Source organism: Chanos chanos, chromosome 2 (genome assembly GCF_902362185.1).
Source record: "Chanos chanos chromosome 2, fChaCha1.1, whole genome shotgun sequence".
Lineage (NCBI taxonomy): Eukaryota > Metazoa > Chordata > Actinopteri > Gonorynchiformes > Chanidae > Chanos > Chanos chanos.
The window spans coordinates 21685503-21756690 of record NC_044496.1 but is presented as its reverse complement, the minus strand read 5'-3'; the positions used below and the strand labels follow the sequence as shown (position 1 = coordinate 21756690).

General features: G+C 43.3%; 4 protein-coding genes across 6 annotated transcripts in view; 1 reads left to right on the top strand and 3 right to left on the bottom strand.

Moving 5' to 3' along the window:
• Positions 1-9855, bottom strand: part of galns (galactosamine (N-acetyl)-6-sulfatase) — a 16822-nt gene extending 6967 nt beyond the window's left edge. The window contains exons 1-11 of the mRNA XM_030793914.1: positions 9589-9855; positions 9181-9304; positions 7950-8024; positions 7750-7852; positions 7510-7653; positions 6806-6872; positions 6553-6680; positions 5415-5554; positions 5173-5276; positions 1882-2018; positions 1310-1412 (exon numbers count right to left, since the gene is read on the bottom strand). Coding sequence (XP_030649774.1) covers positions 1310-1412; positions 1882-2018; positions 5173-5276; positions 5415-5554; positions 6553-6680; positions 6806-6872; positions 7510-7653; positions 7750-7852; positions 7950-8024; positions 9181-9304; positions 9589-9702 — 1239 coding nt within the window. The 5' untranslated portion in view covers positions 9703-9855. The remainder of the gene's footprint in view (positions 1-1309; positions 1413-1881; positions 2019-5172; positions 5277-5414; positions 5555-6552; positions 6681-6805; positions 6873-7509; positions 7654-7749; positions 7853-7949; positions 8025-9180; positions 9305-9588) is intronic.
• A 151-nt stretch (positions 9856-10006) lies between these two features.
• On the top strand, positions 10007-11606 carry trappc2l (trafficking protein particle complex subunit 2L). Its single transcript, XM_030793983.1, has 5 exons — positions 10007-10052; positions 10729-10901; positions 11129-11216; positions 11324-11403; positions 11499-11606. Exons 1-5 carry the CDS (start codon positions 10020-10022, stop codon positions 11542-11544), a joined length of 420 nt encoding a protein of 139 aa, XP_030649843.1. The 5' UTR covers positions 10007-10019; the 3' UTR covers positions 11545-11606.
• A 543-nt stretch (positions 11607-12149) lies between these two features.
• On the bottom strand, positions 12150-16331 carry pabpn1l (PABPN1 like, cytoplasmic). Its single transcript, XM_030793972.1, has 7 exons — positions 16257-16331; positions 15581-15689; positions 15046-15113; positions 14800-14906; positions 12983-13070; positions 12691-12833; positions 12150-12189 (listed from the first exon to the last, which is right to left on the bottom strand). Exons 1-7 carry the CDS (start codon positions 16329-16331, stop codon positions 12150-12152), a joined length of 630 nt encoding a protein of 209 aa, XP_030649832.1.
• Positions 16332-23212: 6881 nt separating this feature from the next.
• Positions 23213-35487, bottom strand: cbfa2t3 (CBFA2/RUNX1 partner transcriptional co-repressor 3). 3 transcript variants are annotated; one of them, XM_030793885.1, is made up of 12 exons: positions 35363-35487; positions 34283-34318; positions 33768-33802; positions 33249-33490; positions 32946-33035; positions 31221-31402; positions 29010-29290; positions 28703-28788; positions 27453-27678; positions 26939-27007; positions 24260-24450; positions 23213-23572 (listed from the first exon to the last, which is right to left on the bottom strand). In XM_030793885.1, exons 1-12 carry the CDS (start codon positions 35485-35487, stop codon positions 23213-23215), a joined length of 1923 nt encoding a protein of 640 aa, XP_030649745.1. The 3 variants fall into 3 exon arrangements, with proteins under 3 accessions (XP_030649745.1, XP_030649738.1, XP_030649752.1); XM_030793878.1 differs by lacking the exons at positions 33768-33802; positions 34283-34318 and having other exon boundaries at positions 27435-27678; positions 35367-35487; XM_030793892.1 differs by lacking the exons at positions 33768-33802; positions 34283-34318 and having other exon boundaries at positions 35367-35487.
• Positions 35488-71188: the final 35701 nt, after the last annotated feature.

Sequence of the window (71188 nt, the reverse complement as noted above, 5' to 3'; positions counted from 1 at the left end):
AGTGTCTCTCATCTGCTTCCTATCTGACTGACACATTACAGTGACTGAAAACCAACTTACCAACAGAAGGTAAATTTGAAACATTCACAGGTTCTTTTCATTGACAAGGTTTAAAATGTAGTGACCAAAGGGAGGTATCTGCAATCCAATTAAAATTTTTAACAGCTTCTGATTAAGAAGCAATGCTAAATATATAAAATAAAATATTTTAAACTATTTTCATCAAAAATACTGCCAGAGAGGAGCATTGGATGCAAAGCACTTATTCTGTGCAATTTCTCATTTCACACTTGGGTGACTCTTACTGGTTTGAAGAGGGATCCACCAAAGTGGCCAGTGTTTTTAGCTCTTCATTACGACCACGTTTTACAGAGGACTCCTTTACTTGTTTTTAAGAAAAGCGTAGACTGGGTCCAGATGCACGGCTGTCAGAATAACTACTGTCTGATGACGGTTTTCTCCATTCTCAAGTCATCCATAAAAATCATCCAAATCAATTTCGGTGCACTCGGCTTTTAAATAACAGGAACATCAAGCGAGATGGAAAGTTCAGAGGTCGAAGCGTACATCTGAATTCATGTCAACCTTTCGATGTCGTTGCCGTAGCCCCCTAAAACACATTAACCATCACAACTAGCCTTTCTGCTTCAAGCTCTCTCTCCTCCTAAGCCATCCAAAGCATGGGCACGCAGCTCCACCAATCAATAGGCAGCTCACAGGCAATCAGCCGCCATTATTTGTGAAGTTCCACTCGAGTTCACATGAGCTGATATAGAAGGCTGCTATTGATTCAGCGGCCCCTCCAGGAGAGAGCAATTTAAGCGACCGATGGGGCATAAAACAAACCCCAGCATTTGGAGAAGAAAGCACAGAGGCCGAATGTGTGTGTGTAGTGACCAGAGCATGAATGTATGCATTTGTGTGTGTGTGTGTGCGTGTGTGTGTGTGTGTGTGTAAAGTATGTTTTCAGTAAGGGAGGGAAAACCTAGAAACTGGACACTTCTATTTCCAAGATGGAAAAAAAAAAAGTTTCCCTGAGGGTTTGATAAGAATTCTCTGCACAGCATGAAGGATGATAGCAGATAGATGATGTATGTTTGGTAAAGTGGGCCCTACATCATTAATATTCATTACTGCCTGATGTTCGAGCCTACATGATAAGACATTGTTTTCAAGATAACATTAACAAATTAGTGTGCATTTGAGAATGTGATTAGTTCACTGTTTCAAGAGGGTGAGAGGGGAAGAGTAAGATGGTAGAGGGATGGAAAGAGACAGACAGACATGAGTCATGCAGAACCCTACTGACCTTGTTAAACTCCTCCCACGAGTTGCTCCACGTCCAGTAGTGCGCCTTGTACAGCCCAACCCTCACTGCCATCATCTCGTTGCCGCGGTAATAGAAGATGGGCCTGTTGAGTGTGAAATGGGATTGGTGACTGCTGGATTCCTCTGATAAGTCACCATGGGCTGTGACGCTTGCTGGCAAAGCTGTGTGTTCTACCTCATCCCATTATGTGCTCAGTGGAACACCTTATCCAATGGGGTGGTCTGTCTCTCTCTCTCTCTCTCTCTCTCTCTCTCTCTCTTCCTCTCTCTTTCTTTGTCTCCTCAGCCAGAGGCTGTCCGCAGGGGGGTACAGCTCTCCCCATGAGCCCAAAGCCCCAAAAACACAGTCTGCCAGCAGGCTTGTATATCTCAACCTACAGACTGCTACTCTGCTATTTCTAGGGCTTCTATGGGCACCTCAGCACATGAATACTGAGAGACAAGCTGTGTTACAGTATGAGGTTTAAGTGTAACAATGCCTGTTGATAGACAAGCAAAGGGATGGTATGAATGTCATTAGTGACTGCTGAATGGAGTTTTCGGAAGACCTACCTGTCAATGAGTGAATTGTTGAGGAGAGTGGGGGTTAGGTCAATGCCATCAATAATGCGGTCATCAGGGGGGAGGAGTCCAGCCAAAGACAAACTTGTGGTGAAGAGGTCCATTACACTTCCCAGCTGTTGACTCACCTGTGGAACAGTGAGAGAAAAGAGGGATGGGTGAAAAAAACAGAATCCCCTTCTCTGTTCTTAACTCAAAACACAACAGACCCTGGGGACGAGAGTAAAAATGAAAGCTTTATTATCATGCATATCAGTTCAGTGAATAAAATGGATAGTTCAAAGTATTGGCCAGTAATCCAGACAGCTCATTGATTAAAACCACAAGCTGTACTACGGGACAACAGAAACAGGGAGGAGAGAGAGACAGACAGAGAGAGAGAGAACACACAAAAGTTAGGTACCCAAAGGCACAGCTTGAACAGCAGTGATCAGAGTAAGAGACACAGATGAGACAAGACTGCTAACAGCAGTGGCTCTCCATCATGTAAGCTGTGAAAAACCACTGCGTGCCCACACACACAAACACACACACACACACACACACATGCACGCACACGCACACACACCACACAGTCACACGCGCACACACATGCAAAGGCATCCTTCTCCATGCATGAAACCAAACACGACAGCAGAAAGGTCCAACAGTGAACAGGCAAGGTTATGAGAGCAGTTTTCAGGGGGAGGGTGTTCTTCCACAGTCCTGATGATGCATTTCTCCAGTCCTCTCTCTCTCTCTCTAATCTACGCTCGCAGGTTTATTATAAACCCCACAAACGTCTCTGTAAATTAGGAAAAAAATAAGGAGGGTGGGATGCGAGGGAGGGAGCGAGGGAGAGAAAGAGAGAGGAGAGGAGAGGAGAGGAGAGATGGGACAGAGGCTAGAGCTGCTGTTTTATCTCTCCTCCCCAGTCCCAACGCAAAAGCTTTATTTTATTTATAAACTTTGAACTATTTTCCGATAAAATGCCATTTTTTCGCTGTCATCCTTGATCTTCCATCCCATTCTCTCCTGAGCAGCCCTTTGAGGGAGACGGCACGCTCACAATCAGATAGTACTATCAGCCAAGAGCAGCTGGCTATGCTGCATACACTCACACTCCTATTGGCCGCACACACACACACACACACACACGCACACACACCACCCGCACCAGCCTCCATGAATCCTTCTCTCTCTTCTACCGCTGCTGCTGCAGCCAGAGAGAGAGCCTGGCACATTCTATTATCTGTACTCTCAGGCTACACACACACACACGCATGCACACACACACACACACACACACACACACACCAAAAAAAAAAAAAAAGCAGGAGCAAAAGGAAAATCAAAGACAACAATTAATAAAGTTCACTACAAGCAGTCCTTATCCATCACCACACAAAACTACATACAACTGAAAAAATTCAAAATATTTGAAAATGCATATTGCTTTATCTCTCGTTCGTTTTTTATCCCTGTCCCCTTTTTATGGACTCTCTTCATTTCTTTCTCCCTTTTTGTCTGACTCTCTGTGTCTTGGCTAAATCCTGGTGGTAACAGGGTGGTAACAAGGCAGACTTGCTATTCCTTTCTAATGCTCTCAGGCCTTGTGTCCCATGGCTGATAAACACAACAAAAGAGATTGTGACAGCAGCTCTGGAGGTGACTGCTCACTATGCCTCCTTCTCTATATCCCTCCATATCCTCCACCGCTCTCCTTCCACGTGTGCATTCTCTGTGCCACCACAGGAATGCTAAGCATGTGGCCATCTTCCACAAATCATCTCTCTGTCTCCCTCTCTCCTTCTCTCTACCCATTTCCAACACATCACTAGCAGGCAGCATGGATGTGCTCTAAGAACCATTAAAGACTCTCTTGTAACTCTAGAGCAGACACTTCAGTGTCTAATCAAATGCACTACCCCAACGGAATGTTCATCATCAGTTATTTCAATTCAGTCAAAGTGCATTCACACAAGCAAGAAATCAATTCAGATTTATAAGACTGACTGGTTAACAGTGTGGCTTAGGTTTGTGTGTTAATGACTGTTCTTTATGTCTTTTTCCATAAAGAGACCAGTGGAAAAAATGAATTGATAAATTTGAGCAGAAAAGAGGATTTGCATCATGAAGCTATTTGCTATGCAGTCTATATGAATGGAGACCAGGTCTGTTCTGTAGTTCACAGGTAGACTTTAACAGTCTCGAACACCTGCTTTTCTCTCTCTCTGTTCTCCACTGCTCTGCTCTCTCATCAGCAGCTCTTTCACCGGCCAGACAGCAGGTGATGGAACGCTACAATCTGGCACCAGCACGACCAAATCCTCCTGGCACTGCCAGCCTATTCGTCTACAGATCTACCTAACTCTGCACCCCCAAACCCCCCCCCTCCCCCCCCCCTTCCCTCCTGACTCCTCTCCCTCTGGTTTTTTGTTTTTTTTTTCTAGCCCTGTCCTTTATCCCCCACGCCTGGCATATTCAGATACAGCAGCCCTCATTACAGCTCAATCCAACCTCAGCAAACACACAAACAGATTAGCCGCTTAAGACGTTCCCAATCCTCCTCTCCCTTGCCACTCTGCTGCACTATCAGAGCCCTGCACACCCCTCAGATATGAGCCGGGGGCAGGGTTTAGCACAGCCCACAGACGGCTTCCCGCACTCACTCCTCCAAAAATCCCCCAGCGCCACAGCCCCGTGTCACAGCTGCCCCTAATACAATTAAAAGTCATTTGCAGAATTCTCAGCTTTAGCAGATCAGGAGGGGGGTGGGGTGGGGTGGGGACTGTTGGTGTTGGGGGAGGGGGGGGGGGGACGCTTCTTCGCAGCAGAGCGCAGGAGAGAATGGTTTAAAGAGAACAGACAGGGTGCCTCAAAAGTTGTTCCGGAAAAAAGCCACAAATGCAATGCGACTTCACGTGCGCACATACACACTTATGCACAAACGTCAAATGCCTGTGATTCTGAGCTGTGTTTTTGTTGTTGCTTTTAAGAGGTAAATAAATGTGTAAATGGAGCCTTGCAGTGGTATGCCTTAAGTGAAGACAGTATTACAACACCTGATGAAGTCATTAGAACTGAGGCACAGGAAAAATAATAGAGAGACTGTGGAGAGGATTACGCAAATTACCTTTTGTAATCACAAGCTCTGAACCCACTAGCCACATCTATCCTCTGTCTGCCAAAATGCTCTGTCACCACAGGCAGTTTTACCAAGTAGCGCACTTAAAGAATATTCATCAAAATGTTGTCATTAATCTTTCCAGGACTGAATACAATCTAACTGGTTTTCCTCACCGTGCCTGCTGGGATACGTCCAGGCCACCAGGCAATGGCTGGTTCCCTCATCCCGCCCTCGAAGGTGGTCTCCTTCCCACAGAGGAACGGGCCGTTACTGCCACCTCAGGGGGCAAAAAAAAAAAAAAAAAAAAGACAGTAAGGCACAAAGCCAATTACTCAAATAAAGCCATTTAGAGCTGCTGCAGAGCCGTGGGGAGCTGAGTTTTATGTTAAATGGAGAAGTAGATTCAGGTTCTCACTCTGATGTGGTCCAGACATGACAGCGGCACCGTTGTCGGAGGTGAAGAACACAAACGTGTCCTTATCAATGCCCAGTTTGACCAGATGCCCGAGGATCTTCCCCACACTGTAGTCAAGTTCCATGACTGCATCACCATAGCTACACAGAACATCAGATCGAGACAGTCATTGTCATCATACCAATAAACCCTAAACCCAAGCACACAGATCTCCAGCATCACCCCAAAAACCCCTTCACCAAAAATCAATTTCAGCTAAACGAAATCTGACACCGACACAAGGTGCACACTTCATATACTAGAAACCCCCATTGGTTAAAGAAGTAGGGATGTGAGGCATTTGCCTTAAAACCTTCATGTGAGAGACAGAATATATAAAAGGGAGGTGCTGGGACTCATATGGAGACCCGTCATCCGCAGCACCTGGCTAATACCTCTCAGCCCTGATCCATTTCTCTGTCAACACAATCCTCATTTGGCATTCTGTAGAAATGGCTATTTAGTGAGGCCCCACTATTCAACACACTGAGAGGAATACTAAGCAACTGAAGACAAGACTACCAATGCTGTCTTTTTCCGTGCCTCAAATTGAAGACTGCAAAGAAGTGTGGAAAAAAAAACACGTTTAATCCAATAAAACCACTAATTTCAGTACTGGAGAACGCCATTATCTTTATTAAAATTTCACTTATTTTAGGATATGGCGAATGAATCTCTGCATGCTGATGGGTGAGCTGCTTCTTCATGATGACTATCTATTCCTCTCACGTCTCCATGGCGGGAAGGGGAAATAAATCACCTTTCAAAATCTAAGCATGCAAAACGTGCTCACCTTCTGTTCTATGGCATCGACACATCCTCCTCTCACTAGTCAAACGTGCTAAACCTGCACCCTCTGTAAGTAGGGGCCTCTGAGTTTAACACCTTACCAACCACTTAGTCGTCTTTTGTCATTAAAGATACCTCATCCAAAAGTGAGAGGGACAAGGTGTCAGACTAAAACTAGAGAAGCTTTCTAAATCATCTAACTGACTGATAACGTAACAGATTCTGGCATAAAGCTTGTGTTCTTCAGTTTCTGTGAACCAGAAATATTCTGACATCACTTAATAAGGATAGAAAAACGCTGTGATCTTACAGGCCCCTCTGGCTCTTCCCCCGAAAGAGCTTGGAAGCGTAGACTGGAGCATGTGTGGCATCTACAGCCCAGTAGAGGAAGAAGGGTTGATGATTCATGGCCTGGTTTTGTATGAACCTCAGACTTTCCTGGAAATGCAGACATACGGGAAGATTAAAGCAACCATTAAAGCCCCCCTTGTTCACATCTTAGTAGAAAACCCTACATACTGAAACCCTTCGGAAAACCCAAACTGTTTATCTCTCAAACTCACCTCCAAATAGATCTGAGTAAGGTTTGACTCCCCAGTTTTCCTATTGATCACAAACTCCTCATAATACCTGTAAAAACAAAGATTACTCACAGCGCATGATAAATTTGTCATCAAAGAAGGGAACTAAAGTGCTGATTTTATCATTTCCTTGGTTTTTGTTCCAAATGGTAACCTTCAAAATATAACTTCTCAAATAGATTAAAAGTAGGATGTAAAGAGTTGAATTTGGGGAGTCTCAGAAGAGTGGAGGATGTGTTGCAATATTGTGATGAAGCGTGATATCAGAGAGGAAGCTCTCTCATGCTCCGGCTGTTCCAGGTGTCCTAACACACCACAGATGCAACCTGCTGTCTCCTGGGTGTGTGTGCAAGCGTCTGTCCAAGCTCAGGTATGCCACGCTGATTAAACCCATAACTAAGCGCAAAAAAGGACCATTTGCCGGAGTCAATGACCCTGAATGTGCATATGGTTGTTTGGGGGGGGGGGGGGGGGGACAAATGGGTAAAAAATGGAATACACAAGCACAGCTGGTGTAGACAGGAGCAAAAAAACCCATTTAAATTAATTTAATCAAAAAAAAAAAAACACACACACAAACACACTCTCTGCTCATCGAGAGGGCAGTCAACTGAACCCAAAACTGAGAGAGAGAATTTTATGTGTGTGCCAGGAGGTGTTTGAGACCCTGTGTGTTATTTGTTTACCTTCCAATCATCTCAGAATTGTTGTAGACTGGGATGTTGGGTCTGTCACTGCTGTTGTAGGGTCCGAAGTGGCAGTTTGGTGCACCAAACCATTCATCAAAACCATGCTTCAGCGGCAGGTAGCCAGGCCTGTGTCCAAGATGCCTGAGAGTGGAGACAGACATTAAAAAGAGTTTGTTTCTTGACTACTACCAGATCATTTGCTGCTGAGAGAGAGAGTCAACCTGATAAGAAACTGACCATTTGCCAATGATCTTGCTAACATAACCCTTTGTCTTCAGTAGCTTAGGCAGCAGAATCTCATCTTCTGATATTCCTCCTACTATCTCCTGAGGGGTGTAGGCTGTGTAGAACCAAAAAATGTTACAAGACAACACTTGAGGAGTAAAACATAAAAGTCTGTGCCAGAAGAGGAGACATATAATGATAGTAAATTGTACCATTTCTGGCATGGCCATTGGTGGTGTAGAAACCATTCCGAACTGGAAGTCTACCAGTCAGCAATGCAGCTCTGGCTGTGAAGTGCAGAGACAAATCAGTCATATTAAAAAGCCATATTTAAAAAAAAAAAAAAAAAAAAAAGCAGATATGCTGGTAATGGGAAAAGTACGGTACACAAAGTAGTGGAAGTAATGGAGTAAAGCCTAAGATGTGCATGTACTTTATGGATTGAATGATGGTCTCAATTTCAAGCCAGAATCATCACACCAAAAAAATATTGTAAACACAATAGTGGTGACACTCAACCAGAATTAAGTTGCAATTAAGGATTCATTTCAAATTTCTGAAAAAAAAATTGGAGGCTAGGGACGTCACCCTGGATACTGTGATTAGGGACCCTCTCACATCTTGCGCATGATTAAAATTCTAATTAATGTTCTGAGGTAGGCTTCTGTAATACCCTTCTCTATGGTGTAAATAAAAAGTGCCAGGTACTATGTGCAAGACTTCCTCAAGGCACCCTCAACACACACATGTTTGAGATTAACAACTGATTAAGTCCTATTTACTTAAATATTAATTAAAAATGAAAAAGGGGGTTAATAGTAGAGCTCTTCTGCATACAAAGTGCATTCAAATTCCCATATTAAGCATAATTTGCATTTTTCAATATTGTGTGAATTATCCCCATTAGCATAATGATTTGTCCTTTCACTATCATCCAGGCACATGCTGCCTACTGTTCTGATTTATGTATCAAATTGGCAGAGAAGGATTTTGAAACATTCAAACACCTTCCAGTTGCCTCAAATCCCAAATCCCTTTCTCAGTCACAATGAGGCTGAATTACTGGAAGCTACTTTTTATGACTGCCACAAACTCTATTAACCTGTACCTCTGCTACAATGTCACAAAAACAAAAGTAAAATAAGATAATACTACAAATGTATTATCTAGTGCTGTGAATTGACAGCATACAATGCAATATTTGTATGGATATCAAGCTATACAAATATGAAAGGATATTATATATTGGCTTAATCAGAAGCCACCTAATGCAAACCAACCCCATTCTTAGAGATCTGGACATTAAGGCTGTGTTAATTATTTAAGCTTAGTTTAACATGATTTGACAAGAAAAAAAACACTGAATACACTGTAAGTGGAATATTGCAACAGATAACTTGTAAAGACATAAAAGAGCAATACAAACACATGACAAGCACATACATGGAGAGCAAAGAGGGTTGGCAGTGTAGAAGCTGGGGAACAGCATTCCCTGGGAAGCCATCATATCCAAGTTTGTGGTTTCTTTGTTGGGTTGGCCAAAGACCCCCAAATCCCCCCATCCCATCTGTAAAAACAAGCAAAGAGGAACGAAGCGTTCTCGTAAAACTTTATTTTGGTTTTGATTTACAGCGTCACCGTCATACTGTCACGTTGTACTAGTGCAAAACTGGTATAACAGAATAATTGCAACTGGAATCAACGAGAAAGATATTTGTGATAATCAAACTGTCACATGATTAGCTCATTGTCATGCGGAGCTGCAAAAGGCTCCTATGCTCGAGATTATTTCATTTCCGAGTCGCCCCGGTGTTAAAATGCAAACTGTCCCAAAATTCTCGAATGTCTTACATCATCCATCAGCATGATGACAATGTTGGGGGTCGAAACACTTTGCGTCTTCTTTGTCCAGCCGCCGCATATTAAACCAAAGCAAGCAATGATTCGAATCAACTGAGAACCCATTTCAAGCAAAACTGCAAAAGCCACACATCATATGCCTACTTTTAAGGAAGTGCACGTGTGGTCATATGAGTCTGAAATATCAGCCTCTCATCACAGGTACACTCCCAGCGAAATTCTTCAACATGACAATAGAAGAGACAGTAATTTGCCAAAGACAAAAAACACAAGACAGAACCAGTACGGCAAGTTAAACCTCACGAGAACACGTATTAATAGTGAGAGCAACCTATGCCTGACTGAAACCGATAAACAAAGTCAAGGAGTTTGTCTTGGTCACTTCCCTATCACGTGACAAGCATTTGTCAATACCTTTCAAGATGGCGGTCTGCATTGCTGTCATTGCGAAGGAGGTAGCTTTGATGAAATGCTTCTTGTAACAATGTTTGTGACGGGATCGTAAACTGGACGGGGTTAAAAACAGCATTTTGAAGACGTTATTAAATGTTTTTTGTAGAAAGTATATCTTGTCACAAGCCGAAAAAGAAGGGGAACGGAACTGTCTAACTCTGCTAGCTAATGTTGCTAGTTAAGCTAACATCCCATTTGGCTGCTAAGAACGACGATGCTTTTTTGGTAGAATTTTAATAAATTGAAGATTAGCTCGCTAAACTCTGAACCATTTGATGCATGACGGGTTTTGTATGAATATGTGGCAATTACGTCTGAATTTAAATCACAAACATGTGTCTTTTACTCTTACTCTGCATACAGAAATGCATTACAAAGCTTGTAGTTTCACTGCGTTGCTTACTGACGTTTCGCATTAAAAAAGCGTGATTATCCAGCTACTTTGTCCGATAATTGTCTTATTAACGTAGTTTTGACGACAATAGACTGTTGTGTCCTCCTAGATCACAAATCTATGGCATGAGGCAACTGATTTTTGCGATTCTGCAAACTTCACTGACTAAACGACAGACATATTATGCGAATTACTATACAGGTTTGCGAGACAGTATTGAAGTACCATTTTAATGAGCAGTTGGTTAAATGGTATACGTGTGTGTTCTTTGTTTAATTCTACAGAATTACCCTTTGTACATTCGAAGTGTTCCCTCACAAAGTGAACTGAAGTTTCACTACACAGTGCACACCTCTCTGGATGTGGTGGAGGAGAAGATTTCTGCAGTAGGTAAAGCCATGGCTGACCAGAGAGAGCTTTACCTCGGACTTCTTTACCCAACTGAGGACTATAAAGTGTATCCTTAAACCAAAACTCTGACTATATTAATCACAGCCTATCGTAACAAATCCTGAGTATTCACATTGTATGAAAATATCAGTACTACATGTATACAGTTTACATGCAAATGTACATATGTAGTATAAACATAATGTTAATAATACTATAATAGTACTAGATTTTGTACTGTAAACAAGTTGTACAAAGCTATATCAGTGGAATAGACCTTAACTTACATTCTAGATATGGCTATGTAACAAATTCCAAGGTCAAATTTGTGATTGTTGTAGATTCATCAAACACATCCCTGAGAGACAACGAGATTAGAAGTGTAAGTTTTTTGTTTGTTTGTTTTACTGTTAGGATAAAGCAGGCCTATCAAAATATGAGAAGCTGTTTTAAAGCATCTGATAACAAGATTGATGTTTCTGTCTGTAGATGTTCAGGAAGTTGCACAACTCTTTCACAGACGTGATGTGCAATCCCTTCTACAACCCCGGTGATCCAATTCAGTCTAAGTAAGTAATAGTGTGCATAATTTATACATTTTTAAAACTGCTAGGTGTAAATGAAAAACAATGTGTCTTACTAAATATGATTATTGCTTTTTCAGGGCCTTTGACAGCATGGTTTCAGGAATGATGGTGCAAGCTTGTTGATGTCCAGTCTGTATACTGTATATAAATCCCCCCTTTTCTGTCCTGTGTATGTATGTGATTGCATAATGTATATTTGTATAAATGTGCATGTCCTGGAAATAAAATATGTATGTTTAAAATACTGGACTAAGTTTGCTTCATAAACAGACGAAAGAAATAAGTGTAAGCTATATCAAACAATAAATTTATTTATTTTTTCCCCAACAAAGCAATTTGAATCAGTTATTCACATCATCACAAACGAATATAGCTACAAAACAGCAGAAACAAAACTTGTTTCAGACAATCACTGAAATTCAAAGGCACTCCAGCCTCCCTCCAGAATATGTACAAAGAAAGGAATTTCCTAAAAATACAAATAAAATGCAAACCCAATTCACCAAAAATCAATATTAATCTAGTTTTGTGTCCCAGGTTCAGTGTCAGAATAAAACACTATACCTCCAAAAAAATAAATAAACCTAACTGCTGTTTATCATGAAATGTTTGCTGTACATTTTACTGATTTTGCATGCTCTGAAACTATACAAGAGTTAAAGGTCAATAAGGGCTTGGCAGATCTTAACAAGAATCAAATAAGAAAAAAGAAGCTTCTCTTTTCCGTCTCAGTATGGGGCAAACCAAGGCTGGGCTCTTCCATTTCCTCTAGAAGAAAGAAGAAAAAAAAAACAATTCAACATTGAATCATGCTGGAAAAAACTGTGTGACAGAACTCACCCACACCTGTCCATTCATTACAATAAAATTCTGACAAAATCCTTGATAGAAAAAAAAAACTTGATATGGAGAAGTATTCATACAAGTTTTCAAGACATATTTTTCAGAACACTGTATGTCTGTCTTTTAGATATGATTTACCTTGGCCAAGGAAATTTCCCATTGGGAATGACTAGGAATTCAACTGGAAATTAATTTCATATTTCATTGACTTATATGATAGTTGTCACTCAGCCAAATCTAAGAAACTGAAGCTCTTTGTGAGAAGTGCTAAGAGCGTGTGTCCACTGCTGAATCTGTGCTAGAGTTGTTATTGGGTGAGGTTATGGGGGAGGGCAGGGGGGTCTTTTGGAGATCCACTAACACTGCTCCATGGCTCCCCAAGGTCCTTTCCCTATGTGGACACTGTAGGCGTGAAGCAATACTGACCTGGCGAAACGGCAGCGGTACCTGCCTGGAAAACCGTTGCTGAATCTGGAAGCACGGAAGCCTCTTCCACGAAACAAGCCACCTCGCAAGCACCCCCTGTCAGTGGTACTGATGCCAGGCATGTTGGTTCTTTTTGGCATTACCTGCAGAGCCAAGAGTCACTGTCCATGCAGTGTCTGATACCAATTATGGCTTCAGGTCTGGTTTATGAAGTAAGATTTAATACTGTACCCCGAAAGCATCTTTGAAAATTAGTTTTTGTTTTGGTACCTTTTACAGCAGTCCAACCCACCTTTATGACTCGTCCCCTGAATAAAGTCTCGTCTAAGGCCAGGGCAGTCTTAACTGAGTCTTTCTCTGAGAACTCAACGTACGCAAACCTGACACAACATCGGACAAAAACAACTGCAAATCAGTTTTTTCTACATAACTGAAAATGTTATGTTTGCTTAATTGCTTGAGAGCATCTGGTGTACAAACATTTAGTTTTTTATATTTATGGTTTTTAAGTACTCCACAATGTACCCCTCACAGAATAAAAGAGAGAGAAGTCTTTTGCATTTGTCAGCAGATGAATAAACAATTTTTTCTTTGTCTTTCTCCACTGCACAAAATTAAGTAATCCATGACCATTTTGGTGAGTTAGGATGTGACTGAAGCGGAATGTGACTGAAATGTAAACAAAGCTTTTAACCAAAAAATAAACAAACAAATAAATAAATAAATCAAACAAAAAAACTGGCAGTTAGCCCACACTGCCCTTAGAAAGTATTCACCACCAACACTGTTAATACACTGAAAGGATTTTCACCTCTTGATTCACACACCATATTCAATAGCTTGAATATGTCATATAGAATAACTGGAATTATCAAAAGGACTTTGGGGGTAGAATTTTCAGCCTGCCGCCCTTCCAACCAACTAATTGCCTCTCAACTAAAAGTTTAACCACTCAGTGTGTCAATCATTTCCACAACTCACCTCCTCCCCTGATGCTCCTTTGCTTCTTTCCTTCACCAAGTCCTTAAATTCTTGTACACTCCTACAGTCTATATATGACATCTAAGGAGGCATTCTGAGCCCCACCCAGCCTAGCTCAAACCCCTACATTCAACCAGACTTAATGTCACTAAGTACAACTCTATCCATATATACATACACCACCACTGCACCATGCCGAACAGGGTTTCCCCAGATACATCAGTCTGACAGTTTGAACCCGGTTTGACTCTATACTTTGTAGGAGCACTTTTGGGACTAATTACAGCTTAGACAGTTAAACAGCATGTCTTATCAACTTGATAGTTCTGTGTTTTTGTTTTTTTCCTATCCTTCCCTGCAAGTGTTCAAGTGTTCCCTGTGTTCAGATGAATGGTTTGTGTCATTGAAGAGCAATTTCAAAGTCTTAGGACAGATTCTTAATATGAGGAAAGTCTGGATTTTGGCTCCACCCCTCAAAGACTTGTGTACTGTTGTAATGAAGCCATTTCACCTCTCTTCCAATCTGTCCACCCTTGTAATTTATTTACAACAGAATTTGACAGACAGTTCTTTAGGCCATCGCTGCAGGATTTTAGTTTTGACATGCACTGTCAGATTTGGGACCTTACATAAACACATGTATTTCCTGTGGCTATGACTGGACTGCATGTACTCCCATGAGAAAACTGGACGTGCCTGAACTCCACAGGAGGTTTCACAATAAGGTAGTACATAATTATGAATCTGAGACACTTTAGTTTTGTATTTTAATTGATATGTTAAAACCAGAAGTTTCATTATGTTTTGACCCTACACAAACATGTGTGGATAAGTAACAAAATGTCTTGGAAATATTTTTCTTCTTAAATTGCTATGAGTAGCTGAACAAACTGTGGAAGAATCACAGGAATACATATTTTCTGAATACCATCTATATACAGAAAAATCAATAATGTTACTCAACAGCACAACAAATAACTATTGCCTTTATCTGTGTCCATGATGCATTTACAAACACTGTTTGCTCAGTTTGTACACCAGCTGCTCATGCATCATTAGAGTAAAACTATGTGTCTGCAAGTATTTTGCCAGAGCAAATTCCCCTCTGTGATTGGTCGGAGCACTCACCCTTTGGGATGGCCTGTGAATCTGTCACAGAGAATAGTCACTCTGTTCACATGGCCACAACCATTAAAGTGGATCTCCAGCTCATCTGCAGTTGTCCCATAGTCCACCTGTTTCTCGTTTAAAAATAAAGAGTGTTTTAGCTATTTATATGACAAAATGAAAAGCATGTGCAGTATGTTAAAATTAACAGACCAACTGCACCACAAGATTCAATGTAAAGGACACAAGAGGAGATAATAGTCTTACATTCCCCACGTAGACTGATCTGTTATCAGCATCAATTCTTTCCTCCTGGGTCATGTTGTAGAAAAAGCCTGAGGAGAAGAACAGCTTATGATGTTTAACATCAATTTTTAATAAAACAGAAAAAAGAACAGGGCACAGAAACAAAAGAGGGGAAAAAAATCAAAGCTGACATGAGTCTAATCTTTCACTTCATATCAACGCGCAAATGTAAAATCATAAATTTCACATAAATTTCGAAACCCATCATGCATGGCATTATACACGTTATATCATTCTAGTCTGATGTACACAGACGTGACTGTAAAGTAATCATTTGAGTCTTCTTTAGCTTGCATTTTCATCAAGGCTCACTGGGTTATAAAAATGGGTCCATTTTTGTGTGCACATTTATATTCTTAGATAAGGGAAAGCCCTTGGCTGTTTCAAAGCCCTTTTGCCACTCCCTGTTCGTTTCATTGGGCAGTGATGAGGCACATCTGAACATCACGGTGGCCCAGGAGATGGGCTCAGGTGTAGGCCAGCTGGAGGAGCTCACCTGCCTGTGGGCTGTAGAGGAGCTGTCTCCCTGCGTCATACTGAACCTCTCGCAGCTTCTCAGCCTCCTCCTCCATCTCAAACACACGGGCCTTGATTGCCTCCAGCTCCTGCACAAACATGGAGAGGTCTCCAGTTCAAATAACACCATATTGTAAGGTATGTTCAACACTTTATAATCACGCAGTGTTAAAAAAAAAATGTTATGCTACGCACAACAACTTATTATTCATTCATCTTTCAGTCTCTCTCCAAAACATCTTGGTCAATGTTGAAGATTTCTCCATCGTGTTAATCGAGTTAACATAAAATACGTCAACGGGCTCTAATGCTCAGAATTAATAAGATTTATTCATTTTCAGAGCGAACACAACCTCGGCAGACACACAACTAAAGTAAAATAGTCTATTTACTGAGAAATCTCCCCTCACAACCTATGAACGCAATGGACGACTGACTCAGATGCAATTACTCCTTCACTTAATTGAATCAAAGCGAGTTATGTTGAAACAATTAAAAACAACAAAAGCTCAAGCGCGCACTACCGGTACAGTTCTTCCTGAATATTTTAGGACCGCAAACGCGTCTCCAACAAACACCCGCCAGCATTGCGGTATCGCATATAGCGCCACTTCAACTTAGTGCGACAAGCGCTTAGTCAATAATTAATCACTTACAGGGTCCTGAATGAACTGACTTCCCGAGTGATCATTATTTGAAACCAACTTAGCATTCTGAATTTCCTCCGCCATATCTGAAGTCTACAGAACAGACACCGAAATCATGCCTGCCCACAGCTTCTCCCTGTAATCTAGTTCAGTTTCCTAATGCAAGGACAATATTCAGTAAAACTCTTCTAATTCTCCAGTAGCCTATTTGCACACGGAAGTGCTAGGACTAAACGAAGACCATGCAAACTGCAAATGTACAAAAGCCTCTTGCACTGGACACAAAAACACAAATTCCCTCCTTAGTTTTGGAGCATGAACTTGACCTGTCTCTGAAGATGATGGATCCCAGTTTAATCAATATGCACCTGCAAATCACGTGATCTCAGACGGCCAGGCGTATTAGTATTTACGTTAATGCTGAGGATGCGACATTGTATCTTGGTCTTCACGGAAAATGTGTATAAAACGTGCTAAATAAAATTGTTTTCATTAAGATATTTTTATTTTATGAGATGAAAAGCATCATTCTTCTCTGAATAAAAATTTCCATAAGACTGATACCAGTTGGTTTCAAGTTTTATCAAGGCCTACTTTTTAGGCTGTATCACCAGTGTGTGGCCTCACCAGAGCTAACTTCTTCTTCTTCTTCTTCTTTTCTTTTTTTGGTTTACTGTTCGTGAAAAAGAAAGCATGTGAAAGTGTATGTCAGTATAAATTTAGCTCTTCTATCACTGAAGCCAAAAGAAACAGAAGTTCATTAACTCGAGTGCTCTGGTCTCCAGCTACCTCTAAGACTTCTTGCACTGAAGACCTTCTTCTGATCCTCGTGTCCTCAGAATTTCAAGTTAATCTTATTCAGGGGAGCTAAACAACTTCTATTTTTGAGACTTTAATGGAGGAATGAAATATTGGTGCTTAATATTAAGGAGACATGACAACAATTTAATATTTCACTGTCTTATTTAATTACACAGATACATATCTCAACACAGACAATAACCTGAATTAGAAGGTTTACAGCGTCACATATCCAACGTAGCGCACAGTTAGAGAGGAGAAATAGCAGAAGGGGGAGGAGAGCATGCAAGAAATAAATAAAAATCAAAATTCTCCTGGCACAGTTCACTTCATCTAGAGAATGACAACAGGACCTTTAAAGAGGAAAAGTAAAAACATTTTCTTCAGCACGCCAACCTTTCCTACTGAAACAAATCTTTTTTTTTCTTTTTTTTTCCTGTAATAATGTATTGCACAATACAGTATATAATGCTTCCCTACACATATCAAACCAAGCCTTTGTTTGCCTTGAAGTACCAATATAAAAAAAATGTCCCTCCAAATTATGGCATTTGGAAGATCAAGCGCTTTCTTTACAACCTTACTAGTGAGAGCTTTTTTTTTTTAGTCTTCATTTAGAGCGAGGTTTACAGTAGAATCAGATGAGCCATGTACAGGATTTTGACTGGAGAAGAGACCCTTTAGTTGAATTTTGTGAGTCTTTACGTCTGCATGCATTTGCCGAGCAAAACTTCACAGCAACAACCCTCATGGGTGCCACATTTAAAAGAAAACAAGTTAAGTGTGACACAATGAAATAAGATAATTAGCTAATGCCACATCTGTCCCCTCTACCCTTCCCATCCTGCAGATCCAAACATAACATTGATATTGGAAAATGAAAAAGGGAAAAAAAAAAAAAAACTCAAACAAGCACAGATATAGTGAATGTTTGAGTGCAGGGAGTGGACTAACATATCTCATAATCTCAGTATCTAACCATTAATGAACCTCAATGACTGCTTAATCTTTTGAGCCCGAATTTCAAAAAAAGCCATGTTAGTGTGTTGTGAATGTAAGCAGGAGGTGAAGATCCTCCCTATCCCAGGGAACAGGAACTTAGTATACACACTCTACTGCAGCTGTCCTGCACAGTACTGCTGCCATCACCAAATGTCCCACCAAATCAACCCCACACGCCCCCCACAAGTATACTCAAAGAACAAGTGTCTTACTCTGCGTTAAAGACTGCATGCACACACACACGGACACACACACACACAAAACATAATGGAATATGTAAGTGCATTCTCTCCTTTTTGGTTTAGTTTTGGTTGGAGGCGCAAGATGGTCTCAAATTATACTGTGTATGTGTATATATATATATATATATATATATATATATATACACACACACACACATACACACACAATGTGTGACGAGAGAATGAGCTAGCAGACATGCAAAGTGTCTATGTAGAATGGAAGTTTGACAAAGTCTCTCGGACGTTATTTTGCCTAAGATGTTTAATTAAAGCTCTTGAGATTCAAGTTTAGTTTGTACAGCAAGATCATGAATAGTAAGGTAAGTCTCTCTCTCTCTCTCTCTCTCTCTCTCAAACACACACACACACACACACAGGTGCTCACTCTTTCATTCACACACTCATTTATTCTCATACAAATATTGTTAACATCATCAAGCAAGGCTGGCTTACATGTTAGACGCTAAAGTAGTCTTATCTGATACTTTGGATTTGCAGACACAAGCACCAACTTTGCTTGAATAAATAAACTACAAATCTCTACTCTCTCGTGTGTTTGGTGTTGTCTTGTGCTTTGAGCATATGGTTCTATCAGACACTTTGGTTCATGGGCACGGTTGGCCACGAGTCTCCTTGTCTCTGGTCTTCTATCACACACTATCAGAACAGCTCATGTTGATAAGATCTACCTTCATGCAGAGATACTTTGGTCTGTGCTTTCTATTATTTTGGATCATCACGGTAATAATATTCAGCTACCACTAGATGCTAAAAGAGAAGGATGTGAACAGAAACGTGCTTGATCGTTAGAAATTCATGGTCGCTAAGCAACATTTGGAGACTGTAGATCGTTTAGAATTCTACAAACTGTCCCCATTACACACGGACACGTCCAGCATAACACACAACATTAAGCATGCATCATGTATCATTAGGCGTGATGTAAAATGTGTATGTTTATGCACACTTGTCAGTAAGACAACAAACACACGCAGGTCAATTATAAGTGATTCAAATGTTTTTGAATGGTTAGTGTGTCATAAATGTTCCCAAAGCGTATGAGAGCTTTGCATGTCTGCTAGCAGCACTGTTCTGTGAGTACACAGACCTCAGTTACACTGTCACAGGAGGTAGCTTATGAGGTGTGGGTGGGGGGGGGGGGGGTCTAAGGGAGAACAAGGACAGAAATAATGACAGAGATCTTGGGATGAGTGGACATAAAGGTGAAAAAATCAGATCTACTTTAACATGATGTACACTAAGAGACATAACACATTATTGAATCTAAGCATAACATAAAACACATTTATGGAAAGCACAAGTGTTGTGCTCCTAATGACATTTGGGAGAACTTATATATTACTTTAGGTTATGAAATTAGAAAATAGATCTTTCAAATATGTAACATGATAAATTAAAGGAGCAGTCAATGCTAAGGAACATCTCGTGGAGTTAGCGTCAACTGCAAGTACCCTTTTTACAGGACAGCACAATACACAACAAAAAACAGATCTTTCAAGTTTGGTCCGATTCAGAGGTACAACATGTGGCCAGCAAATTCAAATTGCTCAGAAAATCGCAGACAGAATCTCTTCAAACAATAGTGTGTCATTTGTTCATTTCCTTATTATAAAAAATCACTTGAAAAGATGTGCTTTAAAGATCTCCCAGCAACATGACTCACCAAGATTTTTGACTCAGAAGGACTTGAGTTTGAACCCCTTTTGAGTACCATCGATAAATAACATGAAATGATCATAGCTGTGTGTCTAGACCTCACTCTACACACACCCACTATTATATTGTACAGAATGTCTGTATGCGCTTACTTTAACCACAAAGAAGTCTGTTACCATTGTTGACATGGGCGGCATCTGCACACTACAGACAAAGAGAGGAGGCTGACAATATTGAGACAAACTATAGTGTAAATATATGAGAGAAATCAAATAACTAGCTTGATCCTGGTGTTTGGCTTTTGGACCATGGGCAGGGTGGAAGTTTGGTTTTCATTAAAAAGTGTGAGTGCATGTGTGTGTGTGTGTGTGTGTGTATGTATGCAGAAAAAGTAGAACCACTGTAGTGGCATTTTGGCCCTATGGATGGCAATGTTTCACACAGATTCCATTGACTGCTCTTGGTAAGTTTAGGCTTGATCTGAAGCGTCAGACACTGAGTGGAGTCACTTAACTAGTGGTCTTCTGTTCAGGAGATCAATGAGGGATAATCCTTCCTTTCTCCTCCACTAAACCACCATGGGCGTGTCATCATCAATTAACATGCAGATAGTATTCATGGGTACGTACTTATCACTGCTGAAAGCATTTGCTGCTTCCTCTGCTAGAAGAGTGAGTGATGCATTTGAACACATCAATCACTGGGGCCCCTGCAGCAGTAATTTGTGTGAGCAGTGATGAGAAAATCACTACCCCTCACCTCCTCCCTCTCTTCCTTCCTTCAACAACTCCTTCACATAACACACTGCACAGACTGCACAAATATTTTAAATGCATGGTACTGAATGGGTCATTACAATTGCTTTGATTTGGGGGGAAAAAAAAGAGCGAGAAAGAGAGAGATGAAACGGAGAGAAATTAAACGCTAAAACGTTATACTTTAAAGGTTTCTGTTATTTGGCAAACACATTTTTGGACCTCTTTTAAATACTATATACATTCACATTAAGTTACTGTTGTTATTTTAAATATATTTATATGTATATTTATATTATAAGGTACCCTAAGGGCAGTTTCTGAGGTTCCATTCAGTAGCTGAATTCTCTTTTCATATTGCACCTCTGTCCTCTCACTGTCTTACAATGTGAGCAATATAAAATATTCTACATGAGGATTTTCTTTTCATCAATATTGATACAACAAATTGAACAATAGGTACAACACAGGCGTTCTCCCCTTAGAGTGTCTTTTCTCTTTGCTTCAATATTCAGCTCAAAAACTAAAAGAAAAGAAAAAAAAAAAGGAAACAAAAATGTCCCTCTTTCTGAGAACACGCTGAGGTGGCACAGGCAGACATTAAGAGACAGACACATTGAGAAACAGAAAGGAATATCTACAAGCTCTTTTGATCCCTTCTTGGTTTTCTACCGAGAGGTTCTGTCAAACAGGGGGTGGGGTGGGAGGCGGGGGGGGGGAGGGGGGGGTTGGAGGGACTGGTGGGATGGTATGACATATGAACATACGGGAGAGAGGAGAGGTAGAAAGAGAAAGAAAAAAAGAAGAAGAGAGAACCAAGTCTACACCGTTTTGTGAGGCTCATCAGTCTGTTTGCCATGCTTTGGAAAAATGAGGGAGAGTGAAAAGGTTCAGTTCAATGAAATGCCTCAGCTTCAATAAGCTTTTGCGAAAGAAAGAAAGAAAGAAAGAAAGAAAGAAAGAAAGAAAGAAAGAAAGAAAAAGAAAAAAAAAAGAAAAACACTTCCAAAGAAAAGGCTCATCCTTAGTGTACAATCCTTGCATGGATAGTCTCTTAGTTCTTTTTGAGGTTTTTGGCAATTCCAATGCCATTCATCTTCCTTTTGAGGCCGAGTATATGTGTTTCCTTTTCCATTTCATGTATCTCTATCTTCAGTTTTTCAATCTTGTCTTCTCCTATTGTATACGTCATTTGTCTTTGCGTGTCACGTTTCGTCTTGTTTGCAGGCATGTTTTTAACGTTCACACTGCATCTTTTCCTTATCACTGTGGATTTTGAGCTGAAAGAGTCATTTCTCAGGCATTGAGTGGGCAGCTACAGGGCATGGGGAGTTTTTTTTTTGTCTGAGTTTTGGTGTCCTGGAGTTTCTCCACTGCCTGGTTCATTCAGGGCTGGTTTTTTTCTGCTGAGGAGGTGAAATAGCTTGAGTTTGGTTAAGAGATGAGTGCTTCTCCTTGTCTCTTAGGAACTTTGGCAGTGTAATAAAAAGGTTTGGATTATGTTCTTTTTTTTTTTTTTCCTCAAAATTCATTTGGGTTCACATCAGTACAGAGAGGTGAGTCTGGTGTAGATTTTCTTGGCTCGCTAGCAAGGTAGTTAACAGGTTTTTATTCTTTTCATTATTATTATTATTATTATTATTATTATTATTATTTCTAGTGAATTTTTGGACTATTTTTCGTTAAAGCCAAAAAACGGTATGCTTAAAGTAATGTTTCATTGTATGAACACTTTGCAGTGTAACAGAGTGGAGTGCTCTCCTGTTGTCCCTCTGACCCTTCAGCTGGCTAAATGTGGCCGTGTGCACTGAGGAACCTGTTTTGTGAGCTGCACCTCTTAGGGGATGGGGCCTGTACTGTCAGTTCATTTATTGGGTAGGGGCACAAAATATGCTCCCTTGTGGTATCAAGGACTCACTTCTCCACAAAGTCTCAGAGTGTCTATGTGTTTTGTATGTCCACACAGTGACACTCTCTGTGGAGCACAGGGCTTACATTACCGTGGTGATACCTCTATTCAACTCATTCAGAGCTCCTAACGTCAATGGCGTGATTTGGAACAAGAGCAATGGAAATTAACTTTTCTATTTCAATTTCTATTTCTCAGGAGCTTTTAGAGACTCAGTAACATAAACCCTGCCTATGCTGCCCAACAGTACAGAGACCCCTATGCTTCTTTGAGTGCATGTGTTTGTGTGTGTGTGTGTCCACAAATGTCTATGTGAGAGAGATTGCCTGCCTGGGAGACATATGGTGTTGAAGACTTTTTAGGAAAATGAAAGTTTCAGGTAGCTAAAGTAGTATCTGATGCGGGTCTATTTCTTTTGTCCTGGCAGAACTGTGGGTGCAGTTCAGATAAAGGGGATGGATGCTAGGTGGAGATTCCTCAGCTTATTTTGGACAGAGGGTGCTGTAGCAGCAGCAGCAGTGGGCGTGCCTGGTTGGGGGGGGGGGGGGGGGGGGGGGGGGGGGAAGAGCTGGCCAGAGGTCAGCGGGAGGAGGAGTCCAGCAGGGCGGGTGTAGCGGGGGTGGTGGAGCGCGAGGCACTGCTGGAGCTGGAGCTGGTCTCTTTGGGGCTGCCTCCTCCGCTGACCTGGCCGGCCAAGGAGAGGGGGCCTGGGGGAGTGCTCTCCGAGTGTGTGGATGGTGCACTGGAGGAGGAGGAGGAGGAGGTGGAGGTGGGTGTCCCCAGAGGTACGCTGCTGCTCCCAGGCAACCCCTGCAGGCCCTGGCCACACACATGATGGTGCTTCTCCCAGTCTTTATGCTGGCAGAAGGAGCCGCAGTAACGGGCCGTGTTACAGCCGCTGCACGTCTCGCTGGCTTTGCGGCCGCAGTTCCAGCAGCTCTGAGGGGAGAAGAAAAACGAGAGCATTATTACTGACGTTACGTCTTCCCTAAGACCTGCCTATGATGCTACAAAATGACCCAAACCCTCTCAGATGCCAACTTGCTATTCTTCCATTCCCATAACATTTGATGTACTGACAGTGTAGAGAGGTTTCTTGGCTGCGTGGAGTTACTGTGACATGCGGTGTGTCAGTTAACTGTAACACACTGGCAGCACAATGCCAGCTATGAGGGCATGAACTACATATAGCAGCGTTAGATACAGCTACAAAGTGGTGGGGGATATGGCCAGATAGACCTAGTGAGGAGAGAGGGAAAGTGAATGGAACAAGATAAAGGAAGAGAGAGAGTGATGGAGGTGCTGTGAGTGGTTGTAAAGAGAGGTGTGTGACACTGTGTGCTATTTTGAGGGACGTGCAGAGTGTGATCTTGTGGTCTGTGTGAAGTGGGCAATGAAAGTGTGGCACATGGTTGTGTGACATGGATATGGACAGGAAACGACACAGTGTTCTGTGATCAGGGACTTTAATATATGTATGAACATGTATGTATGTGTGCCAGAGTGCGTGTATGTGTGTGTGTGTGTGCATGCATGCGTGTGTGTGTGTGTGTATGTCTGTGTGTGACAGAGAGAGAGCGAGAGAGAGAGAGACAGACAGACAGACAGGGAGACGGACAGACCCACCTCACTGGAGTCCTCCTGCTGGTTGATGACAGTCAGTGCATCCTCAGAGGCCTGTCTCTTGGCTTCAGCCAGGGCTCTTTCCATTTTGGACCTTTCGGCTGAGATCATCTCATGAGCCTTACGCTCAGCTTCCGACACAGCTTTCTGCAGCTCCGACATGGCCTGCCTCTTCACCTCATTCACTGCTTCTTCTGGTAACACAGAAAGTGAAAAGAGAGAGAGAGAGAGAGAGAGAGAGCGCAAGAGAGAGATTAGCCCCAGCAGACCTCTAACTGGCTCCCTCATACTCCTTCTCATCATCCTTTATTGAGGCACTCTAAGCTCTCAGCTTGTTTTATCTCTTCAAACAGATGTACATCATCCAAGATTTAAAACATTCTGTCAGAAAAAGCAGCTTTTAAATATTCATTCAAACACGTCTGGTAACAATCATTTCCAGCAATGACAACGGCAGATGTCTTCAAACTTTTGTTCACAAACTTGCCAATTAACCCAATACTCTAAGATTTCATGATTTAAATTTTTTTTTTCTCTTGAACCAATAACTGGGGAGGAATAGCTCGGTTAATGCATCTACACTGTGGATGTCTAGGAAGAGGAGAGTGGATGGTGTGCTCTGCTGTCCTTTGTTCCACAAATGCCATTGTATGTGAGTGAATAGGGTGTGTGTTTTTTAGGACAGGCAGGTGTGTGGACGTAGCTTAAAATAGGATCTCAGGCCTCGCTCATTAAGGCCCAGGACATCAGTGTTCATTGTGCTAATAATTGCGTTCCCATTTTCTGATCATTTGTCATGCCATGCTTAAACATGTCTTATTTTAGTTCTGTAAGAAATGACCTCATATGTAAAGTGCTGCTAAAGAAAATGAAATGAATTTCTAGTCACATAAGTGTTTTAAGACCTGAGGAAAAAATGATCTGAGTACCTTTAGGTAAATTAACAGTACTGAGAATATGCTCTTCACACACACACACACACACACACACACATCCACATACCCACACACAAACTCACACACACCCACGTGTCCACAACCTCATGTTTTTATCTTGTGTTCCAACCCTACTTTCTCCATCCAGTTATAAGTTCACTGAGGTCTGTTGATGAAAAGCAGTCAAATATATGTCATTTTCTCTTCCGTCTTCCCTCTCCTTATGCCCATAGATTCTGGATGAGCTCTGTCTGATTCAGTGTTCAGTTCTTTGTTCAGTTTCTGTGTGCGTGTGTGTGTGTGTGTGTGTATCGCACATAGCTAAACTAGTTATTATTCTATCTGCACTCTCTACATTTACAAACATTTCCCTATTTCTCCGCCCTGTCTCTTCCTACATCCCTCATTTTTTCTCCATCTTTTCAGTGTGTGGCTTTTACTCCGTATCTGCTCCAACCATGGCTACTCAGTTATCAGACTCAGCGCATGCACCGCTAAGATTAGTTTGCAAATTTAATTAATTTTTATCAAGGAGACTTCCGAGCAGATGCTGGAGCAATTAGCACTTAATGGAAAACATGGGGGCAGCAATATTAATGTTTTAATCCCACGGGGATCTGGCAGGTTTAAAGTTTTTTTTCCTTTCCTTTGCTCACACTTCAGATGTTTTTCAAAGGACCTGTAGTCTCATTCTCTGCTAGACCAGAGAAAGTGAGGTAGAGGGGGAGCAGCATTGGTAGTCACACAATACCCACATAAAACATACGGTCACTTCTATCTCTCTTTCTCTCTCTCTGTCTTTCTCTCTCTCTTTCACTCCCCCTCTCTCTGTTCATCTTTTTCTATCACAATCACAAGGAGTAAACATTTTCTGAATACATAATCACTAACACACACACACACACACGCGCGCGCGCACACACAGACACACACACACACACACACACATGCACGCGCATACGCTCAGGCTGACGGATGAGGGTGAGATGGGGGTGCTATTACTCACCCTGCTTGTTCTGCAGTTGCTTTAGTGCTGGGGAGAGCGGGATGCTTGTAGTACCTGTATGAAAAACAACTGCAATTAAAAGAGCTTTTTTTTCTGACAGTGAAAATGCGACACATGTCTCGCAGACAAGAGCAGCGTCCTCCTTCCTCCTCCTGCTTCTTATTACTGATCACATTCAACCGATTTGGGTTAAGCAGAAAGTGCGGTGGGTCACAATTACTCAGCGCCCTTTGATTCCGGGCACATGACACCACCAGTTGTGCTCTGACTGATCTGTAATCATCGTGGGTGGCAGACACAGCGCAGAGATCCACTCTGGCTTGTGTAGTGTTTAATTCTTCTCTATTTCTTTTCGTTTTGCTGCAAAAGAAAACTATCACTCTAAAACAGTTAAGTGATTTTTTTTTTCTTCTCCTGTACACCTCCACCCATTCCCTCTATCTCTGTTTGTGGGTGAGTGGGGTGGAATTAGCCTGCCCCACCTGTGCTGCTCTGCTGCTGACTGCGGCAGGTCACTGCATTTTCACTGCAGCTTTAACTGCAGTCGCCTTTCATAGCTGTGACAGATGGAGAGCACTTAGCGCTAATGACACGTAGGGACCCTACCATCGCTGGCCTTACATAACTATGGCGACAGGGCCCTGTAGGGCTGTGTGTGTGTGTCTGTGGGTGTGTGTGTGTGTACAATTTGAGCTTCAACGGGTGGCAGAGAAAACCCTTGCCAAATGGCCCCATGCTTACCCGCCTTCCTCCAGATCTCCTCAGGCAGGTAACCCGACGGCGGCCGGTGCAGAAAGTCCCGGTGAATCTCTATGGAGAGCGAGAGAGACAGAGTCAGCTTCTCTGAGTTCAAAGGGAAAGAGACTCAACACTGCTCCGCACTGAATCCCTTACCGAACACACACGGTACAGGGTTACCAGGGTTACCAGACCTCTTTGTTTCTATTTATCAGTCTGGACCCTTACGGCAGCATGCGGTCAGATCGTGGTATACAGGGCAGAAATATAGGGGTAACATTTCTGTCCCTCAAAACCTGAGTTCAGTGTACAAGCAACCACACAGACTTCTAATCAGTGTGAGTAATGGTGTGTAGCAGCATGCTCGTGTTAACAATCCAAAGGCAGGAGGTTACTAAGTTCCAGCAGCCCGTGTGGAGAGCCTAGGGGGAGGAGAGCGTGAGGTGCTTGGGCTGGGGTTAGCATGCTGGGGACCCGGCGTCTGCAGCAGTGCATGTACCTAGCGGCTGCGACTCGCTGCTGTTAGGAGTGTTGGAAGATGAAGAGTTGTGGTGAGGAGGAAGAGGAGGAGGAGGAGGAGGAGGAGGGCGCTGGGTGCAGCTCCCACCTTTTTTCATATCCTCCACGTCGCTGTAGCGACGGATCCAGTGGTTCATCTCCTCGCGGTCGGCCTCCTGACACCGGCGGAGAACGGTCAGCGAACGCCTCGTCTTTTCCACCATGTCCATGATACAGTTCAACAGCTACAGGTGCGGAGAGAGAGGGGAAGAGAGAGGATGGTGGGAAGAAAAGATTACATCATGGCATTGGGTTCAATGTTCCTGTAGCAACTCGACACCTGCTGTAATCCAAAACCTCATCGTTAATATGTTCACTGTCATGATCCATGCTTAACCTGTCATAATTGTAAGTGATCATAAAATGTATCGCTAATCAAACAAGCACTACACCTGCAAAGACTATGGATAGATATTTAGTTTGATAAACTCATTAGAGCTGTCCAGGTGCAAGCATAAGTGTTTTGTAGTGTTTGTGTATGCATATGTGTCTGAGTGTGTGTGTGTGTGTGTGTGTGTGTGTGTGTGTGTGTGTGTGTGAGAGAGAGAGAGAGCCCGTGGTGACATGAGCAGTTGAGTGTGGTTAAACAGCACAGCACAGCAACAATGGCACAGCAACAGCTGTGCTGCCAGTGGGAGAGGCCAAACCAATTCATCCTGCCCAATGCCCCTAAAACACTCTCTCTCTCTCTCTCTCTCTCTTATTTCTCCATTCCCTACATCCTACAGTAATCTCTGTCTCTGCCCCACCCCCTCCTCTCCCTGTTTCAGTTCTCTGTATTTATTTCAGCGGAATGTTTCTGATTTGGCTGAAGTCCAGTACAGGCCACTTCCTTCCATGACTGCAGCTCTTGTCTCAGCTGCTCTCCCCAGCTGGACCTCCTCGCTGCTGGGTCCTTCACTCCATCTGTGGCCCCTTTTTTTAGTGGGAGCTTGTTTATGAATGTGTAAGTGTGTATACGGGTATATATATATGTGTGTGGAGGACACAGAGTAAAGGTGAGATGAGCTAAAAGCACTTACTCCAGGCAAGTCTCAACAGATCCTCCTTAGTCAAATGTCTGTCAAATGCTAACTCAGCTGTTTTCCCTGTTTTAGTCTGTCAATGGCTGTCTCTCAGGCATCCCCCTCTCCCCATCCCAGCAGTTCCTCACACACTCTACTCTCTTTAAATGATACGTTTAGAGAGGTCTCACTCAGTCACACGTACATTATCAAGATGTTTCCATTCCTCTGCCCACTCACGGTCTGTCAGCCGGTGATCAATCACCTCCTCCTGCCGTGCTCCGTGTACTGCTGTGGAAAACACACACACACACACACACACACACACACACACACACACACACACACATTTCTGGATGAGCAAAAAACCTAGTGCCATTTAAAATACTCACATGTTACATGTGTTGTATAAGACATTGAGATACAGGCCCTTTTTGTGTAGCCATTATCATTTTAACACTAACTCCAAACGGAAAGTGTGGTAACTGTATCTTTCCGTGTTCGTGTCTCACCTGTCTGTCGGTGGCGGTCTCTGGCGTCACGGTGTTCGGCGTGTCGGTAGGCGTCTCTGTAATGGTGGGCCAGGGCCATGTCCTCCAGACGGTAGTGCTGTGGAGCGGGGGGGTTGGGGTGCGGCAGGCCATTGGGGGGGTGCGTGGGTAACCCATTGGGAGGCGGGTGGGCCGACAGACCAGTGCTGGGGCTGAAACGCTGGCTGGGGCTGACCGTGCATGGTCGCTTGGCCAAATGGTCTGGATGTAGACCGTCCCGATCACCGCTGCTCTCTTTGGTCCTGATGGAAAGAAAGAAAAAAATAGTCACAATAAAATGTATTTGACCAACGCACTCACTGAGCTGCTACCAATAAAAACTGATTTCTTCCCAGAAAAGATGGTAGTGTAGGGATCTTGGTGACGGAGCAGACATGAGTAGAGGGCAGAGATGCAGTCTGGTGATGGAGAGAGACTCATGTGGTATGGTGTAGCATGCGCGCAAAGCAAAAAACATTCCGACACATATGGCTTTAAAGCATAATGAAAAAAGGCACTTTATTCCCAATTTTCATTACAAGAAAATCACCAAATGACTCCGGCTGACCTGTTCGTCCCTCTGCCCAGCCCTCACTGCCCCTCCCCTGTCCTAATGGCTCACCGTTTATGTGTCCCAGTCAGTGAGACAGCTGTGTGCCATATGCACTGTCCTGCCTGCCCATGCAGTGGAGTAAGACTCAGATCTCAGCTTCATAATCCCCACTTCCCCTCCCTCCATCTCCTCAGTGTTGAGTGAAGCCTCTCTCAGACCTATGGCAATGTGTAAACGCCTCCCTTTGGCAGATGTTCAGTGACACTGGCGTTTTCCAGCCATCTGGACTGCCTCAACTTCAGTGTTGATATTAATCTGTTTAGCCCAACGCAACAGTCGGGCGTTCTGAGGTAAAGCTCCCCTCAGTGGCACTGAGCCCCCTCTAAACACAGCTCACATGAAAAGAACTCATAACTGTGTACGAGTATGGATATAGAAGCCTCAGGGTGTCGGTATGTGTGTGTGTGTGTGTGTGTGTGTGTGTGTGTATGTGTGTGTGTGTGTGTGTGTGTGTGTGTGAGGATGTTGTGCCTCTGTTTTTAACGAAATGATAGGCCCTCAATAAGCCACCCACCCAAACTAAACTCGCAGCCTTTGGGAAGATGTCTCTGTCAATGCATCCAGATATCCCACAAATCAAAGCAACAGCTGGAGCGGCCCATCGTGACACTCTAAGCTAGGGGCTGGGAGGCGGAGGTGTGCGGATTACAGAGGGATTGCCCATTCTACCACCCCTCCCTCTGTCTCTCTCTCCTTCACTCCCTCTATCTATCCCTCCTCCCACCCCCCACCCCCCACCCCCCTCAGGATCAGCTCAAGCAGGGCTTCAGCAGGATCACCATCTGGACACATCCCTGACATATGGACAGCTACAGGGGGACTAACAGGAGATGGAGAGGAAGAGAGAAAGAGAGAGAGAGAGAGAGAGAGAGAGAGAGAGAGAGAGAGAAGGACAAGGAGAATAGAGGGGCAGTTGTGTGGTTCTGTGCTTATGCGTGTCTTAAAACTCAAATTCTTTTTTTTTTTTTTTTCATCCTTAGAGGTTTGTTGGGGTGTTTGAGAAGACACAACGAACCACACTGTGTGTAAGTGTGTGTGAGGACGCAGCGCTGTAGGAAAGCTGCACAGTGCCTGCTGTTCTGCCACTGCTGTAGCGTGACGGCCTGAGCATCTGGACCTATCCTCCTTTCCTCTCTCTCTCTCTCTCTTCCTCTCTCCCTCCCTCGCTTTCCCCCTCTCTCTCCCTCTCTCTCTCTTCCTCTCTCCCTCCCTCACTTTCTCTCTCTCTCTCTCTCTCTCTCTCTCTCTCCCTCTCTCTCCCCCCTTTCACTGCTCTCTCTCTCTCTCAAATAGACAGCTGGCAGTGCCTGGCAGGAGCACCGCCCAGACTTCCGCCTCTTCCCCCCAACATTCATTCACTATCGTCCCCTGTGTAGACCTGACTTCCCAAAATCCCTTAAGTAATTCAGTTTGTGCCTGTGAGTGTGTGTGCCTCAGAAGGAAAGATTGAGGTATGGGGTGTTTTCAGTACTTAGTTGTCTAATGGTGATACTTGTGTATAGATATTTGTGTTGTGTCTGTGTGTCTGTGTATGCATGCGTGTTTGTGTCTGTGTGCGTGTGTATGTGTGTGTCCAATACCTGTCCGGGGTGCGTCTTTTTCCGTGCTCATTGATCTCCAGCATGATCTCAGAGGAGTCCAGGGGAGAGCTTGCGTTCGCATCCAGCAGCAGCTGTTCGTGTTGGGCCAGATACTGTGCTGGTGTCTGCTTAGCCATGCGTGCACAGTGAAGCAACTCCCTCTGCAGGAGAGGCAAGTTAGCCTGGAGAGAGAGAGAGAGAGAGAGAGAGAGAGAGAGACAGGGACTAGGTGAGAGGAACGGTTGAGTGAAAACAGACACACTCTCTGGCCCACCGTGCATTCCTCCCTTGGTTTTAGCCTGCGCAGTAGGAGGGCTGAGCTGTCAGGCTGTACTCAGGTCCTGTCACTCTGACACTACACAGCTGTGGACTGGCACACATGTGCAACCTCAATGCACAGCAGTCCTCTGACAGCAGCCTGCCAGCTATGTGCTGGGTGCTGTAGTGCGTACCATTGCGCTCACCCTCTCGTTGAGATATCACACACACACACAAACACACAGTGTATTCCACTCACTAAATATCTCACACTCTCAGAGAGTGACTGAAGATGATTCCATGGTAACTTCCCACACAAATCATCCACTAATCCTGATGATGTGCCAGTGGAGACAGTTTTGTCTGTTTCTTTTTTGAATGAGAATTTTTGCTAGTCTCACTCATGCACCCTTCTTTGTATGTGTTCTATGTTGTTTATAAGCTATATTTGTGTGCCCTTCTCTGTATATGTGTTTACTGGAAAACCAGTCAGAGATTTAACCACCACTCAAGCCCAGCTCGCCTCTCCCCTCATCCCAGAAAAAAACAGCACAGAGCAGGGAAGGGTGGAATGTGCCCCTGCCTCACTGAGCCACAGAGACTGTCAATGTCACCCAACCAGCTCTCTGCTGTACACACACACACACACACACACACACACAGTTACTGACTGCACTACTGTCATACATCTAGTCTGCCAGACATATGTTTTTAACCACCAGTGCTCTGACACAACCTTGCAAGTTTATCAAGATTTAAAAACAGAAAAACAGAGTTGTGCATTTGCCCGTATGTATATATTCTCTATATTGTGTGTGTGATTCCCGTCCTTTCTCCTCTCTCTCCTAGTGTGCGTGTATGTGTGTTTGTGCATGGCTGCTTGTGTAAGGGAGAGAGAGAGAGAGAGAGAGAGAGAGAGAAAGAGAGACAAAGAGAGAGAGGGAGAGAGAGGGAGAGAGAGAGAGAAAGAGCAATAGCTTTAGCCCTGTGTGGTTGTAGAGGACAGAGGGGGATGAGTTGCCCAGTGAAGAGCTCAGTGCTTAAAGCACCCAGTCTAACATCTGTCAGGAAATCTTCTTTAGCTCACTCCACACTGCACTGCTCCATTCCGGGTAAACACAAATGTGCCAATTTTAATGAATCGCAAATGATGGCCATATGGAGCACTAGATCAGCAGAGAGCAGGCACACCAGAGCTGGGGATTGGGCCTTTATCTACCAGACTTCAATCACACACACACACACACACACACACAGACACCCACAGCGTATGTGAGTGTGTTGCTGGATGATGCTGGAAGTCATCCATCTACCTTCCTTTTGTTCATCAGTCTGTCTGCCTGTTTTCAAAGTTTTCCCCACATGCCCATATGGTGCACCATAAGGATGGGCTCTTCACAGTGATACAGGCAGACTGGAGAGGAAGCCTCAGGAGAGGACAGACTCTGAACATGGAGTGTCTCTTACCTTGAGGAATGGAATGACAAAGGGACGCAGGGGGAAGTTGGTGGCCTCCTGGAGTTTGGAGTGAAATTCTTCAATGGTCAGAGTGGAGTTCTGATAAAGGAGACAGAAAGATCAAATGAACACAACAAGAACACAGAGAAAGACTTTCGCAACCAAAATAAGAGAGAGAGGCACAGAGGGAGGGGGGAGAGAGAGTAACAGATGCAGAAACACGGACAGAGAGAGGCCAATACGGCCTGTGACACATACGAAGGAATAAAAGGTCCGACAAGGGCAGCAGAGAGAAAAGGCAGAGACGCTCACCACCAGGCCGAGCACCAGGCTTCGTACGCGCTCTCCGATCTCCGGCGAGATGTCGTTTCCAAACTGCTGCAGTGTGGTGAGAAAACGTTTGAGCTTGCAGAGCTGACGAGCGCCGCACGCGGGAGGCAGCTGCTGAGTAGGCAGGGAGGCCGTGGAGGAGGTGGCCGGCCCGTTGCTGAAGCCGTTGGGTGTGGAAGGAGCCCCGTTGAGCGCCGTGGGTGAGTGACTGCTCCCGTTCAACACTATAGAGAAAGAGAAGAGACCACCTGCGTTGTTAGACTGCGTCTCCCTGTCCATTCTGGAGAAAAGGGTTTTCTTTTTGCCTGCGGGGCCGGAGGAAGAACGAGGAGAAGGCGGCACATGCATCGTAAACACGGCTGTCGGAGCGCAAATGGACTACACGCGCGCACACTGTGCCGTTCGCTACGCGGCAAACTGGTTTCTATATCTTGTCTCATGTCAGTTTGAGTGAAGGCGCTGTGTGCAGAAACCTCAGCTGTGTCTCTGTCACACACACACACACACACACAATTCCCCACCCAGCCAGTCCATTGCTCTCTATGTTGCTCACCCACTCACTCACTAGGACACAACTATAAGAGGAACTTGTTAAAGAGGAGCCAAAAATAGACCCCTGGCCTGTGTTACTTTTATTCCAATAGCAGGTGTGTTGCTAAATCAGGCTGCACACATGTCCACCAGCTGAGAGTAGATTTGCAGCTTTCAGGTTCAGAGTCCAAACGACCCCCACCCCATCCCCTCCTCCCACAACCACCCCTTACGCCACTTCTACTACTCCTCTCTTCACCTTTCCCTATTGTTTAGCTTGTGGTGCTAAAGATCTACTCAGCACACTGCCCGTCATCTGACAAAACATCTGAGAGAGAAACATCCCATCTACCGTTACACACACACACACACACACACACACACACACTTTGCCCCCACAACCTATAAACAAACAACATTGCCAGTAAGAAAATACAGGAAGAGCATTAAGTTTCTGCCCCCTGGTGCTACCGGTGTGATTATACCCTCTGTGAGGGATGCCAGTTGCGTGGTGTTCCTCACTTTAAGTGTATATATAGCTCTGTTGTTGCTCTAGGGTTGCTTCACTCCTATTGACAGTTGGTGAAGAGTTCAAGTCTCTGATTGCACAATTGCAATGAATGGCCTGAAGCTCTATATGTGTCTGTGATCAGTTGCATGTTTACACTGTCCTACATGTCAGTGTTAATGTTTGTGTGTGTGCGTGCGTGTGTGTGTGTGTGTGTGTGTGTATGTGTATTTGTGTTGTGGAACGTGGGGTCTTTCATTTCTCCCTCACCCCTTTTAATCTCTCCATTCCAGCCTGGACATATGTGGTCTTGCCATGTGACCCAACCACTTGTGTTCTGGTTTTAGAGTGGCGAGGAGGGCTACACAGGCCGCTGACACAACAGGTGAAACAACATGGCCCGTTATTGCTATATAGGGAAGTGATCGCCGTCAGGCTCACAGAAGTCTACCAATGCCCTCTGCATCACTGCAGGCAGTAAACAAATCACTTTGCTACGAGCCCGCGTGTACACCCGCTCCGACAACGCCGCCGACATAGACAAAACACTCACGCACACAAGCACAGATTTTCCCTCTTTTAACAAGAACCTTCTGCATGGTCACTGAATGTAATGATGGCAGAGAATTCACACTGTGAGATAGTTAGAGAAATAGATAGATTAAGACAGACAGAAATTCAGCCCAAACTCAGAGGGCCTTATTGCAGAGATTGCGTACGTGTGTGCTGCATGTGTGTGTATATGTACGAGTGCGTGTGTGTATGTGAGATGTGTCCTACGACATAAACGCAGCGTGATGCGTGCTGATGCGGCAGTTTGATTGCATCTCTTTTCTGTTCCCACTGCAACTCTTTTAACAGAGAAACTCAGAGTTTAACACAACAAGTCCACCTCCGAACAAACCCAATGCATTGCATACAGCAAATCTTTTTCATTTAATGATTGAATACACCTTTAGAAGTTCTGCTGGCTCAATTAATTTTATGCTACTTTTTTTTTGTTTTTTTACACAGTGGGCTAAGGTTTAATCCTTATGGTTACCGTAGCTAGAAGAACTTACTGGTGGTAGGTGTGAATGAAGCGTTGCGATTGGTTGCCTGACTAACAGCAGGGGGCGGAGGTGGCATTGTAGGCGGAGTCGACCTGGGCTGGGTTTTGACATCAGCAGGTGAATCCGGCATCGTTCCAAACTTTAGTTCTGTGCTACCTAGAATGAAAAGAGGAGCAATTGAGTACAGTGTAACCCAAAAAACAACCAAACAAAAATCCAAAAATAACCAACTCAAACACACGAGTGTATTTTTAAAAAATGCTGTTTATGCAAACATTAATGTCAACACTGCATTAGCTACCAAAACATCCCTCACCTATCACCGTTATAGGTGATGTACTCTGACCCAGCCAAAGCACTATCGTTCTCTGAGTAAGAGACACACAGAGACAGAGAGAGAGAGAGAGAGAGAGAGAGAGAGAGAAAGAGAAAGAGAAAGAGAGAGAGAAAGAGAGAGAGAGAGAGAGGAGAAGGCAGTAGAGCTCAGGGTAAATATCAATGCCATTGGAAACATCCAGTAACACCTGCTCTCCTGCTCAGCTGCTGCTGACGGGACCCCTTTACCCCCACCCTCCCCTCTAACTACCATCACACACACACACACACACACACACACACACACACACACACACACAGTCCTGACATCCCCATCAGTGTCCTCCAACCCCACTACACACTCCCCGCCTGTCCCCTGTCATCCCCCCGTACGGACAGACGCTTGACAGCCAGTGACAAGTGCAGCTGGATCTGCTGCTGTCCATCACAGAGTCCACCTCCACATGGCTCCCGCCAGACCCCTGGCCTCCTGCTCTCTCTGGGACCAAACAAGGCAACGCTGGCTCTCTCAGCCACCAGCCTGGCCTGCACTGGTCAGGTGGCATGGCCTTTTCCAGAGAAATACAGCACAAGGTTTGCATGCCCAACTGGCACCCCCACTACAGGGCTGAACACTGGTCCAACACTCTAAAGACTGAGCTCCTCTGTCCACAGTTCTCCACAGCCCCCCCGCCAAATACCTCTTATCAATCAACCGCAGTAAACAGGTCTCTGGGTTTCGTGAAAATAGCATAAATGGTTTCACTGTCAGAGAGAAACAGGTTAGAAAACATGCTTCAAGTGTATGCTGCATGTGATGAGGGTATTGCCATGGTATCAGTGTAAAGTCTTCAGGACTGAGTGTTCTTGGTGTGAGAGAGGAGGTAAAAATACCATGGAGACAAAGCTAGCTTTCACAGACAAAGAGTGTGTATACCTACTGTGAGTTTGTTAACTGCATGTACATGTATGAAGTAGTGCATGAAAGAGAATGTGTAGGTATGAAGCAGTGCATGAAAGAGAATGTGTAGGAATTAGCATACCCTAAAGACAGGAAAAATGTAAGTGCAATAGTTGCATTGCCTGCACGTCTGTGAATGTGGTGTGACTGATAGGAAAAAGAGTAACGGTATCTCTCCACGCACACGTGTGTGTATATAAGTTTCTGTGTGCACTTGTGTGTGTGTGTGGGTGGGTGTGTGCGTAGCTGCCCAGGAGCATGTGTTGAGCAGCAAGCTCTCTGTCAGGCGCCTCTTGTCTAAGTCCTGTCACTCACTGTGGATCAGTTGCCTATGCTTCACTCCCTTGTCACCTTCCACAGGGTCAGATAGGCCTCCCCAAAAAGACACAGAACACAAAGCATCATATTTGCCCCTGTCGCTGTGCTGTGGCGACCCAGGCCATGTTAGGAGAGGCCCCCTCCACCCCTGCGAACAGCCTGTAGGCTGGTTCTCCTATCACCACCACTGTCAAGTGCAAAAATAACCAAACACATAGGGTCACAGCCAAACCACTAACAGGCAGATAATTGGTGCTTGACCTTAGAGGGACGACAGCTGCGGGAGGGTGACAGGGCAGAGCGTATGGTCCTCGGGAGTGTGTGTGTGTGTGTGTGTGTGTGTAGGGGGGGTCCTGCCTCCCCAATGAGGACACACTGAGAGGATTCGAACTGCTGTCTTCCTCAATGTGACTCCCAGAACTGCTGTCAGACATCTCAAAGACCACAGACACCACATAAAGACAACTAGGGGGTTTCAGGTTTTGGGTTTCAGACAGCCCTGTTCACCTCTAGTTATTACTCAACATGAATGGGAATTTGTTTCCCTCCTGCGCCAAACATTCAAAACATCTCAGCCAAGCGGAGGCATCTGAAAATCTGCTTATAAACTCTAACTGGTAATTCATGGCTGTAGAAATCACCCTGAACCCAAATGATGACTGTCCCACAGTAATGCATATCATTGTGTCAGAGTGCGGTGCAAAAGGAGTTCAGAATATAGACCGCATCCAGGTGTATTAGGATTGTTTGTTAACTTAAACTGATATTTATTCATTTAGCCGATGCTATTACCCAAAGCAAATGACAGTTTCTGCAGTGGCACAGGTTCTGTGCCTTTGGAATTACCTTGTGGTTAAGCATTTTGCTACAGGCCACACTGGAAGAGTAGCACCAAATGTGAGATTCAAACCAACAACCCTGCTGAACTACTAGCATGCATATGCTGGAATAGGCATACGAAAAGAAAGAGCTATTTGATATGATTGGACATATTACCTCATGACTGTGAGCAGTATGCGTGAGTTGCTCAGTGTGTTGTATTGTTTGAGGTCAAACACATAAGAGATGGTGCCAAACATTTTGACTTTGGCCCCCAAGGCCTGTGGGATTCAGAAGCCTGTGAGACCCATTAGCACTGTATTCTTTTAAAATGTGACCAGTGCACCCCCCCCCCCCCCCCCCCCCCCCCCCCCCAGAAAGCAATAAACATAACAAGGTGTTAGTGTTAATGCTGTGTTGACAAAAATAGCCTTCCTCCCACCAACCACAAGTCTGAAACTAGCCATGCTAGCCATGCTGTTAGCCTTCTGCTATAGCCAAATGTAGACAGGTAGTGTCAGAGCTCACATGGTCCATAGTGCAAATGTCATTCAGTCCAACAATACACAGACTCATGAGAGCAATCAATGGCAGCAAAGAGTTATCTGTTAAACACACACACAAACACACACACACTCTCTCATGAATACGCAGATACAAACAGGCAAACAGATACACAAATATACATGACCACTTCCAGCTCAGAGTCCGTTCATCAATGGCTCAATATGACTATTTGATCAGTTATTACATTTTCTCTTGATATTTTTAAGATCTTAAATCTATACACTATAAATACAATTCAAGTGTGTTTCTAGATTGTACAGGAAGCTTGAGCAAATCTTTCCTTTTTCTTTTTCCCACTATCTCAGCTTGTCTGATTGACACAGCAAACATCCCTGACAGAAAAACATGCCGTAATCAGGCTTCTTAATTTGCTCCTCAGGGAGCTTCTCTACATGACAACTGCTGCATGCACTCCCATGGGATTCTGGGAGTGGCCACAGCCTGGCTGGGAGAGGTCTGAACTCCCAAAGGGTAGAGGAGGGAGGAAGGGGAACAGGAGAGGGAGGGAGGACGAGAGAGAGAGAGAGAGAGAGAGAGAGAGAGAGAGAGAGAGAGCGCCCTGCTTGCCTATAACCATCGTGGGATTACAGACAGCTGTTTAATCTGACCAGCTAACGGCTGGGGTAGAATACACTCTCTCTCTCTCTCTCTCTCTCTCTCTCTCTCTCACACACACACACACACACACACACACACAGGAAGGGTACTGGATTTCTGGATTTCACTTTCAATATATTAGAAAGTCTACAACGAACACCCTATCTATGACCATCTGTGCTCCCACTGTGACCAGGATGGGAAGAGTGTGCCAAACGAGAGAGTGACAGACATAAAGATAGATGGAAAAAGCATTATAGAGAAAAAAAAAGAGAAGACTGTTTTAACCCAGCTGAGGATCCAGCTTCTAAAACATTCAACATCTGGAAAGAATTGTCAATCAACTGCTCAGCTCGACATCTGAACACAACATGCTCTTGGTTCTCCTTTCAATGTGTATCCACTCCATTAGATTAGCCAAATTACCAAAGAAACCCCCTGTCCCACAGTACAGACAAAACACTCCTATCTCTCCGTAAAAGCAGAGCCACACAGAGTGATCAATAACCCAAATAGATTTGTTCAAGATACAATGTGTTTTTAATAGACCTCCTGGAGATGTGGGACTTCTGTGTTTCTAATGCTCCGGTAATGATTCTACACCATTACTGCCAGTCTCTTGTCAATGTGCCACTGGGTCTCTCGCAGTTTTTGCTGGCTCTTTGGAGAAGCACGGTATGGAAAAAATGCTTTGCTGGCTGATGTATAAAAATGACCCACATCCACTCCTTTGTTCTATGTAACCAGATGAAAAACAATTGACCACAAGGGCACACTCAAGTTTGTAATTCTTCTGCTATTTCAGGGCCCTTTATAGATTGGAAGACATGTGCTTTCACTAAAACTCCATACGCTCTAGAAACCAGCACATAATGACAAGGTTTTAAAAGCACTGGAAGCTAGTTACTTGTTCTTTTTTTCCACAAAATGTGTGTATGTGTGTGTGTGCGTGCGTGCGTGGGTTATTTACACGACCACTTGACTTGTTCCCACTGTCAGTCCACAAAGAACTACCTTTGACTTTCACACAGACACAAAGAAAGGCCTCTAGAGATGTTCCCTTTCTCACTGTCTCTCCATATGGGTTTCACTTCCCTCCCTCCCATCTCTCTCTCCCTCTCTCTCTCTCTGTAATTCCCCTAGTCTCCAGGAATGCTGTTGTTTTTAATTTCTCCCAGCTGCGTTGGCTCCGTGCCCGACCGCCTGCCTTCCCACATCTGCTCCCCATCAGACCGTTGTGGAGTCCACACAAACAGAGGCCTCACATCAAAACAGCAGGATTACAGCCCTATGCCTTGGCCCTGGGACCCCCACACCTCCTGATCCATCCATCTACAGTCACCCACCCTAGCCAGACAAATTCTCCTCATCATCGCAGCCCTGCTCCTGACCTGACCTGATTGGCTGGAGAAGAGCAGCGCGGGTCTGTAGCTTATGCCAGAGCTGTGTCCTGCTGCCCAGCACAGCTGTTGGTAAAGGACCTGAGTGGCCTCTGAGCTGAGTGGACCATGTCCAAGGACTGACAAACACATCCACCCATCGGGGGTTCGGTGTGGGCTTTACACATTTGAAACGCACTAAACAACTAATTCACTATATGTCCCAGTCTGGCATTGCAGAGGCCAGGAAGGCTGACAGCCATAAAGATGCCACTGGGTGTGTGTGTGTGTGTGTGTGTGTGTATGTGTTTGAGAGAGAGAAGCTCTGCTTATCATCAGTGAACTGAGACTTCACAAGTTTAGTTTGGTTCAGTAATAGCACGGTGAGAGTGATGATTTATTCTGAGAGAGAGAGACAGTGAAAGAGAGAGAGACACAGAGAGAGAGAGAGAGAGAGACAGACAGAGAGACAGAGAGAGAGAATAAAGGGTGTGCAAGAAAGAGGAGGAGGAGAGAGAGAAAATCCTTGCTATGGTGGAAACTCTGTGACACTGAACAGACATCCTCAGCTGAACAAATATGTTTAGTAAAACAAACATACCGACTAGAATGAATGCTTTTTAAATAATAAGCTGTAAAAAAAAAAAAAAAATCGAACCCAAGAGAGTCTGTGTATGTGTGTGTTTGTGTGTGTGACAGTTTGAGACAGAAAAAAAAAATGTGTGTGGGTGTGTGAGAAAGAATGTTGGGGTCACTAAGAACAGCATTTACACAACACCACCTTAAGTAAAGCGCCATGGAAACCACTAAACTAAGGCCTGTAACACACCTCAGCTTTCAGATCCAGCTGATCAGAGAGCCTCAACAGTGGAAGTGAGAGGAGTAAATGCGAGAAAAACATCAGTGTCTCATGTACACAGAGACATAGTGAACTGCCACAGAACATATCAGCACTTCACCTAAAACCAAGAGGTCACTTCACCTCCATTTCAATCCTCTGCTTCAGTCTCCAAACTGAAGACCATTCTCTATTCATCTGTGCGATGTAACTGACTGACCACAGCAGTGCTCCTCACAGGAGTTCTTTCCTGAACATGCTTCAGTCATCTCCTGGCCTCGTTCCCTGGTCAGAGTGTAAAAGAGCTCCAACACTTGACTGTAGCGCAAGATGAAAACGCCATGAAGTGGAACATGGCTTCTAACAGTTCCATTCCCACCCAAACTGCAGCACCCCCCCCTCTTCTTTCTCTTTCTCTATCTAGCTCTCTCTCTCTCTCTCTCTGTTCTTCTGTGAGCTCGTCATTTCTTGTTGACGGCTCTGATGGTTGTTATTGATATAATTGTACTGAAGTCAAGCAGCCATCTGTTCTCTACAGGGAGGGAGCGTCGGCAGTGAAGTGGTTACACTGAGCAGAGCGCTACTCTGACTGCAAAGAGAAAAAACTTCCTTTTCAGATTTTCCCAATGGCTCTTAATAAAATCCAGATGTTGCACCAAACTGTTTTTTTTTTTTACCCTCCTCCCTTCTTCTCTCCCTCTCTTGCTCTCTCCAGCCGCTCACCCCGAGCCATTCCTAAATAAAGGAAAGTATTTGTGACATTCGGCCGTGACGGGTTGTGCCAAGAACAACTCCCTGGCCGGGCCCATCTGGAGTGTATTAGAACGGTACTGGGCACTGGCTCTGTCCAAGACACAGAGACAAGTATGTGGCCACTGCGGGGGGATACCGAGTGTGCACACACACACAAACACAATACGATATTCACTGGTGTGTTGTTTAAGACATTGTCAATATACTAATTTGAGGAAAAATTATATATATATATATATATATATATATATATAATTTAATATGTACCATCTCTGCTTTATATCTCCAAGACAAGAGTTTACTGTTTACAGCCTATGAGCGCAAACAAGACGAGTTGCCCTTTCTTGAAATCGCAACCATACACATCTTGTATGCGTCTCCGGTTCTCCTAAAAACTCTCTCTTAGTACAGTGGACTTGTTGCTTTTGGAGTTTGAGTTAGTTTCCTCTCTGCTATCAGTGATGGCTTGCCTAGACGTGGTTGTGTGGCAAGTGTGTGACTGGGGAACAGGCTCACACTGCATGGCGCTTGTGCGTTTCTGCGGGCCAACTGCTCAGAGCCTCCTGTAAAGAGCTCACACCTGAACATCAATAACTGTCAGACTCAGCCCAGCCACCTGGGGACCGCCACTACTGCAGGCACACAGCCGTCACTGGCACATCTGCCAACGCAGCAAGAGAGAGAGAGAGAGAGAGAGAGAGAGAAGATAAGGAGGGAAGGAAAGGACACTGAGGATTAGTGCCAAGAAAAAGCATCCAAACCTCTACACACCAGAGAGAAAAGATAGCACAAGGCAGGTGAGGTAAATGTAAGAAGAGGAAATGTCTTACAAATAGAATAGAGAGCAAAGGGGAACCTGCCAGAGAAAAAATGAGATGTATATGTGCAGATGAAAGAGAGAGAGAGAGAGAGAGAGAGAAAGAGAGCACTGAGAAAAAGGGAGGGAGGCTCCAGTGGCCCACATATCGTTTGGTACTGTGTTATTCTGTTCTCTTTCTCTGTTCCTGCTCTCCTCTCTCCGCCGCTGCGTGACAATTTTGCCCCAGGCAGTTACAAAACTTGCACAGTACCAAGAATTGGGGGGGAAAAAAGTTCAAATGAATGTTACCCCACTGCATCAAGAGAACAAGATTACACACACACACACACACACACACACACACACACACACACACAAAAACCCACTTGTGACAATTTGAATATTTTCCAGTTAGTATCTCAATACAATTGGAAAATAATAACCAAATGAGACAATCATTCAAATGTGTACATATAATTAGTATGGAGAGATTACAGTTTTCTTACCCTTTGCTGATAAGTAGAGGTAATGGCCTTGCTTTCCCTAAATACCCATATTACTTAAATTGTAGGGAAAAACAGAGCCAAAAATTACCCACGATTGGAATCTGTTTACTCTCTGCACTTACACAAACAAGCTCTGCAATCAAAACACCTGCAGCTTCACCGAACACCAATTAGCTCATCAAGCTTTTAATTACTCTGTTAATTGCATACAGGCAGCATGAAGGGCGGCAGGGGAATACGGCACGGCAGCCCTCCAGAGGACCCGTCTTGACAATCCTGACAAACAAAGAGGACTGTGTGCCAACCGCAACACTGTTCAGACAACTGGAAGAAAAACAAGCTTATTCGCCTGCATCCTTGCCCACCATCTGTTACCGTGCCCGTTTACATCACTTCCTGTCATGTGGATGGTCACTACCTGCTCCCCAAAGTGATGGAGTGATTTAAAAAAAAAAAAGTATGACTTTTCACTACATGTTGAAGTGTGGGAAACCTCATTAGTCTTTTCTGGGACTGTGTGAAACAGAACCTTTATCTGTGCACCATTTTCCAACAGGATATCAGCGTACATGTACAACACAAGCGGAGTTACACTGTTTATTTTTGTTGGGGTTTTGTTGATTTTGTTTGGCAGCCATGAGCGATGCATTCAGTATTCTCCTACGTAACTCTTTCTCTCCATGTCTTCTCTCTTTCAAAACTCTGTGACCGTCAGCCTCCCCCTCTCTTTCTCTCTCTTTCCCTGTGAAAACTGCCCAAGTGTTTGGCTGAGGAGGCGTATCCAGGAAACGGTGGCAGCCCCTGACTTCCTGTGTGACAGGTGTATGTTGTGGAGCCTGACAGCTGCTGTCTCTGAGCAGTGTTCTCTCTCTCTCTCTCTTTATTTTTCTGCTAGCCATGGCCAGCTGCAGCCCAGCATTGCTCTTGTTTGCTCTGGCACTTGCGTCATCGCAGTTCACTGATTTATGGAGCACAAAAGACTGAAACCTGCTTCTCCACTCCCACACACACACGCACACACACACACACACACGCACACACACACACACACACACACTCTCCTGACCAGACCCACTCTGTCCATCTTCCATACAATGAGTGTGTTTGTGTGTGTGTGTGTGTGTGTGAGGGAGATGTTTCTATTCTACTCTGAGGCTCTTCTTCAGCCAAATGTCTTGTTCAGGTGATAAAATGATAGCCATACGCTGAAACCATTAAGCATGTGTCTTCCATTAAACAAGCTGAAAATCTCAAAATGTAGCTAACATAACCTTTGTCATCCCTTACAACTGTTTTTTGAATCTTGTCCTCACATGAAATGCCACATCATCAAGTGCTTCCAATTACAAACAACATATGTTTATACTTTATACATAATTTATCTGTCAAACGAAGCATTACTCATGTACTTTATACTTTATTTGAGCTTGTCACATGACTTACTCTACATGGACACCATTTCTTTCTCTTTTTTTCCTGCATATCTATCACTTCATGAAAACGAACAGTGTATCATTAACGAGGAAGATCCGTGCTGGGTTCAACATGTATGTCAGTCTCCATTGCTGTGTCAATATAAAACACTGTGCAGTTTAAGTCGTTTTGACAGGTAGACTGCTACCCAGGTTACACATGTGAAGAATAAAGAAAGACAAGTTAGCTGTTTTGGGACAGGAACCTAACAGTTTTAAGCCTCTGTTCAGCCATTTTCATTGTTGTGTTTGTTTCCTGAAAAAACAAGCCTACAGGTGCAGTGATGTAGAAGGCTCTATAACTGGTGGGGTAATTATGTTTAATAATAGGTCAGTTAAAGGACCTAATACCATTGATTGTGTGGTTTTGTGGATTCTGTGCAGTTCTCTTCATTTTTTTCAGCCCACAACTATTCCGGTGATTTTGCATTTTACTTTTCCCTGATTCGCTGCCTTTCTTTATTTTCCCTTTTTAGCAAATTCTATGCCCATGTGTTTCTGTTTAACTTTTATCTCCCTGACTGTGTCCGGCCCTCATAAATGTCTCCCTTACATGATACCTCAACTGTCTCAGAGTGATCGACACACCCACCTGAAACTCCTGCGTCGTCCCAATAACATTTGCTTCAGAATAAACAAAATCTGTTTGAATTTGTGACAGTTCTCTTTTAAGATATACGCTTATTCCATTCTTGAAGATTCTGAACTTTCTGAAGAAAAAACAACCCTTTTTGGTTTATTCCATTATAACCAAATTTGTTTGTATAGGATGGAAACTAAATGTCCTCTTTGTTGATGTGGAGTTTTGGAACAATAACACATGAGTGAAGAGAGTGAAGAAGGCTTAAGGTCATAGATTAAGGTCTGTGTAAATGACTGGAGACACGGCGGTGCTCTGCTCAAACCCCATTTGAAGAATGACAGGATAGTCCGCTAGTCTGCTTCTGTTTCCACGAGATAACGCCTTTTTAATTTTACAAATACGGTATGTGAAGAGGCCAGTTCCCATTCCCCGCACATCCACAACTTTCCCCTGGATGAGCTTAAACACACAGCTCCCTATTTTATGTGCCTTTAAAGTCATTGTAGAGAGAAGTGTGTGTGAAGGCTTAATGTATGAGCCTCTGTCTGCAGTCAGCGTTCCTCTCGGTGTGCGATAACTGGCTGGCTAGGGGCGAGGAGCAGAAAGGAAAGAACTTGTTATATCAGAGTGAAGTGCAGCGATATGAACTTTTCCATTGCTTGATTAAAAAAAAAAGAAGCTTCAGTACTGGTGCCCATTATTCCCATGTCTCTAAGCCTCACTTCCTATTTCCTTTTATTTAGTTTGAGAGCAATTCCACATCTCTTTCCCTCTTTGATATGATCTTTTGACAGGTCATAAACAACAAAAACCCTTATAACCTAAAAAATCAAGAGTAATTCTGTTTTTGTCATCACTGCCCAAGATAAGGTCAACTATTGGCCAGAGTATCTGTGGAGAAGTCTGTACCGCTGCTTTTTTCTGCATTTAAAAAAAAAAATTCTGCTTGTGTACCGTTATGGCAGTGTGTTCAGACTGACTGTTATCTGTGCATGTATTTGTATTTGCTGTATATAAACATCACATTGCACATGCTTTTGCTCTCATGTTTTCTGTGTGATATGTGGTGTGAATGTGTATCTGAAGAGAGAGTTAAGGAGAGTGAGAGAGAGTTAAGGAGAGAGAGAGAGAGAGAGAGAGAGAGAGAGAAAGGGAGAGCGGGAGAGAGAAAGGAGATGGTTTGCATGCAGTGCCATTTCTCTCAGAGTGAACTCCCAGCTCCCACACTAAGGTGTAAATGTGTTTCTCATTACTCCAGATGTTTGGAAGCTGGCTGGTTCCTCTGCTCTCTGACATTCCCCTTTCTCCCTGGAGAGTCAGCCATGTCACAGTAATGTAAAACACATGTGTAGGAGCCAGGAGCTCTCTGCGCCGCTGCCGTCTCTCCCACTGTTTAGAGGGATAAACAGCACTGAAACCATAGCGATTGCCCCTTCAACTGTGTCTTTGCCCAACACTCACCACTCACATTCACTGGCACCTCTGTGAGGGGTCAGGTTGCAACGGCAGGACGGCTGGACCATACTTAAAGCAATGACGGCTACATCTGTCCACGGATGTCCACATCAGCGGGCACATCATACAGTCAGATATCTACACAGATATATATGAAATACATGTGGACACAGCAGTGCACATGCGTACACATATGCGTGGTGATCAGCTTAATCCCTACAGGTATGTGAACATATCCATTACTGTACCCTACTCTACTAGAGTACATAACTTTGCTGTTGATCTCAGATGGCAAGCAAATCATTGCAAGTGTTAAACATAGACACAGTGTACAACCTTCTTTCCCTTCTGCCACCCTGTCTCCTACTTACTCCTACTATTTACCAGCTCTTCCTGCCTCCCTCACACTCTCTCTTTTCCAGTCTCTCTCACACACAGCTCCTGTGTTGCCCACCGATTTGTTTTTTTTTTTTTTGAAGATTATGGATTTTTCAGATGTTATATTCTTTCCAACATGGCTCTTTACTGACGACCAGATAAAAAGAAGGGGAAAAAAGCCTCTCTGTTTTTTTATATAGCCACTCGGGGGGGGGGGGGGGTCCAATCATTTTCTCCTGTCTGAGATTCATTTCCTCACCCCAGGAACATAACTGGCACTTGAGTGCTCTCTTTTGCAGCTAATGTTGAGATAATCACAGCAGATAGACCCCCGTAGCTCCTCTAAAGACACCGACAGATAAATAAAAACAGTCAGAAATTTGTCGGCTTTGCTCTTGTTGCAGGCCTGCGTTCAGCGTCCCATCGGCTCGGCTCAGCACTCATGTAATTGCACAATGGAATTAGTGCATTAGGAATTAGGTTCTGAGCGTAATCTGGCGACGGCCTACAGGTTGGAATTCCAGGACAGTGAAACACTCTCCTTTAAGCTCACTGTTGCAGACACAGTCGGCTTAAGCGCCCTGCTACCCTAATAGAAACCTTCAAACCTATCTCACCGCCACCTCACAGCTCTGTGAGTGAAAAATGTAGGGACAAGGGGTTGCTCTTTTTACTTCAAATGTTCACAATGTTAAGAAATGAAAGAATGTAAGAAAAAGAAATGTAAGAAAGGCACTAGTTTAAAGTGCACTGTCTTCCTCACAAATTTTGAATCCTATACTTCTTCATGACCAGCTAACTGAAGGTTAAGGTTACAAATGAAGTGACTAATTTACTTTGCATTATCTTGTGTTGAAGGGCTAAGTGTTAGAGAGGTTTCTACGTATGGCAGCCTCTTGAATGGCCTTACTGGTTACAGTGTGAGTGACACTCAGGTTGTTTAGCCTGTGTGCCCAGGTGTCTGGGGGTTCTCCTGACCACCTCACCTGTTTCCCTCTCTGTGTCTCTCCCTCTCTTTCTCTCCTTCCCTCCCTCCCTCCCCCCCTTACTCCACAGGCCGGCTGCCTTCGCCCATCTCCCGCCCACTGCCATCTGCTCCTCTCTTTAATTATGAGACAGCAAACTTCACCTGCGCCACTCGCACTCAAATTACAATAATTACCTTTTGCACATGCCAGCGTTGCCACTCCTGCCACAGGTCACATCCATTGGGACACTGTCACTAAGGCCAGGGACAGTCAGCTATTAAATCTCAGAGCTGCCACATCATGATCTCAGGATTCCACATGGGAATATCTGTTTTACTGTACGCTCACCCCATGCACAATTTTAATACAGCACCTATTCATTTCTGTCATTTGTTGCTGAGTCTTTGATATTGTTTGTCATTATATCTCCTATCATAAAACTTTCTTTTCAATGTAACATCTATTCAGATGTTTTGTATATGGACATGGAAAGCGATAAGGAGCTCCTTTCCCCTTCATATGGAAAACATTGCTCTAATTCTTAGTAACGACAGAAGATTCCTGTTGTACATCAGGGAAACAATGAGACACAACAACTATAAAGAAAATTCACCTACCCCAGGTCCCGGCCCCTGCACTGTCAGATTATGGATTACTCTCTTTCTCTCTGAAACTGATCCTCCGATACTACGCATTATACGCATTACGAAACCCAACATGTGTTAGATATGCTCGCGATTTGACGGATTTGAGGCGATTGCAAACGAATAATGGTCTGTGATCGGCCATAATTTGAAGAAACGAAGTCAACTGTCCAAGTCGTGGGGCCGTGGCATGAGGTCTTTTAAAGGTTTACAGCCATAAAACTCCTCTGTGTGATAATTTTAAGATAAGGCCAGACAAAAATGTAATTTATGTTATCTTCATATAACTTTTGATGGGCTGACGACCGTGAACAGCAAGGCAAGAGCATGGACACCTAAAATCAGCTCTCATTTGATTCACAGCGTTCCAAGAGGCATAGCTCTCCAGTTACATCTTTACGAAGACGAATAGAATCACATTAGCAGGATGGCTTAAAACAGGGCTGAAGACATGCTTGTGAAATGGACATGCGAGCAGCCTAATGCTACGTTCGCTTATAACGCGGTTTCACTTTTAAAGCAGTCGTTCATTGTTAAGACCTGGCCTATTATCAGCTCCTCAATTATTCAGTTGAACTTTTCCATGGTCAATGAAAGTAATGTCCAGCGATGAAAAGTCAGCATTGGTCTAGCAAGTGGGGATTAATTGAGAGAGCTCTTCAAGTGAACAGTAAGGTTGTTTGTGGTTTAAAGTATCGGCGCTCTTTAAGGTCAATCGCTGTTAACACTGAGCCGTTATGCATTTAACATTAATGTCAAGATTTCCACTTTTGTAATATCCATGCTAATGTCCATGACGGGCTGCATAATGCGTACCGCTTCTTTTGGAAGGCTAGAGCAGTGGCCATGGACAGCTGCTGTTTAGACCGCCAGATGACAAGCAGCGAAAAAAAAAAATTGGGCAGCGTGTGCGCTTTTCACTCTTCGAACAATTATTTCCTTTGCAATATTTCGATACAATATTTGCTATACAATATTTATTGTTATTTCCACAGTGAACATCTTTACCAGTGTCGTTGTGCATAACATACGGATTCCTACATTTTCTAATTTTGCTAATTTTGGATAATACCAATATTATTTAGTCGGACATGTGCGAGATTGCTCTGGTTAACAGGGAGGTGTGGTTCTCAGAAGAATATGACCACAGCCCAGGTGAGACCCATCTCTGGCCGCCCTCTAATTGCTGCCTTTATCTTCTCCTTGAATTCTTTCTCTCTCTGCTCACAATGTTATGTACCGTCTGTGCGGACGTAGTAACTTATTTCGATATTAAGACAAGCTGTGACTCCATTTTTTCAGTTCAGCTATCCATAGAAAGTTAAATGGCCACTACATTCTATGTCTAGAGAGCTATGCCGGTCGAACGGCCCCAGAATGTCCCGAAACTTCGGTACTAATGTTTGTTTACGCGCCGACTTTTTTAAAAAAATACCCTATTATAGATTATGTTTTCACAGACATGAAATAATTAAAGTGTCTGTTAATGACAGAATAATCGTACAGTTAATATTAAAAAATCTGTATTTACTTAGAATTATTATGGAACTTTGTGATCATTGATGGTAGGCTATACGGTCTGTTACATGTAATGATACTTTAATAGAATAATTGTAAACAATAAATGTAAAAGTTGTTATCACACAAAGCAACTTCCTCTCACAACATTCAGGCTGAGTGCCTAGAATGCTATATGGCAAACTGATGCATAAATCTTTCTTATTTGTGTTTAAGGGTTCATGCTGACATCTAAGTATGCCCTTTACGTACGTTTTAAGTACGAGAAAAGACATGTCCCATAGTTATATTAAGTCTCGTAGTTTCTTTAATAATCATGAGCCCAGAACAACTTGACAAAGAGTGGATGCAAAAGCAGTCGGTAGTATTTCTCAAATGGGTGAACATGAGAGAATGTGCATTAGTTTCACACAATAATATCTATTTCTGACTAATTGCTGTAATGAAGGACCTGTCAATCATCGCAACGTTTATTGTAGACTCGGTAAAATGAAAATACCATAATTTCCTTTCATGATTTAACACCACTGAATTTTTACATGAAATGACACTGTGTAGTCGCGTTTAACACACAAATAAGGCACAAATTCCCTTACTTTACAAATTCCCTTACTTTAAATTCCCTTCCCTTACAAATCCCGAGGACCTTGTACTTCTTAAACACACACACACACACACACACACACACACACACACACACACACACACACACATATATAAACGTGCAAAAATAAAGGCTATCACTAGGACACAAAATAAGCAGTACGTCTTAAATTACTTAGAAATAGCACCTCTTAATGCTGACAAACTATTAAATCACTGAAAAGAAACTTACTTTGTGAAGGCTGAGGTCAAACTGAGGTAACTGCGGCAAAAATAATCCAAACCAAAAAGAAATGGAATGGCGATTATTACGCCCCAATCCTCATATTTGGGAGAAAAATGTCACAATCCTCCAGAATGATCGAAAACCATTTAACAAGTTACTGGTTTTCTTTGTAGCCTAGATGAAAACATTTATGGAGAGAAAGCCTCTGATATTTCTGATACTTTTAAAAATTCAGTGATGAACTCCTTTGGATTCAAAGTGTTGACTTTTCGGTTCAATAAATTATGAGGTAATTCACTTCACACATCGAAAAAATAATATGCAAAGCTAGCATATAGCGACACTTTGTATTAAAATGCGTCTTTGGTTTTATGTTCCTTTCAGATGACAAATAGGCTACCAACAGTTTGTCAAAAATGTAAAAACAACGCACATTTGATTTTTTCTTGTCCGGGGTTCAGTACAGGGATGCAGTCATAAAGAAACTCACAGTTTCTGATAATTGCGACCACTTGAAAGATGAAATTCTACTGTCCAAAATCTGACTTCTTTGTATTATTGTAATTGTTAGATCCACTCAAATCCACGGTAGACGTATGTGATACTTCATACAGGGTAAAGAGATGCTATTAATTTTGGCATGGATCCTTCCGTTCCGAAAACACACTTCTGAAAAATCAGCGTAAATATAGTTGTCCTAAAACAAAAGAAGCAAAATGAATCTCTCGTAAATCCTCAAATATTTCTTCATGAGGTAATGTCATAAACTCGACGGTTCTCACAATGTTGTTGGTTAGACGGACTACCTCGTTTCGGAGGTTGTGTCTGCCCACTGTTACTCCAACTGCTAAGACATCAAGAGCCAATCAGTCCCCCCTGTAGAATAAGATTTCGGGGTTGATCAAGAAAATCAGTCTGTATACAGCATTCCACACGTTGAACTGCATATGCGGTGTCTATCAGTTGCCCTCGTTTTGGTTATTTCTTGTTGTCGATGGTTTTAAGCTCGCGGGTCTGGTGTGTTATCTAATGGTTCTCTCCTCTATCCCCTCCGTAGCCTTCTGTCTGCGTTTAAAACACCATCTGGAGAGGGGATGTGTTCTCCAGCGCTTCTAACCTCTCTCTCTCTCTCTCTCTCTCTCTCTCTCCCCCTCTCTCTGACAGCTTCTCAGACCCACGAGTTGACAGCCTCCCTTGCTGCTCGATTCTGCCGTAGCTTTGACAAGCTAAACATAGACCAAGAGCAGAGAAGCACCCCCCTCCAAAAAGTCCTTTGTTAACCTGGCAAATACAGAATCATAAATTACAAACTGATGGTAAATATTAGGAGAAGCTTAAACTATCCGGTGGCCCAAATCATACGTTGTAGCCATCTGCAAGTCGTTTTCAGAATTTCAAAATTCTTTTGAAGAAATGTAGTAACAAGAGAATGTCTTAACAGTTCTCCCTCTGCCACCCCCCCCCCCCCAGCGCATGAGATTTTTAGGGATGTTTTACAACTGTATGCCCCTTGGGGCCGCTGTTTCCTCGCACCAGCGGGCAGCGATTGTTTTAACGCGGTCTGTCACCAAGTATCCTCACTAACGCACAACGCACTCGTCAGCCAATTGACAACCAGCTGGTGCCTGATGCAGGGTCGAGGGCATTGAAATCAGATAAAAGAAATAGCGGTCTCAAAAAGAATCTGAATAGCTTTTTAAAATATTGAAAATGTTCATGGAGTATGGACAGTACTATGTAGATATTTTTCTGTTTGCATTAATTCTACGATTTTAACAGAGAGAAATTATGTATAAGGAGAATCCTGGAGAAAACTGCCCCAGACAATGCCAATTTAAAACTTGTATTAGGTCAGTCTGAATAAATATTACACCCAGCAATTGCTAGATTAGAATAAACTCTCTTTTAAAGGTACTTGAAGCCTGCACTAATGATAAAATTACTAACAGATTTCTTAGACCTGAAACATTGCTTACCCATCTTTGAATCAATTTATCCAAACTGTTATTTGTTTTGTTTGAAATATATGTTTCTCAATATCTGAATGAAAAATCAGTTTTATGTGATGATAACTCCCTGTATGTGTTCAGCTGATCACCTGCCAATCAGTGAGATTTATGTCTGAAATTAGGATCACGGTGCCATTACAAATCTTTGAGGTTCTGTGCTGTCGCATCTTCTTTGATGTGTCTCGTTACTCAATAACAAGGGAGTAACTGTTGGCACTCTCAAATGTGAATGCTCCATTTTCCACTGAGTATGAAAATGGCTATGAAAAGACATTTTCACACACAACTATTCGAATATGAATGAATGGTGTCATTTTTTTTTTTCTGTGGCTGGGTTTGAGGAAAGAAGATTCCTCCCGCTGGGACCTTGGCTAAAAGCAAACAGTAAATACAGCTGTGCTTTTAAAAAATGACTGAGGTCTCCCCCACCCTCCCCTACATTTTATTCAGTTAATTCACTCAATTTTGACTGTTTAACCAGTACTGCACCTGTGCTCACTATCTGTATCAGTTTTAGGTGAGTATCTATGGTGTTGCCACAGGTGAGCTACTGAGAAACATACATCTGCCCCTTCCTCTTTTTTCAGACAAAATGGGTGAGAAGAGAGAGAGAGAGAGAGAGAGAGAGAGAGCAGAAGCCTTGACAAACAAACGCCGTACGACAGCTCCGCCTTTAGAGAAAACACTGCCAGCTCAAAGTACACACAGCCAGCTGCCCTCCACTCAGACCTGTCCCACCATTCAGTCAGGAGACTTGATGGGCTCCTGAAGGTTCCAGAACAAATACAAGGTAAACCTTTCCAAGGTAACACATGTTCTGTAACACTTTCAGAACGTTAGAAGACATCTCTGTGAGGATAGTGGAAGGGCAATGTTTCTGTAAATAGTGGAATTTGTTCCATCCACGTGAATCTATGCAGTAAATAACATTCAGATATACATGTCAACACCATCCACATGACATTAAAGTAAATGCTGTACCTGGTTCAGTAGCTGGAGAATACTGAGAACTTATTGTCTCTGTATTGTCTTCAATGTTTATACATTTAAGTGTGGGAGAGCTGCCATGAGTTTTTATGAGAGAGAGAGAGAGAGAGAGAGAGAGAGTGAAATGAGGTGAGCTGAGGTGGCTTTGAATCACATATGTGCAGTGGTTTTCAGACCTGAGAATGTCTTCAAAGCTGACGATCCAAAGTAATCCCCACACCCCTCCAAACCCCATCTACTCTCCTCTCTCAGCAAAGCAGAAAATATGCTCTCTACTGCCTCTTTGAGATTAATCAGAAATCTTGTGTGACATAAGTCGTAATCTAAGCCCACGACTCCCCCTGAACCTCACAGATAGGAGTTACAGTCGGGTCTTCAGGAGAGCACGTTCTATCTCTGCTAAGATAATTGCTCATGGATTCATCTGCAGTAAATAAAATTTGGATACATTTATGCTGGTGTCAGTCTAAGCATTTCATGCAAAAAGATAAGCCCCACAACGAATCAGGTGTGAAAATTCTACGTTATCTGGCCACCGTGTGTATGATCTGAGATGTGGAACTTTCTGGAAGCAGGGTTTAAGCCGTTCTGAGTAGGTCATTAGAAAGTGAGATAACCAGACTGAGGGTGTGTCCAGGTTTGTTGAGGGGGACTGAACAGGGACACACTGCAGTTGTGTGTGGTCTGACCTCTGTCAAGTGGTGCTGGTCAAGTGTCATCCTTCAAGGAGCAGAGGCTCCTGAATAGCAGAGTAACAGGAAATGAACAAGTGTTTCAGACATTTTAATGAGAACTCAACAGTTTTTGTGGTCTGCTTTTAAAGTCTTACAATCCCCTTAACAAACACATATATGCACATGTTCAGTTGTACTCCTGCTCTCTCTCTTTCTCTCTCTCATGCTCTCATGCACCTAACCCATCAGAGCCATATCTGAGGGCGCATGCAGCATGCTGCTGCTTTGGTTGTCAAGGAGATGGATTGCTGAGCGTCTAGGGGTTTTGATGGGAGTGTTTAAGCCCCTCTCTCCTGCAGGGGAGTTATAGCCCTGCCTGTCCTGCCCTGGCAGGTCCTACAAAGGGCCACACACACACATACACACACGCACGCGCTATCCTTTGTATGACCGCAGTCTCACAATCCTGAGACTGGAAAAGCACTGGAACCCACTTTATGATTTGTGGTGCCTAATAACTGATACACTTTTGAGCAACAATTAATAATTTTACAGAAGCCCAATACAATTCCTGTCACCATGACAGCACTATGATTGACAGTTCTTTAGTCTGAGGAGGATGCACTGGAGGACATCAGCTGTCAGTGTTCACAGCTCTGCTTACCTCCCTTAATTTCTTGTTTTATTATTTTGACTGCTGGACAATGTCTGACATGTCTTTGGCATCATACTCACCCCAATAATACCAAAAAAAAATCCATAAACTCCACTAAAGAGAAGGTTGTAGGCATTCTTCCACAACAAGTGCTTCTTTATTCTTTTATGATACCTCTCTTCTCACCTTGACCTCCAGTCATCAGTTTTGAGGATGTCTGATTTCGCCCTTTCTTTCTGTCACTCTTTCCCTCTCTCTTTCATTCTCTTTGTCTCCATCTGATAGCTAGAGTGGGAAGTGGAGAGAGATGTGCAAATCTGATTGGGTTTCATTGTGTTGGTATGGAAATGATAATCTCCCAGTAGAGGCACAGGGACACAGAGAGAGAGACAGAGAGAGAGAGAGAGAGAAAGGAAGAGATAGAGATAGAGAGAGAGTGGCCTGGAGCCCTTTCTTCAGCTCACACATTGTAAATCCTTTCCTATAGTCGCAGTCACAGGCCAGCGTGTTGAAAAGAGATAAGGTTCTCTGTTGCCTGAGAGGAACGCAGCTCCATTGTGTTCCATCTCTGTGAATCCTGCATTCACTGGATGCAACTATTGAGTCTCCATTAAAGGCAGCAATGTAAATTATGGTTATTTTAGTCCGAGCACACTAAGAGAGGAGAGTCTATCTAATGGGAAGATGGACGTGATGACGCGCATGACTACACTAGAAGTTGTGGACTCATCCTTGTTGTAACTGCAAAACATTGAGAAAGAGGCTTTGGAGTTTGTGCAACGAGATATTGCTCTATTGTTATGATATTTCTTCATAGATATCTCCAACCTGAATCACAGAGATTAAGAGAGGATGTTGACAGGCATAAATCATTTGTGTAATTCGTGTCATATTTCTCAAACCAGTAAGACATCAAAGTACAGAGGTCTGAAAAAGCCAGGGAAAGGAACGTAACAGCACTCATGTCAAAGCAGAAACGTTCAGCATAAAAAACTGCACCATCCACTCAAGCACACATTTGATATGAGTTTTACAAATTACCATAGACCCTGTGACATTTTATTTGCTGTCATGCAGTGAGAAGCCCATCCAGTCTAAGCAAATATGACTGGAAATTTGAAGTCATACAATGCTACTACTTTTTTCTTAAAAAAAAAAAAAAAACCTCTCTCATATAAAGATGTTCTTGTTATGAAAAGAGCATGGTGAGTGAAGGCTTTTGGCTAACGAGCCGATGGTCATGTTTGCTGAAAGTGTGGCGAACACAGGAGCACCCTGAGGTTAAATGGCAGACTGTGCATTTAGTGGAGAAGCAGCTACCAGAAGCGTGTAGGTTGTGTTTATGTCAAAGAGATGAAAACGGCAGAGTGTGGGGGTCTCGCTTGGCTTGTTAGCATCTGTGTGTATCAGTTGTGTGTGCATGTTGTGTGTCTGTCCTCAAAACTGCGTGTCTGTTCAACTGTAATTGGTATATGTAATTAGCATGTGTAATATGACTGTGTTTGTTTCTGTATAATAAAGGATTTTGTAGCGTGTTTGTTATTGACTGTGTGTTAGTGCATGTGTTTGTTGCACAGAGGCAGTTTGTGTGGCAGTTGGGACTTAAGATAGCAAGGAAAGGGGGATGCTGCACAGTATCAAGTTGAGAACATCTGTTCCTCATAGAGACCGCAAAGCTGGTGCAAAGGAAATAGGAGGGATAACTGCTCTCTCTCTCTCTCTCTCTCTCTCTCTCTCTCTCTCTCTCTCTCTCTCTCTCTCCCTCTCTCCTGTATTAAGTGAGCCTGTTTCCTTGAACAAGGACAGATGTCTCCTTCGTTCTCAGCACCACTTACTGCGGTCCGTTATTGAGTCCATCACTGAAGTTCATCAGTGTTTTCTACTATATACCTATACCATGATGCCCATAAAGTTGGGTTTTTTGTTTCTCAGAGGAAACTATTTTCACTCCTCTTCTTCTCCTCCTCTCTCTCTCTCTCTCTCTCTCTCTCTCTCTCCTAATGAGCCTGTCTATCTCAGACTCATCATCTTGCCCAGTGCTGTCGTTACTGAAGACTTCTCTCTGCCACACACACACACACACACACACACACACACACACATGCAGACACATACACCACCTCCAATAAAAAATGTTTGTATTCATATCATAGTGGGGACTTCCCACTGACCCCAATCATCCTTTAACTGAAGAATACTAATTTAACCCTAATCCTAATCCTAACCTCAGCCAAAGAAATGTTTTGACACTTGTTTTATCAATAACAACAATATACTTTAGACTCTAAACTTTGTTCTCCTAGTGGGGACCAGCATTTTGGTCCCCGCAAGGCACTTTTTGTCAGGTAATACTATCCTACTACATGGCACATACACACACACACACACACACACACGTGCAGACACACACCACCTCCAATAAAAAAAGTCATAGATATTGAATTTCACCATGCCTCAGTACATTCTAGCCAACCATAGCATCTTCTTCCTGAAAAAGCTGACAAAGTTAAGGAAAAACGCTCTTGCTCATCAAACTCTCATCCTCTCACTGACAAACTAACACTGACTTCTGTAATCATCATACAAACCAGTAGGCTCTCTATGCACCAAGACTTATTCCACATTGCAGTAGTGAAGAATGTACCAGGCAGTCATGTGTATTCATATTATGCAGGATTAGTGTACATTGAGCTAAGCTTTCTGGGACCTGTCTGATAGGAGGAAACTAAAGCTTTGTTTTTGATTATTTCCTCACTTTTTTCATTAAAGAGTCAGTGAGTCCTATACTGGACCCCCCCAGCCCCCCTCCCCAGCGCTGTGGCGGCTGGCAGTTCTTCATTGTGGAGTAGCGTGTGCTGTGTGTGTGGTGATAAGACATGGGAAGAGGAGCCAGCATGCCGACATCTCCCTGCCACTGCAGTTATCATCCACTGCAGCTGTGCCTGAGCCCTGCCACATCTGCACCCACACAGGAAGCCTGCACAGACACTCGTAACGCCCAGGGAGCCCAACACACTCACACACACACACACACACACACACACACACACACACACTCGGTGGAAACTATCAAAAAGCCAGACTCACACCTCACTACATCCTTAGCACCCAGACACCGACCATCTCCCAGACAGGTAGCAGTTCTATAGGCAAAGCACTGCTGTTTACAATGCCCCCCCAACCCCCAACCCCCACCACCCGCAACCAGGAGCAAGCAGACCTGAAGGATGGAGTTAATGTTTGGTAGAGAGAAAGAGAGAGAGAGAGAGATGCTGCTCTTTTATCTCAGAATTACAGGGGATGCTTTTGACTAAGCCTAATTATACTGTTCTTATCAGGGAAAATGTGCACAAAGCTCATTACTGCCAAGAAAGGACAGTGGCCACAGGTAATGCATAGTAGTATGTGTTAGCTCCTCTCTTCATACATCTGGAATCAATAAAAGAACAGCTTTCATTCGTACCTTTTAGTGACACACATGCATTTACTCTGGTCCAAGTTCCTAGTCACCTAGAACACTCTGATGGTACAATTCTTAGAATCTGGTTTTTTTTTTTTATCTTTTAATTTTTTTTAAATTAACAAGTTATAGTAGCAAGTCCTATTGGCCGTTGAAATGTAAACAAAAATACATGACCCCGTCTCTTCGTGTGTGTTTTCAGTGATCTGGTACAAAAGTGGAACACAGAATCTCCTCAGCTCAATCACTCGCTCCTCTAAGTCTGTTGGCTTTATCTCTTCCATTCTGTTGACAGGAAATAAACTGATTGATGTATTGAATGGAAATGACAGATCACTCCGTTATCTGACCCATCAAGACACAAACACGACTGCAGGTGTGATTGCCTTATATGCTCACACACACACACACACACACACACACACACACACACACACACACACACACACACACACTAACTGAGGAAGGACAGTTACTGAACTCTATTGGAGGTGGTTTTCAAATTCTCCGTCACCTATCCAGACTGCTGGGGATCCCAGAATATCAAGTGCCACTCAGTAACCCTCATAACCCTGTCACAGACAAAGTTATGGGAATTCACTATACTGCTATTGTGTAGCCTACGTACTTAAGACCTGGGTTTAGTGCAGTACCTTCCCTCTAGCACAACTTGCACAACATATAAAGGTGTAATGTATGCATGTGTATATATGTGTGTGTGTGTGTGTGTGTGTGTGTGTGTGTGTATATATAAAGAAATAAAATAAAATATGAATCTTCCAATCATATTTTCTCTTGACACAAATTCCTTGCATACCTGACTGATCTGTTTTGTTTAGTGCAAAGATAGCAGCTTTTACTCATAAAAAAAGATATGTACATCAAATCACAAAGAGCATTTTAGCGCTCAACTTCACCACGTGGCAAACAGACTCTCACCAGTGACTCTGTGTGTGTGTGTGTGTGTGTGTGTTTGTGTGTGTGCGTGTGTTTCCCACTGAAGGATTAGCACTTACCTCCAGGCTGTCTCCTGTGCCCTTTCCCAGGCATTGCCAGACGAGTCATGTGGTTCTTGTCCGACACGGCTCTGAGACTGGTCAGCAGCACTTTGGGGATTTTGGGAAGTCTGAGACTGGTAGAGGGGGAGATCCTCAAGTCAGACGTGGTCGGACACTCGGCAGGCAGCTCTGCCATCATATTATACATCCCCAAAAGGTGGTAAATCCACTACGAATGTCACCAAATCCTTGATTCAGTATCTTCCACACCAAAAAGCAACTTGAAATGAATTTTCTTTCCTTTTTTTGTTATAAGGATGAGCTTGGTTTCTGTGTAGTTTGTCTAGTGGTCTTGCGTGGGCACACACACAATTACATATGCATGCTCACACAAGCCGTGCGATCCCTGTGTATATGAGAGAGTCAAGCTCTGATGAGTCTAAAATGGGAGCGATCTGTGAGGCAAAGGAGAAAACACACACTAACAGAACTGGAAGTTTCCTCCCTCCTTCTGAAAACCTCACACTAACTTCCTCCTAGTTCATTTTTGCCTTTCTTCTAAGTTAAACAGTCATCTAACATTCTCAACAGTCATAACCTCCACAGATGGAGCTTCTAGTTATGGCATGGGTGGAGCGTGTGGATAAAACATTCGTCCTTCAGTCCTCATGCTTTTCAGCTCTTCTCTCTCTGTCCATCTCTCTCAATCATTCACTCTCTCTCTCTCTCTCTCTCTCTCTGTGACAGTGGTGGTTGTTGAGTTTATCCGGAAGGTTCTCAGGTAGCAGAGTGAGGTCAATTCGCTGGTGAGTTGAACGAAATGTCCAGAGCGCAATGTGAGCGTGTCTGTTTGTGTCCTTGCGCACGCGTGCGTGTGTATGAGCGAGTGACTGTGCACTCAGGGTCCTGGCCCCACGTGAGAAGGGTGGTTCCTTGGGGGAAGGTAAACACTGCTGGTTGACTCTGATAGCCTGCGTCTGGGCTTCCTCTCGCAGGAACCAGCTGTGTCTGCAGGCAGCACACTCTCTTCCCGTTCTCTCCACACACATCAGTGGAACTCCTCCTGCTCCTAATGCTTCCTCTCTAACACCCACCTCTGTGTGTCACAATCTTCACCATACACTTATGGTTAGAGGCAGATTTACAGAGGAAACTGGTTTGGCCTCACATTCAAACAAAAGAAGAAGAGGTCTTTATCCATTATTTATTTATTTTTTTTGCATGACAGGTACAGCCCACAAGACATCATTGTCTAGTTTTACAATGACTTTCAGGTTTAGCCTGTCAGCAATGCCAGCTCATTAGGACAGAGAAATGATTGCTCAACATCTCTGAGTTTCACCCTCCTGGTGACCGCATTCACACTGAAGCCTTTGTGTTCTGTAAGAGACAGAGTGTGAAAGTGTTTGTGATGGCTGTGCTCTGGTGTGTGTCTGGCCCACTGATGCTGCTGGTGAAGGAGAAGTGGTGGTGCAGCTGTGACCTGCACTGGCCTAGTCTCACCCTACACACACACACACACACACGCGCACACACACACACGCGCGCGCACACACACACACACGCACACACACAGACACGGGACAGAAGTGAAAGGGGATGTGCGTACACAGATGCTCCTTCTGTCAGCGCCAAAAACACACAGATGGTGGACACCATAGTGGATGTGAGAGTAGTGTGCATATGTGTGTGTTCGTGTTTTAGAGAGTGTGTGTATGTGTATGAGTGCGTATGTGTGTGGGAGGGTCACCACGTGATACAGGTGGGACTTTTGCAACTTTGACATAACTATAAATTCCCTTTTTTCCCAAGCAAAACCACAAAATGTTTTAGGGACTTTCCTGTCGGTTTGTAAGAGCTTTAAAAACACAATGCTCCCTGAGCTTAATTTCATTTCATTTCCTGTTTTTAATTAACCACAATACCAATTCAAGCAAAAACTTTTACTCTGAATGCTATATTAATGTAGCTGTGTTATTTCATTTACAGGACAAAAGATTTTTCTATCAGGCAAATATAGATACCACTTTACAACAAATTATGTATAGAAATTCTTCTCAACCACATCACAAGGAATGTTTGGTGATATGAAATTGATTTTTTTAAATTCCATACGTAACTGCTGAAGGAATGTGCTTATCTTAGTGAAAAGTGTGACTGTCTCATTGTTTGTATCTGTATGACACTGTTGGCTTCATGTCTGCTCTGTGTGACACAGTCTGAGACTGGCCGGTGTGTTCACAGTTAGCTACGTGTCCCCCTTCTTCACTGCAACCATCGGCCAGCTTTCACAGTCATGTGAGCGGGTTTCATGTGATGCACACATGAGATCAGAGTGAAATAACATGGCCAACATGGGACGACTGGCACCTCTGCCACCGGTAGACGATAGCCTGTTGGATTAGGATATATATATATATATATATATATATATATATATATATATATAGTGTGTGTGTGTGTGTGTGTGTGTGTGTGTGTGTGAGTGAATGTGTGTGTGTGTGTGTCCTGCGGTTTCTCAGATGTTGGCAGGTATTAAATGAGTTTTTGGGGCTAGTGAGATAATGATTCCACTATAATCACTTTAGTCCAGTTCAGCAGTGGGCCGGTGCTATCGCGGTCACAGCGTGACCCACTGCTGCTTTGCTCCCAAAGATAAGGTCAGGGGAGGGGAAACGTTAGGCAAGCGGCTGGCCTGCCCCTTATCTCCTCCAGCGGCTGCTGCTCCCAGCCCACAGCTACGACGGGGCAGGCTGGCCGTGTCAGAGAGATCCGCCTATCTGCAACCCACAGGCACCCCTTGGCATACGTGAACACAGTGGGAGGACAGAGGAAAGCTTAATTATCACTTTAGCCAAGGACTAATGATGAATGAAAAATAGAGCTTTTTCATTTAAAACTCGAGGAGAGTCATCTACACCTGAAAGCAATAAATGGAACTATATACAACCCTCCAGCATATGCATGTGGACAGAGGTTCACGTCATACTGTATGTTATAACAGTGTTGAGAGTTATACCTCAAAGGTAAATTAGTTGTCTCTGGTTCAACAAAAAAAAAAGTTTTTTAAGAATGTAGGAGAAATGATTTTATGCTTTGGTGAAACACTAGAAAGCATGTGAAAGCTATGTTATTAGAGGAGTGAAACAGCCATATGGTTCTGCCGTGCACCTGCAGTACTTAGAGCGAATGAACTGTTCCCTCTAAAAAGTCCCTCCTCACACAAAAAAAAAAAATGCCCTCTCTGCCAACACAGGCTGTAAATAAACGAGTTCAGCTCCAATGAGTACCCAACGTTCATAACAACCCTTCCAGCCGATTGAAGATGATGTGAGAATATCATGTTATTAGAGCAAATAAATGTTTCTTTGCTTGGGTGAATTAAGAAAGATCTCTCACAAAGACTGCATCAGGGACATGTGCTTTGTTTTTAGAAGTTTTATTGTGGGGTTAAAAAAATTGCTCCTCCCTGTGGAAAAGTAGTTTTTTGTGTGTGCTTTGTGTACATAGAGTAATGTAGTAAGTAGTTTTTTGTGTGTGTGCTTTGTGTACACAGAGTAATGTAGTAAGTAGTTTTTTGTGTGTGTGTGCTTTGTGTATACAGAGTAATGCAGTAAGTAGTTTTGTGTGTGTGTGTGTGTGTGTGTGTGTGCTTTTTGTATACAGAGAAATGTAGTAAGAAATAAGGTGTCCACTGAAGATGTCTGTTACTTTTGGCCTTGGCTCTGAGGACTGAATAGGATCTATGCATGGCGGCTTAACAGCTACTCAAAAAATGGCAGCTGAGGATCTTTCCCTCTCCCTCTCTCTCTCTCTCTCTCTCTCTGTGGTACTTTTGCATGCACCTGCTTGGCACAGACAGCCCCAGAAAAGCTCCAGATCTTAACCGAACTCTATAAGTTAAACCGTCCCCATCTGTCACCACACAGCCCCACACAGATGCACACGGGGCTCTTTTTCCCCCTCGTTTTTTACAACAGACTTGGCAAACATTCAAGAACTGTCAAAGCACACCTGCTAAATTAAGTGTATTGTCAAATTCATACAAATTCCCACACTCACTCACATTCTCCCCCTCTCGCACACACACACATACTCTCTCTCTTTCTCTCAGTGCTGACATTGGTTCTGAGAGAATGATGGTACATGTCCATGGAAGCGTGTTTCAAAACATATATCTATATGATTTCCCTCCGTAACAGATGTATATCTGATATACACTGTGTGACTCTACACATGCTGCGTCTACTCCTATAGAGCAATTAGCACATGTCTTTGTCTATGCCACTCATCTGCTCATCTCTTTATATGGGAAAACTTTTTTCCCCCCTATGTTTTCCCTCGTGTTTGTTTCTCTTCAGAATCATGTCACTTAAATCAGGTGCTATAGAGTACATTTTATTGCACTCACATGACAAATGGTGAGAATTTGAAAACAAAAACAGGTGCATACCATGGTCTATCTTGCTTTTGCATTCTCTTTCTCCCTCTCCCCCTCTCTCTCTCTCTCTCTCTCTCTCTTTCTCTTTCTCTCTCTCTCTCTCTCCACCCTATACCACCCCTTCACTCCTCCAATGGCACGCACAGCCGCTGTTGTGCTCTGTGTAGGTGCCACCCTGAGTAAGACACAGATGGGATTGAAGGTACATCACCAAGCCGTTCCCTACAGCTGTACCATTCCCACCGCCAGGGAATGATGACAGCCCACCAAGACGGAGAGGTTGCCTTCAGACTTCCACAGGGAATGATGACAGCCCACCAAGACGGAGAGGTTGCCTTCAGACTTCCACAGGGAATGATGACAGCCCACCAAGACGGAGAGGTTGTCTTCAGCCGTCCACTAGGAGCCAGGTCAACCACGCCCATGATCAGTCTACTCTCACTGCCCCACCCACACCGCCAGATGAGCTTGTACAAAATATTCAGAAAATAAATCACTCAATTTTATATATCTCCTCCAGTATGGAGTCTTACCCAAACAAAATTCATAAAAGTATTTCCGTAGAGTGACCAGATCATTTAAATGAGTAGATTTTCAGCAGTATTTATTGCTGTTCAAAGCTGTAATTGTAAGACAACTTGAACAAACATTCCAGTGAGTTTTTCTAAAAAGAGGTCTGGGTAACGAGGACACAATCTTTTTCCGAATGAGAGAGTGAGAGAAAAAAAACTGCTGTCATTTAGGCTGTTTGACATATTTTGTACCGAGAGGGTGAATATTGCATGAACGGTGGTTCTAAAAAGGGTCATTGCGGAAAATCCAAACCTAAAAAAAAAAAATCAGGTTTTTATTTTGCAGAAACAACCCAAAATATTGTCTTTTCATAGTCGACGCAGTTGAATGAATGAATAAATACCAACATAGATAATCAAATGTTTGAATAGATATGACTTCAGGATCAATGACACAGACTGAGAACCTCATCTTTTCAGGCCTTCATTTCCTATGAAGGCAATAACACCTTGCTTTTATGCAATTTTACATTTATATATGACATTTATCCAGAGCTATACCGCATGTGTCATGTACCAATTGACTGTGATGTCGTGTATGTGTACGTGTGTGTGCTAAGGAAGTAAGGAAACAATGGACATGTGGATGTTTTGTTTAGCCTTTGTACCTGATTCTTAAAAAATGTAGCGTTTCCACTGGTACCGTAAGCACAAAGAAAACAAGAGCTGATGCATCTATTTGCTCTGTTAGCACCTCATTAAAACATGTCTCTAAGACTTCAGTGAGGAGGTTAGGGACTCTCTTGATTTGATCTGTTTTGCATAAACCATTTCCATCCACCTCCTATAAGAAAAAAAATCAATTAACTCTTCTTAATTGGCTTGACACTGCACTCAATGTTATAAATTTGATCAATAGTGAAATAAAAATGAAGCCAAAAGCCATCTTATGCTATTGATTTCTGAGATGAATCTCGATGTTGCATTTTGGAAACAGGAATTATAGTTTGCATATTGTATCTTGCTACACTGAGAGCATGTAGATATATAATACCACTGGCTACATCTGGAAAAAAAAGAAGAAAAAACGATGATAATATCATGATAGCAAATCCCTCACATCTCTAACAATTACATTAAAAGGCAAAAACAAACAAAAGGGTCTTTGTTAGTGATATTCACATTTTCATTTTTAATTTTCCCTAATTTTGTTTTTATTCCTCGTATTCCTCTCTCTCTGCTTCTCCTCATCCTTTCCCTCCCCTCTCTCTGCTTTCTCTGGTCACCATTATGCTGATTACAATCTCTCTCTCTCTCCCTCTCTCTCTCTCTCTCTCTCTCTCTCTCCACTGTCACTAAAATGGAGAGATTAACTGTGTAGTGTGCTTGTTGCTGGCAGGCTCAGGTAGGGGGATCAGTGGCTCTGACCAGAGTGGTGTGGTTGCACACTGACCCACCTGCTCCAGGCCCTCTCCTCCACCCTCCTCTGTGACAGAGGACCCTGTCACAGGCTGCAAGCAGAACTCCATCAGTGGGACACAATCCAATGAGTGCAGCAGACTACCCAATCCAATGCTGCTCAGTAACTCTGAGTGCCTACACAAAGCTGCAGTTAGTTGCACTTAATGATAAAGTAAAATACATAGATTAAATACAACAAATGAAGACTAAAACTGTCTTTGTTCCTCTTTTGTTCTCAGTGTTTGTTTTGTAGATCCACGGTTTGTTTAAGATTTGGTTTTAGAAGTGGAAATTGTCTGTACTGTGGTAGCACAAGCAACAAGTAAGTAATGCAGAAGATAAATAATTGGTCTTCCTTAAAAGAGTTCTTGATACTAAGTGGTATCCATGACCTCTACAGTCGCATGTATTCTAATGCTCCAGAACAATTCCCTGTGGAACTCCGCAGTCTCAGTGACACTTTGTTCTTGTGGCCCTTTGGTGTGTACTACACTGGTTTTTATTAACTCGTAAGAGCAGAATGCCCTCTGAGGTCCGTGCAGTCACACTGGCTTGTTCCTTCAGGACTGTGGTCCTGTCTGTGGTCCTGTCAGTGCCAGCCCCTGCCCTGTCTCAGAACCAGAGGCAGCCCACTTGTGCCTGTCTGGTTATCAGGCCACTCACAGGCACTCTGATCCGGGTTGCTAAGAGCCGGCTGTGTGTTTGTCTCGCTCGTCTCCAAGCCGTGAGCCCCCCCGGGCCGAGCCTGGCATGAAGGAGTCCGATAAAAACAACAGCTAGCAAGGCATCAGCCGCAGGGGCTCACGGCCAGAGGAATCCAAGTGCCCTTCCCGCGAGGTGGAGAGAGAGGAAAAGAGAGGGAGAGCTGCTTTAACACACACACACTCACACACACACACACACACACTCACACTGCAGGCGTGCCAACAGTGCCTCGGGCATGTTTTAAAACAGCCCTCAAAGATTAGCATGAGACACTGGGTCTGTGTAAGCAGCCAAGGGCAAACGATAGAAAGTCTGAAGGAATATTCAGAGATGCTGAAATGTTCAACTGAAAATGTTTTTCCTGTGTTCGCTTGACATCATGTCATTATATAACAGAACTTTTCAAAATGATGAGATTATTTTCTCTTCTGAGGGAATATCACCATAAATAAATGCCATAGATAAAAAACTAAATGGTATAGCATATTATAGAAGACTGTTCTATATCTCTGTAATGGTGTCTCTGTTGTCATGGAAGTCCACTTCTCATAGACGTTATTAAATTAAAAAGAGATTTGGTGACATTACAATTATAAAAAATTTCAGCTGAATGTTTCAGACATCTAAGATATCTACTGCACTGCCCGAGTTACAATTCATCATAGCTGAATTTTTCCCCCCATATTCAAATCAGCCCTCTCATTAAATTGTTAATAAAATCTCTTCAGAGGTTTCCTGATTTTTTTTTCTGCCTTAAAGTTGTTACATGGTTATTTTTCATTATGTCTCTGGTCCACTAACTCTGAACTCCCACCTCCCACCATATTCTGCTTCTCTCCTTTCTCCCCTTTTCTCTCTCTCTCTCTCTCTCTCTCTCTTTACCTGTGTACAAAGGCTGGTGGGATACTGTGATCCTGAACCACAGAGAGAATGTATTACAGTGGCTTGGTTCTTAGTCTTGGGGCAGCATTCCCTGCTGTATTTGTCCCAAGATCACTGATCCACACATGAAAAGATTCACTGTGCCCTCACACTGTCCTCTGAACATGAGCACAGTACTGTCTTCTCCTGTAATCTACATATCTCTACCTCAAAGAATGAATGTGTAACCATCGTTTCACAGTGACCCCTGTGACTTGAATTTTTTTTTTTTTTTTTGATGAGTAAAACACAGTTGGCCAACTGAACACACAGAGTAATGAATGAAAATGGGACTACACTGATCCAAACAAACAGGATTAGCTTTTGATTAGCTTCAGATAAAGGAGTTGGCTATGAGAATTTAAGAGAGACCGGGGGGAGGAGGGGAGCGCCCCCCAAGAGACAGAGCCAAATAAGCCACCCAGTGGTGTGTGAGAAGGTCAGAGAGCGAGGGAGAGCGGAGAGAGAGAGAGAGAAAAAGACAGTGAAAGTCAGAGAGCAGGAAAGAGAGAGAGAGAGAGAGAGAGAGAGAGAGAGAGAGAGAGAGAGAGAGAGAGAGAGAGAGAGAGAGAGATGAGAGACTGCACATGGCAGAAAGGAAACAAGTAAATAGAAGCAGCTTTAATAGGAATATCAAGCCACTGAAAGGTAAACAGGCTTCTCCAGGCAGATACAAAGGGAATGCGGCAGCTTTGAGAGTGCTGGAGTGCTGGCACGCTCCTGTGGCAGTGTGATAACACGCCTCCCTCTGCCTGCATCCCAGAGATAAGGCTGAGCACTGGCATGTGTCGCCCCTGATCCCAATTTCACAGTCAATATTCATCCAGCCTGACAAACAAGCACCATTTAAGATAAAAATAAATATAGAGTCCTTCTGCTATTACCTCCTGTTTATTAATCTACCCGCATCCACTGCCTTTTAAACAGTCCTAAACACCTCACCCAGACACACACATATATACAAACAAACGCACACATACATACACACTCAGACCCACATGCACACACGTACATGCATACGAGAACACACATCTCCACACATACACACACACACACACACACACGCATATGTGCATACTCATATGCAGTTCAGATGGTAGCCTAATGACTGCACATGTGTACGTGTGTATGTGTCATTGTCTGTGTCTGCATATTGGATATAAGTGTATGTGTTTCTACAGATTTGAATTTGTCAACAAAACACAGCCTGAGGCAGGTCACAGCTGATAACTTGAATGTCTCTCAGCCTAAATGTTTTACCCGCATAATCCAATAAACTGTTCACTGACAGTTACTTTATACATTGTCTCACGTGTGCTGGATTACTGGAATATCACTTACATACTAGGATGAATTGTATCATCCTTGATATCTGACGTTAAAATGATAACAATATTAATGAAATTCAGTCAAAATGACCTATAGTCAACGGTAAAAGTTCCCAGTCACTTCTATGACATCATCACAACAGAAGAAGTATTTGGGGAAAATAACTGAAACATGAATTTACATGTATTTTAGTGGACTATATTTCCTGACAAGACAGCTTAACAGAAATGGATTTTTTTTTTATATTTAAGTCATGCAGCTCTTTGAAACACCTTAAATGTAATGGAGGTGATCAATGAGTAATTGTTGGACGACAGAAGAGAACCTGGAGTCCGTCACGGCAGCTAATGTCCCAACTCTTTATGAGAAGTGTTTAAGGTCACAGACCGTCATGAGCTTCATCTCCTCACTTTCATGATGAACACTTCTGGAGAATAGCACTTGGCTCGTTTCCATCTGAAGATTGAGTCCAGCACTACTTAGCCTCAGTAGATTGCTAGTCATACACTACAGGATGCTGGTGAAACAATATTCAATTGTTTTTGTTCTTTCTTTCTTTCTTTCTTTCTTTCTTTCTTTCTTTCTTTCTTTCTTTCTTTCTTTCTTTCTTTCTTTCTTTCTTTCTTTCTTTCTTTCTTTCTTTCCTTTACACTTTTTTTAGTGAGCTGTGATCCTTGTGAACGTTGCTAGAACTCTAGAAGAGTGGAGGAGCGTCCATTGGTCAAAGGTCCTCGTTTAACCTTGGTAGAAGTCTCCTGTTGGAGAGGTCTAGAGTTAGAGCTAGAGTGCATATATTAAAACCAACCATCCTGACATTCACAAGAATTGCCCTGATTTGGTTTGCCTTAAAGAACTGAGTGAGTGTACGCTGTTCTGAATGCTAGGGTTATCTGAGAGGATTTATCAGTGTACTATTGTTGTCTTGTACTGCAGTGTAAGAGATGCCATCATTGCTATCGCTAATGTCCTGTCAAAGCGGGCAGAAGACTTTATTTAGTTATGTAGACACTCCTTTATACAGGCGTCTGTACCAAGAATGTTGCGACTCAGTTTTAGCCTCCGTGTTAACTTGTTCTGCTCCAGCTATAAGAGCAATCAGCTGTGTAACAGTGTATGCTGGTGTTAATGTTAGGTACTCTTATAGCAGACGATCAAGTCAACCAACTGGCAGTATCTCTGTGAATCGAGCCTGGGCCCGAACAGTGCTCTTATTGAGATTACTGCACACTCTCTGCACCTCCACAGATGGGAGGAGAGGCATGCCAGCTGGAACAGGGACGCCCACAATGCCCCAATGGCACCTGGCCAGGAGGTCTGACTGCCGTGATACCCGTTCACACCTCTTCTGTAGGGACCTCCTCTCTCTCTCTCTCTCTCTCTCTCTCTCTCTCTCTCTCTCTCTCCCCCTCTCTCTTTCTCTCTCTCTCTCTCTCTTTCTATTCATGTATGATCCATCGCTCATTCTTTCTGTGTTATATGTGTACACATTCATTAGTCACTATTTTCACTAATGAAGAGATGGCGAGCAGGATAACTTCTGTAGTGGAGGCACCAAAACTGCTGGTTGTACTGAGAGATATTGCTGAAGTTCTTTTTACAGTAACACACTGTTTCCCATTTTACAGCATGATACTGTACTTCACAATACAGCCTGGAAGCTTTTAATAATTTGCAATAAAAATACAGTAAATGTCATATGTTGTAAGAGTCTGCTGTAATCCTGCTAATCTGTAAAACCACAGTAGTCTGTTTTACTGGCAGCTGAATTGCTCTGCAGATTCTGCACGTAACATAAATTACAAAGTTTAGTGCAATAAAAACACACGGTCTGTTATTGCACTCTGATAATTCTTTTGATTTAACTATTTTGATTTAGCTGCTAAAATACAAGTTGTTTTGTTGTGCTTGTCGTAAAATAACTATTTATCGTCTATTGACTGCAATCATTTTATAGCAAATTATTGTAAAATTGCTGATCCT

Bases quoted from the DNA above. Each gene is read 5' to 3' on its own strand.
- trappc2l (XM_030793983.1), top strand. From the start codon at position 10,020: ATGGCGGTCTGCATTGCTGTCATTGCGAAGGAG. The intron at 10,902-11,128 runs GTATCCTTAAAC...CTTACATTCTAG, and splicing joins CCAACTGAGGACTATAAAGT to ATATGGCTATGTAACAAATT. The intron at 11,404-11,498 runs GTAAGTAATAGT...TTGCTTTTTCAG, and splicing joins GGTGATCCAATTCAGTCTAA to GGCCTTTGACAGCATGGTTT.
- pabpn1l (XM_030793972.1), bottom strand. From the start codon at position 16,331: ATGGCGGAGGAAATTCAGAATGCTAAGTTGGTTTCAAATAATGATCAC. The intron at 14,907-15,045 runs GTAAGACTATTA...AACGAGAAACAG, and splicing joins GATCAGTCTACGTGGGGAAT to GTGGACTATGGGACAACTGC. The intron at 13,071-14,799 runs GTGAGTGCTCCG...ATGTTGTGTCAG, and splicing joins TTCACAGGCCATCCCAAAGG to GTTTGCGTACGTTGAGTTCT.
- cbfa2t3 (XM_030793885.1), bottom strand. From the start codon at position 35,487: ATGCCGGATTCACCTGCTGATGTCAAAACCCAGCCCAGGTCGACTCCG. The intron at 27,008-27,452 runs GCGAGTCGCAGC...CGCTCTCCATAG, and splicing joins TTCCAACACTCCTAACAGCA to AGATTCACCGGGACTTTCTG. The intron at 24,451-26,938 runs GTAAGCATGGGG...CTGTGTTACCAG, and splicing joins GGAGATCTGGAGGAAGGCGG to AAGAAGCAGTGAATGAGGTG.